This window comes from Phyllostomus discolor, chromosome 2 (genome assembly GCF_004126475.2).
Source record: "Phyllostomus discolor isolate MPI-MPIP mPhyDis1 chromosome 2, mPhyDis1.pri.v3, whole genome shotgun sequence".
NCBI lineage: Eukaryota > Metazoa > Chordata > Mammalia > Chiroptera > Phyllostomidae > Phyllostomus > Phyllostomus discolor.
In genome coordinates this window covers 164,506,540-164,574,983 of record NC_040904.2, presented here as the reverse complement: position 1 = coordinate 164,574,983, position 68,444 = coordinate 164,506,540, and the positions used below count along the sequence as shown (strand labels likewise).

At 52.0% G+C, this 68,444-nt stretch overlaps 4 protein-coding genes across 4 annotated transcripts; 2 read left to right on the top strand and 2 right to left on the bottom strand.

Moving 5' to 3' along the window:
* Window positions 1-5,346: 5,346 nt before the first annotated feature.
* Window positions 5,347-10,601, bottom strand: LOC114513221 (keratin, type II cuticular Hb1). Its single transcript, XM_028532424.1, has 9 exons — window positions 10,233-10,601; window positions 9,099-9,307; window positions 8,254-8,314; window positions 7,385-7,480; window positions 7,007-7,171; window positions 6,624-6,749; window positions 6,148-6,368; window positions 5,862-5,893; window positions 5,347-5,600 (listed from the first exon to the last, which is right to left on the bottom strand). The coding sequence occupies exons 1-9, from the start codon at window positions 10,599-10,601 to the stop codon at window positions 5,347-5,349; spliced, it is 1,533 nt and encodes a 510-aa protein (XP_028388225.1).
* An 8,588-nt stretch (window positions 10,602-19,189) lies between these two features.
* On the top strand, window positions 19,190-63,551 carry LOC114513398 (keratin, type II cuticular Hb6). The gene is made up of 9 exons (XM_036018976.1): window positions 19,190-19,558; window positions 20,357-20,565; window positions 21,350-21,410; window positions 22,184-22,279; window positions 22,493-22,657; window positions 22,916-23,041; window positions 23,297-23,517; window positions 62,634-62,665; window positions 63,378-63,551. Exons 1-9 carry the CDS (start codon window positions 19,190-19,192, stop codon window positions 63,527-63,529), a joined length of 1,431 nt encoding a protein of 476 aa, XP_035874869.1. The 3' UTR covers window positions 63,530-63,551.
* Window positions 30,615-37,584, bottom strand: LOC114513397 (keratin, type II microfibrillar, component 7C). The gene is made up of 9 exons (XM_028532706.2): window positions 37,108-37,584; window positions 35,342-35,550; window positions 34,218-34,278; window positions 33,994-34,089; window positions 33,228-33,392; window positions 32,845-32,970; window positions 32,348-32,568; window positions 31,623-31,654; window positions 30,615-31,118 (listed from the first exon to the last, which is right to left on the bottom strand). The coding sequence occupies exons 1-9, from the start codon at window positions 37,489-37,491 to the stop codon at window positions 30,946-30,948; spliced, it is 1,467 nt and encodes a 488-aa protein (XP_028388507.1). The 5' UTR covers window positions 37,492-37,584; the 3' UTR covers window positions 30,615-30,945.
* LOC114513026 (keratin, type II cuticular Hb5-like) lies at window positions 50,468-61,120 on the top strand. The gene is made up of 7 exons (XM_028532131.2): window positions 50,468-50,935; window positions 53,674-53,882; window positions 56,437-56,497; window positions 57,509-57,604; window positions 58,249-58,413; window positions 58,671-58,796; window positions 60,896-61,120. Exons 1-7 carry the CDS (start codon window positions 50,513-50,515, stop codon window positions 61,118-61,120), a joined length of 1,305 nt encoding a protein of 434 aa, XP_028387932.2. The 5' UTR covers window positions 50,468-50,512.
* Window positions 63,552-68,444: the final 4,893 nt, after the last annotated feature.

Here is a 68,444-nt window from a genome sequence, read left to right as displayed (position 1 = left end):
AAGGTGACCTGAGTATCCAGGAACTTGTTTTCCTGGAGCCAATTTGTTCCCAATATTCAACAGCCCTGTAGACAAAGGCCCCAGCTAATGAGCAACTAACTCATAGAGTCATTCATCCCCAGGATCAGACAGCAGGGGCAAGTTTGTTCAGCCAGAGGAAAAGAGGTCTCAGTGTGAAGTGCCTCCTCAGGTCTGCCCTCCTCCCTAAGACCTGGGGAAGGCAGTGTTTGTGGGAACAAGTAGGGCCTGTCTTTTACCCGTAGGCAGCAGTAGAGACTCAGGGACTGCCAGCTCCATCCAGTTGGGGACACAAGGCTTAGGGGAGGGGGAGGGAATCCACCATGTGGCAAGCATGCTACATTTATTACCTCCTTTAAGCCCACAAAAACTCTGAGAGGAATGCTTCTACCCCCATTTCACAGATGAGGAAACTGAGTCTCAGAGAGGGCAAGAGGATGACTTCAGGGAGGCACAGGTCGAGAGGGATTAAGTGAAGCTTGAACAATATTCTTCAGATAATAGAGCTGTCTTCTCTGTGGTCTCCTTTAAAATGCACCCCACCCGTGGTCTCCCCTTTCAAGATGTTTAGGCCCCAAAAAGTGTAGATCTCTTGCTTTCTTCCTCTTCCAAGAAGTCATCAGTATAGGAGTGAGTTATTTAAATTTACTTAAAAGTCTGTGGGGATCCGAGAGAACCAAGGAGCGTGCAGGATGGCATGATTTCTGCCTTTCTGGAGAGGGCCAGGAGTGTTTTGTCTTAGAGAATGGAGACTGTTATGCCTAGAGGATAAGTACACTTTACCTGTTTCCTCCTCCCTGCAGGCTCGGCCTAAGACTGGGAGCAGGGAGCCTCAGTAAGTAAATAATAGGTATAACTTGGGTTAGGAGGGCCAAATCTTATCCCCCTCCTTGTGTGTATCCTCTTAGGAAGGGAGAAGGGGTCTGCTTCCTCTGCCTCCCTTTGCCAGGGGCTGTTTCTTCTCTTGGGGGTCTTTGTGTTTGCGTGTTGCGGGGAGGGGGTCCCATGGTCTGCCCTTTGTGGGGAGGTTCTGTTGGTTTTGCCTGGTGTGTGGAAGGAAGTTCTGTGGGTTTATCCTGGTGGAGAAGATTGTTTTATCTTGGGTGGGGGGAATCTGTGTCTGACTTCAGGGAGGGACAGATTCTCCGGTTGTTTCTGGGGGGAAAGGGGTCTGTATCTATTCCTTTGGGGATTTTGCATGCCTGTCTCTGAGTGGGGAGGGTCTGTGCATTGCTTCCTGGTGAAGTTGTTTGTCTGTCTTCTGGGGCGGAGGGAGGGAAGGGGGTATCCTCCCCTCCAGCAGCTGCTCTCTGCTCAGCCCAGGGCAGCGATCCCACCGGCCGGCTGCTGCCACCACCAGCGGGGTCTGACACCCTGGACACGAGCGCCCCTGGCGACGGCTGCGCGCTCTGCAGCTCCTCCGGCTGTGTCGGGGATTTCAGCGGCAGAGGCTTCCGTGGATGTTGAACACTTCCTGCCCCGCGCAGGAGTCAAAAATCCCCAGCTTTTGTCCCAACTGAGACTTGGTCTCAGTTGCCCCTCCCATGGATCTGGCCCTCATCTCACCTCTCCCTCCTGCCCTTCACCTTAGAGCATAAAGTCTCTGAATGTTGTTTTGCTCCTCTGAACTACCTCCACCCCTCTTTTCCTGGGACCCCTCTTTCGCAATAAAAATGTTCTGCAGTGGACCGAGCTGCCAGGCTCTTTGCACCTGGATTCCTCGGGCTGTTCCTAGAAGGAAGACAAAACTGGCCAGATTGGGGGTTGGGGGTCCTAGCTCTACTTGGCCGAGGAGCTGAGAACTGCATTCATTCATCCACTCACTCACTCTCCAAACACCGGACGTCCTCTGAAGGTCAGACATGGTGTTTGGTGAGCAAGACAACCTCTAGTCCTGGCTCTCTGGAGATGACTTTCTGGTGGGGAGGCAGGCCACAAACAAGGAAACAGACAGAGAGAGAATGGAGTGGGAGAGGGGCGAGGGCGAGCCTTCGACTGCCCAGGCAGGGGCACCTGAAGGCAGGCCCATGGGAAGATGGCCGTCACAGGGCAGGCTGGGGGGTATGAACACAACTGGGTGGCTCAGGCCTGAGTTCTAGTTTAGCAACCGATCTCATGGTGGGCTGGGAACAACATAGTATGGTGGAGAAAAGCTTGTCTGTGGAATCAGGCCGAGGTTCCAGTTCTGCCTCTGCTCCAGGTCTATGTTGTACTTTATTTTTTTTATACAAGGTAACTGGACTTTAGGGGGCAGAAGCTAGGCCAGTTTGGGGGGTGGGGTGGCCAGTGAAGTTTTGGGTTTCTGAGCTCTTTCCTTGCCACACAGCCTGAGAGATGCCTCTATTCATGACGCTCACATTCTTTTTTTTTTTTTTTTTTTTTTTGCACAAAGGTTACATTATCAATGCATCTGGGGAACAAGGTTTCCTGCTTTCTAAGTCCCTGGGTAAGGCTAAGGTGTGTGATTGGCCAGAGGCTCTGGCTTTACCTTTTAAGGCATACCAGTGCCAAGGTGTCTGCTGTGTTTTCCTGGGTCCCTGCCCAAAAGTGTCTAAATGGCTCCCTTCCTGGTTGAACAGAGCAATCTCATGCTAGAGGAATGGGATGGAAACTTGTCTGGCAGGCTGCCCCCCCCCCCCCCCCCCCCGCTCCCCCTAAGGGTAGGAGACCTGGCCTCACCGGAGGCCGGCATCAGCCCCGTTTGACCCAGACTGACCTACACTAACTATATAAACGTTCTTACCAATGCTCCCTGTGCAAAGCAGCTCCTGAAAGCAGAGCTCGCCCTTCTGCAAGATTTTTTGGTTGGGCTCTGTGTTCCCCACATTTTGCTAGGTAATGACATCATGTGATTTTCAAGGTTAGGTTTTATTCAGCTATGGCTGTGCTGATCATTTGTGGGAAATGCAGAAGGAAAGAGCCCCAAGAGCTGTTGACAGGATTTCTGACGAGCCTTCTGCAGCCCGCATCACAGAGGGCCGGTCGTTGCCTGTGTTTTTCCTTTCTAAATCCCAAGCCTGACATCAGTCCAGGAGATCCCAGGGGCTGCGGGGGCAGGTTTGAGTCTCTTGCTGAGCCAGGGCCACGTGGGCCACCAGCAATGTTTGCAGTTTGGGAACTGATTCTTTGAGCAGGCTCCTTGGCCATGGGCCACATTCCAGCCTGGGGTGGGAGAGAATTACTTGTATATTTATGGAGAGTCATTCACTAGCCCATTTATAAGCTTTATGAGTCGGGGTGACTTCTGAAGGGAGGAGGGTGGTCACCAGTGCAGTCATTGCTTTGGGGACCTCAAGGGGTCAGCCCTCTGTTGGCTCCTGATGTCTGTCTCACACTTAATTGCACTTAAAAATGTCAGATGCAACTTGACGGTGTGAGTGTCTCTTGGAGCCTCAGGTCTGGACTCTTGACAGGGCCTGCTTCTGAGCTGTGTGGCGTCGCAGCACAGAGGGCTGGTTAGGACAACTGCATGCTCTGGAACTCTGCCAGGGCTTTGTCCTGCTCAGAATTCCACCAGGAGAGTGGAGGAGCCACACCAGTGGCCGGGACACCCGGGACTGATATTGTTCCTTGAAAGAGCCTTTTTGTTTTCAAGCAAACAAAATATAATCAGAGACATCGAAATTAAGAACAATCTAACAACAGCCAGCTCACTTCTGGTCTCTCACATGTTTTAGTAATTACTTCTGTTGCCCTGAGGAATGGGGGCTAACATTTCTGCTACAGTTTTCTGGGCCTGGGGCTGAAGCTTTAGAGATTCACCCTGCTGTACAGATAATATGTTGAGGGACTCGCCTTGATCCATAGTGAAGCTAAGGGGCTGACTCCCCGCTCCACCACCACTTATAAGATCCTCATCAGCGTCAGAGTGGGGGCGTGGAGGGGGACATTTCCCTGAGTAAAGGAGCTCGACGACTTTGAAAGACATTGAGATTTCTCTCTGCACTTGCAATCTCTGATCACAGATATAAGTGCCATGAGAGGCTGGCTGTGGCCCCAATTTCTGGAGGGGTGTCTACTTTACCTTCTGCAACAAACAAACAAACAAACAAACAAAAACAACCAAAAACCTAATGATAAACACGCCATGATGATTTTGTGTCAGGCACTGTCTGAGCATCTTACATGTATGAAATTCCATACTCCATCAACCCTGAGGTAGGTGCTCTTTTTGTCATTCTCACTAGAGATGTGGACACTGAGGCGCAGAGAAGGTAAGTAAATTGTCCCAGGTCACTCAGTGAGGAAGGGACAGAGCCCAGTTCGGGACCTAGGCAGTCTGGCCCCAGAGTCTGTGCGCTCACTTCTCTGCCACATCACCTTGTCAGGTGCTATTTTCTGTTTTTGAGGTAATTTATCAGCCATGGCAGGTTGCCAGACCTCAAAGGGACTCCACTAAAAAACAGGTCGCCATATCAAAGGCTTTTTGAAAGTTTAAATCATGTTGATGTTTCACCCCTTAAGGAATTCTAATAAATCACTGAGGCATGAGTCTTCCCCACTACAGCAATGGGGGTTTTCCTTAAGCATTGAGTGATTGGAGAACCTCATTTTCATTATCCATCTGTTCAGAGGGGTGCACAGGGATTGTTTCTGGCGGGGGCAGCTGTGGTTTGGTAAAATGAGCACCAGAGATGCACACAGGTTCAATCCCCAGCTGTGCCACTGAACTTAGCATGGGGCCCAATTACTGAGCGTTTTTGAGTGCTGGTTTCTTCGTCTTCAAGATGTACCATAAAAGGTGTGGATAAAATCAGTAGGGTTGTGTGAATTACATCGTGTGGGGGCCTAGCACAACCCTTGGCTAAATCTGAGACTGCTGTGAGCCCAGGGACAGAGGACTGTACTGGAACCCCGGAGTAGGCCTTTTTCTGCTCCATGTTACTTCTGAGACCTTCCCCAAACCCCTGGCCCTTTATAGGACAACAGAGCTGGAGACCAAGGCCCAGTGTTGGCTACATTGATTTATTGGAAACACAGGTCAAGACAGAGGTGAACAGAAGAGGAAGGGGAGAGGCTGGGGGGCTCTGGTCACTGGCCCCATGGCAGCCCAGGATAGGGTCCTGGTCCTAGTCCTTCCTGCCGTGGAACCTCCTTCCCGTGGGCACTAAGGGGACTTCTTTCTGGGGTAGCCTTTCCCAGCGCAGGGTGGGGTGAGTAGGTGCGAGAGAGGCAGGATTGAGGAAGAGGGGATCACAGATACATATGAGTCTACGAGCAGGACGGACCTTTCAAAGTGCAGAAGTGACCCAATGCTTGCTCTGCCCCAGGGCTGGACCAGGCTATACTGGGCGGGAGAGAAGCAAGGTGGGGCTTGAGTTGGGGCGCCTAACATTTGCGGCAGCTGCTGGCACAGGAGCCCACGCCGTAGGAGCTGATGCCGCAGGAGCCCACGCCGCAGGTGCCCAGGCCACAAGACGTGACGGAATTGCAGGGGCCACAGGGTGCGCAGGGCACGCACATTCCTGTGTTCACCGCCAGGTTCCCACTGCAGGGGGCGCTGCAGGCACTACCTGTCACCGGCCTGGAACCCGACGTGCAGAGGTCACCGCAGACGACTCCACCCCGGGAGCGGCTGACACCTGCCAACACCAAAGCCTGAGTCAAAATTCTGAGGGCGAGTTATCTTATCCCCGGAAAATCACCCTCCCCAAGTATCTCTACTTGACAACTGTAGGTCCCCCAGTGCCACAGCTGTGGTCTCTCTGCGGGCTGACCCAACCGCTCCTGCTGGGATGCCAACCCTTCTTCTCTAGGTAGGTCCCAGTGAAATCCCTCCTTCTAGACTCTGTCATCCCCTACAGGAAGAGTACATCCACCCACTCAGGGCCTAGGTCACTTACAAACATTCACGGCACCAACACCTTCACACAGTCTGAGAAGAAAGAAGAAAAAGGGCACTATTAGCCACTCAGCCAGAGTGGCAAACAAGGCTCCACAAATTTGGGGGGTAGGTCCAGAAGTCAGGAAGGGACAAGCAGAGGTCTCAGGGACGCCCTTCCAAATTGACCCCACCCACAAAGTGATAAAACGCAGGTTTATCCCAGACTCCTGGACCTTGCTCAGCTCTGAGAAAAGATGGTCTTGTTTATGGAGCAAAAATGGCAGGTTAGCCAGGTAGGGGCCCACCTGTGCTCCTCGCCCTCCAGCAGGCGCCTGTAGGTGGCGATCTCGATGTCCAGGCCCAGCTTGGAGTTCATCACCTCCTGGTACTCCTTCAGCAGGCAGGCCATGTCCTGCTTGGCCTTCTGCAGGGCGGCCTCCAGCTCAGCCAGCTTGCAGCGGGCATCGCTGACGGCCGTCTCGCCCTGCTGCTCTGCCTGGGTCACTGCAGTCTCCAGCTTGGTGTTCTGAGGACCCAGAAGAGAACAAGGAGGGTTATGGCCCCCAGGTCTCTCTGTCCATTCCCTGGGTGTGTCCAGTCCCTCTTAGGCAGCTGGGAACACACCAGGAGCAGCCCCATCACCTTTATTATCTGGGTCTACCTAAGTGATCACTCCTAAGTTTTGCAAATGCACTAGGGAACAAATGGAGAAGTACACAGCCTGACAGACCCTGGCTAGGCCCCCAGCCTCTCTGGTGATTTAGGGCACAGAGGACCATACCTGGCACTTGGCGTTCTCCACCTCGGCTGTCAGCCTCTGGATCATGCGGTTCAGCTCGTTGATCTCCTCCTTGGTGCGGCGCAGGGTCTCCCCGTGACGGATCACCGTGGCCTTCATCTCCTCACACTGGGGGGAAGCAGACACTCAGGATGGCGTGTCCCACCCACTCGGGACCCACGCATGACTGTGCGGGTTGTACAGCACTCAGTCTGGGCAGCCTTCCATGGCAGCCCTGCTCTGCCACCTCAGCCTGAGAGCTCTCTGCCCTTCTGTTACCATCCCCAGGGACCAGGATCCCCAGACAAAAGGAGCCTTTCCTAATATTTACCCCGCATCCCTCCTTCTGCTGCCATGACCAGGAGGCAGGGCTCCAGCGCACTCACCTTGCTGCGGTACCAGGACTCGGCCTCAGCCCGGCTGCGGCTGGCGATGTCGTCATACTGAGCCTTGATCTCGGCAATGACACAGTCCATGTTCAGGTCCCTGCTGTTGTCCATCTTGACGACGACCGAGGTGTCTGAGATGTGAGCGTGGAGGACACGGATCTCCTGGGGAGATGAGAGGAGGAAGCATCCTGTTTATGCCTCAGCCTCACACACCCTAGCCTGTCCCCAGCCTTCTCAGCTCTTCCCTGGTCTCCAGCCCCCCCATCCTCGTGGACTGCAGCCCCTTGCCCACATCCCTCTCCTCCTCCTGTCTCAGGCCAAAGCCCTCTCCTCCAGGCCAGCTGCCAGCTTTCTGCCCAGACCACAACCCCTCACCTCCTCATACAGTCGCCGCAGGAAGTCAATCTCCTGGGTCAGGGCCTCTGCATTGGCCTCCAGGTCTGACTTGCGGAGGTAGGCGCAGTCCACGTCCTGGAAAGGTGGGCAGTCTTTGAGCTCAGAAGACCCCTGGTGATCGTCACCCCAAACTCCTCTCTCTTCTCACCCATTCATGGAGGCCGGGTTGGGGGGAAGGGTTCCCAGTGTTCCCATTCCCTTCCCATCTCCATACCCTCTGACCTTCCTGGGATGAGCCTCACAACCTCCTTCCCATCTGAGAACAAACCCCTCTGTGCCTTGCAGATGGGCCACCAGCCTTTCTGCCTCCCAGCTGACACAGCTTACCTCCCATGTCTCCTTTGACTCACCCTGTTCCAGGATGCCTGCCCAGACTCACTCCCCACTCAGCCATCTCCACCCCTCCCTTTTCTCCTGCTCTCCTCCCAGACTCCCCCTGGCCACTGCTGGTTCTGTTCCTTCCTCCCCCACACCCTGGGTCTCTGCCCCTCCTTGTGTTCAGACATCCCACAGCTCTAGACAGGACACTGTCCTTCAGCAGAGACTGAAGATGCCAGGTCTCCATGGGGCCCACAGACCACAACCTCTGAGGCAGGGCAGGACATCCAGAGGTCAGCCCAGCCATCTCCTTGCCCAGCACAGGTGCTAGTGGTGCTATTCCAAGGTTATTGCCCTTTGTCAAAGCTCTGCATGTGTCTCCCATGACCCGATCTCTGGGGGTCTCGCACCTGATCTGGCAAGGTCACTGCATCACACACAGAGCAGTCGAGAGCCCCTGGGTCTTTCCAAGAACAGCCTGTCATTCTGAGACCCCTTGGGCCTCTGCTGCTCCACACCATGTTACTCACCTTCTTCAGAGCCACAAACTCATTCTCGGCTGTTGCTCTCAGAGACACTTCCTCCTCGTACCTGAGGCAGAGGAGGCAGAGAGGGAGGTCAGGGAAGGGCATGTCTCCCACCAAGCCCTGTCACTTCATACCAGTGAGGAGGACAATCACAGCCAGACCCCTGGCAGCCCCGTGGGGTCCTTTTGGTTGGATTTGGGATGTCTCCACTTTGAACTGAGGAGCCATGGGGTCAATCTTCTAGGACCTCATAGCCCCGTGTCCCCAAGCTGCTCTGAAGTGATCTCTTGGGGCAAATAAGGCCTCAGTGTGCAGCCCCATGCTAGGAGTGGACAACACCCACTCTGGGTCTCTGCGGCCCCTGCCTCCCCTCACCTGGGTGTCCATCCTAGCTGAGGTGAGGGGCCTACAAGTCCCAGAGGCCATCAGCACTGAACACCCTAGGCAGTAGGACACCCAGAGCCCCAGGACATGTCAGCCCTGATGACACTGGCACTCAGATCACATCCATGATCCATGGCTATAGGTGGGAGGTGAGGCATGGAAGCCTGGAAGACAGCACAGGCCTCCTCCCCACAGAGCAGAGGCAACAGCTGCTGGGTGGCCAGGCTCCAGGAAGAGAAGGCTGGAGGAGGGGAGAGATCTCCCAGGGGAGTCACAGCCCTACTCTTAGATGGGCCTCTGGACAGCCACTGCTCAGGTGAGAGGATCCGGATCCTGCTGCACATGCCACCCTGGCCTGCAGTGCTGCTCGCCCTACTTGGAGGTTCTTCTCACGTCTAGTCCAATGGGCTCTAAGCTCAGTCATTTCCCGTGCCCTGTGTCCAACCCAGCCACACTCCACTCACTTCTTCTTGTAGCCCTCCATCACCTCCTGCACATGGTTGAGCTCTGAGGCCAGCCTCCCGCTGTCGGCCTCTGCACACTCGGCCTCCCTTCTCAGCGTCTCGACGTAGCCCTCAAACAGCGGCTCCAGGTTGCTCTCACAGCACTTGCGGTTCTGGTAGAACTGCCACTTGGTCTCCAGCAGCTTGTTCTGCTGTTCCAGGAAGCGCACCTGCCATTTGGGTTCGGAAGATGGGTGAGATGTCTCTTGGTGCCCGAGAGCCAATCTGGAGGGTCCATTACCTAAATTTCCAAGACTAGAGCTCAGTAGAGCTTAGACAGGGTTAAGCAGTAAAGACAAGGCAAGTTCTGGATTTCCTGATTATGATCCATATCTGGTTTTCCATTTTAGGCATGGGAATTAGGAGCTTGGAAAGATCAGTTCCTGCTCCAGGTGAACTGAGTTATCTGACCTAATGAGTTCAGGTGGCCTATAGTCAGGTTGTTTTGCTTTTGATTCTCCCCTAAGTGGCTCGCCTGAGTCGTGAGCATGGGTGAGTTTCAGGAATGGTGTGATCAAAGACAGCCCGCAAAAGGATGTCCCTGTGGTCCTGCTCCTATTTCTTATGTGCATTAATTGTGTCTTGTGTGCATATATAGCCTCCTCCCTCTGATTTAGCTCGAAGCCTTGTCCTTGTCCCTCGGTGAGGACTCTGCCTGCGTGAAAAAGGATATATATAAAATATAGGGCTCCTGGCTGGCGTAGCTCAGTGGATTGAGCTCGGGCTGCGAACCAAAGTGCCACAGGTTCGATTCCCAGTCAGGGCACATGCCTGGGTTGCAGGCCACATCCCCCAGCAACCGCACATTGATGTTTCTCTCTCTCTCTCTCTTTCTCCCTCCCTCCCTTCTCTAAAAAGAAATAAATAAAAAATAAAATATAGGATATTTTATATATATATATAATCAAATCAGGCACTCCTTCCTCCTCCATATGCATCTCCTTGTGTCTGTCTGTGTCCCAGATGTGTGTCCTGTGCTCATCAGACTGGGAGCTCACCTGGACTACATCATCTCTCTTGCCTTGCCATGTCTATCCTTTTAGTGCCTTGCAGAGGAAATGAAAGTTCAGGAAAGGGCTGATCAAGAGCACCCACCTTGTCGATGAAGGCAGCAAACCTGCTGTTGAGACACTTGATCTGCTCCTTCTCCTCATGCTTCACGCACTGCGCATTGGGGTCAATCTCCAGGTTGAGGGGCGTGAGGAGACTCTCGTTGACTGACACGGTGGTGATGCAGGGCGGGCTGGGCCCGCACACGCCGCCAGAGCGGTATCCAAAGCTGCGGCCACAGGAGCCAGAGCGGAAGCCCCCGCAGAGGCTCTGGCTGCCAAAGCCCCCGCTGAGGCCGCGGTAGCAGGAGACGCCGCGGTAGGGGGCGGCTGTGATGCAGCAGCGGCCGGGCCGGGGCCCACAGGCAGAGGCGCAGCTGAAGGTCTGGCCACAGAATCCTGATCCGCAGGTCATGATGTTCCTGGAGGTTTGGGTTGCAGAGTAGAGGACGTGAAATCTGGAGTCTTGGTGGAAACTCCAATGTGTTCCTCAAGGTGCCCCAGTCCTATTTATGCTCCAAAGGGAAGGGGCATGGCTATGCAGATGGAGTCGGTGCAATTTGTGCTTTATGGGCTTGGGCGGTTAGTGCAGTCCAACCCCTCTCTAGAATGTGCTTTAGTGGTGGAGTGGCCCGCACCCGCCTCTGTGTAAAGGATGCCAGTCTCTGGCCATAGGGGGACTCAGCACGTTTCATCTTCAAAGTGCCCTGCCAGCAGGGCATGCACTCATCTCAGGGCACTGAGGAGAGAAGGGCAGGGCAGGGGAGGGGAAGGAGGGAAGAATAGGAGAAGAGGAAGAGAAGAGAGCCAGATGTCGGGAGAAGCAAGGAGGAGGGGCCTGCGAGTGTGTTGGGGAGTGAGTGGGGAGGACAGCCAGGAAAGTCTGAGGTCTAAACTCCATTCCAGGAGTGGCCAAAGTGCCACCAAAACACAACTCTGGAGTTTTTCCCTCTCTGGATTGTCCGGCAGGCCACTGGAAACATCTGATTTTTCTTACCGTGGCAGCAGCTACTGCTTTATTAAATATTTGATGTCTATTTCAGCTTTTATTATGAGAGTTTCCAAACATATAGAAAAGTTGAAAGAATAGTATAACAAACATCCTGAGATGTTTCGCCTAGATACCTAGATTTGTAGATGTTAACATTGTGTTATATTTCCTTCCACATTGGTCTAATTATTTGACAGTTACAGGCACCATGGCGTGTCACCCTTGAATATTTTGGCGTGCATTTCTTAACAATAAAGACCGGACCATTCTCACATTCAAGAGAACGAACAATAATTCCAAAGAGTCATTAACTATCCATTCCATTTCAATTTTTCCAACTGTCCCCCAAATTTTTAAAAATAGGTTTAATGTGCTTGAACTTGTGGCCGTAGCCCTTGTATTTTCTATAAACTGGAAGGTTACTCTGGAGCTGGGCTGTTCAGTATGACAGCGGATGGGCTCATGTGGCTAAATTAGTTGACGCTAAATGAATTCAAAATTGAAATTTTCAATTGTACCAGCCACGTGTCACACAGGACTAGTGGCTGCTTTACTTATTGGACAGTGCAGGCATGAGACATTTCCACAATCACACCAGGATCTATCGGATCACACTGATCCTGAGGCTTCACTGGGTTTAACAGAAACATTTTGGGGCAGAACACTTTATAACTGGTGTTATGTGATGTTTACTGTACCACCCACGAAGCACAAAGTGCCCAGTCGTTCTGTTATTGGTGATGCTAAATCAGATCACTTCACTTACATTTTCCCCTTTATAATCAGAAAGTACTCTGTAGGGAAACATTTTGATTAGAGGATATTTTCTTTTTATTAGTCACCTACCATCATTACATGCTATAAATGATCTCTAATTCTCCCAATCATTTGAAGTAGGCACCATTATCCCCATGTTACAGATGAGGAAACTGAGGCTCAGAGAGGCTAAATAACTTGCCCAAAGTCTTCATCTTGTAAGTAGAGGAGCTCAGGAGATATCATGCCTTCTCACCTACAAGCTACGACAACCCTGGTTGCCTAATAGCTGGAAAATCGAGAGGGTAGAGAGAGTTGCTCAGAAGGGGATATCTGTGAGTTTAGGGTTGGGGAGTCAGTCTAAGGAAGATGGGCAGAATCAGCAGGGGTGGAATGGTTAGAACCAGGAGGGGAAATGGGGTGTGAGTGTGACATAAGGGCAATGTGAGGCTGGGGGCCGGGGAGGGGTATGGGTTAGATCCACAGGATCTTATGCCGAAGAATTGAAGGGAGGAGTGGGAAGTGGTACTTTAAAGTTATTTGTGTACTTACGGTGTGTTGGAAGTAACCATAAGTAACCATGATAGAGTGTGCTGTGCTCTGTTTATCCATGAAGCACCCCCACTCTAACAGAGCAGCTCTAGAAAAATTATCTCATAAAGTAAGAGGTTTGCGTAAGTGGAAGGGATGAACAAGGAAGTGAAATGACTTGCTTGGCAGCCCCCTGTAGCTGCTAGGCCTTTGCTAGGGGGCAGAGGTAGGCAGAGCAGCTTGGGGGGAGGGGGAGAAGGGGGAGGGGCTGATGGGAAAAGAGAAGAAAGGAGAAGAGAAGAAAACAGGGTTTGTTGGGAGTCGGGCTTTGGGTGTCTGTGCAAAACCTTCAGGAGTGGGACCTGTGACATTCAGGAGTGGGACCTTGTGATAGGACAGACATGGGGTAACAGACTGTGTCAGCCATTTGGTCATCCCAGAGGAGGGTGTGGCACCTGCTGTCACTTTATGTGTTTGGGGAGCTGGCCAGCACTTCCGAGGCCTTTATAACCTCCACTGCAATCTTGGGCACTGCCTACAATGAGCAGTGGTGCTCTCAGCAAGCCAGCTGGCTGGCTGTCCCGAGAAGCACAGTGAGTCAGGGTGCATTTCACACTTACTTTACCTTTTCCACCTGTATAACTCCTTATAAAAATGACATGCATAAACATGAGCCAATTACTAATGGCTGATCCTTGCTAAGCAATTTTTAAAAAGCAAGAATAAGTTTAAAACCAGATAGAAAAAAATGCAAAAGTGACATCATTTTGTTAAATTCAGACTTTACCAGTTGTTGCTAATTTTTGAAGACCTAAAGGGACATTCAACCTGCATGTTTCCTTTGAGTGAGCAACTTTTTTGGGGGGAGGGGTGGTTTGCAGAGTCATCACTCTATTGTCTTGGCTCTGGCAGTGTGAGCTTTATGAAAGTCAAAATGGCTTTTATTGTGAAATATGTCACACACAGAAAAGACCATATAGGTGGAAGAACGAGAACAGATGTAACTTAGGACCTCCCTGTGAGCCTCGCTGATTGTGTTCCCTTCCTGCCTGGCCCAGGGATGGTTCTTCTCTGGGATTTTGTGTTAAATCATTCCTTTGCTTTCCTTTAGCATTTTAGTACTGAACCATATATTACTTAATTTTCTAGTTTTTAAACATCATATAAATGGGATCATATTGCATGTATTCCTTCATGTCTGTTTTTTTTTTTTTGTTCAGTGCTCTTTCCCGTAGCTGTATGGTATTCCTTTCACTGTGGATTGTGCTCATTTTACTAACCTTTCTACCCTGATGGTCTCATGGTTGTTTCCAGAGCTTGTATTTTGAACAGAGCTGCCATGACCATTCTTTCCTATGTCTTCTAGTATAATTGTGCAAGAATTTTCAGGGGGTATATGGTTATTAAAAACAACTATGTGAGTAGTATATACTTGGTGTAGAAACTATTTTATGAATATTAGTCCAAACCTAAAAGATAATAACATCTCTTGTGCATCTTGCTTCATAGTAGATACTATACTAAGAGCCCAACGTGCATTCATGCATTTAATTTTTACAATGGCCCTCTGAGGCAGGTATTATTCTAGTTTTACGGAGGAGGACACTGAGGCTTAGGGAGGTTAAAAGACTGGCTCAGGTTGTGTGGTTAGTGGCGGAAATGGCACTCAGAACCTGGTGTGTTTGGACCTGACGAAGAGACGAGTTTATCTTGTTGCACTCCCATCTACCCACCACCACCATCTTTAAAAATATCAAACAGTAGATGGTGTTTGCATATACCGCATTAACACATACACACTCACTAATCCCCTCCCTCCAGTGCCCTATTTTGGGACCTTCGGCATGTTCTCAGGGTTTAGGACCAGAGGTGGGAGGGGTGCTCACCTATTTTTGTGGTGAGTTTCCAGTTTTAAGAAAAAAGCTGGATATACACCCAGATCATGAACAAAAATGCAAACCTAGTGACACACCAATGGGTACAAATGTTTGGTTCATGGGTATATTCCAAGGGCTTGGCACATAGTAGGTGCTCAATAAATATTTGTTGAATGAATAAAATGAATACCAGCTGCATATTAAGTGCTGAGTAATGGAGCCATCAAAGCTTGGTGGTTAATTGTGTAAAGCTTTCTGGTAGGATGGGCTGGGGACCAGATGAAGCAGACAAGAGGGAGGTCATTCCCGACATTGAGGGTGGAGTGGGGAGACATTTCTGGCTGGGGCCTGAAGGAGGGATGAAGTGAGTAGATGTGTCTTTAACCAGAGCAAAGTCCTTAACCTGGGTGATGATGGGGGTGATAGGAAAAGCCAGCCAACAAGAGCAAGGATCCTGAAGGTGTTGGGGCAGTGTAGAGACTGGTGATAGGGTTTGGGAAGGAAAGTGTGAGAAGCAGACTTCTAGGAAAAAAGAGGGAGAAGATGCTTGGTCTTAGATTATTATTCTTCAGGGCCGCTTGGACAAAGGACAGACACTGGCTGGGTGGTGGGGAGGATGGCAGAGAGGGGAGATTTGGGTAGAGAGAGAGAAGAGGAGGGAAGTGGAGGAACAATAGGGAAAACCCCAGGGGAAAATGGTGAGGGGACACTTTAGGGTTGGAAGAACATAGGAGGAGGATGTTGAGAGAGAAAGGTGCAGCATCTACCCGAAGAGGTGGGCAACCTTGTCTCCAACTTTATAACATTGAATCTCCACAGGGCAGAGACCTGGGACAGGGGAGTGGCAGGAACTTAGCTTGGTTAATGGGACAGACCTCACCAATGGTAGAACTCCTGAGTTAAGTTTCATTTCCCCCAGGATCCCCACAAGAGCCTTTGGCCCCTTGTCCTCTGACAGATAATTGGCCACTATTCCAGGAGTGTTGGCTGAGGAGGCCAGGCTCTGACTTGGGTCTTTTGTGAACTCACCAACCCAATGGCCCTGCCTAGTGACTGTACCCGTGGTTAATTCTGTCATTAACAGCTCAGTTGCTGTGTAAACATCCATTCCCTCACTCCTCAGTTTCTCTCCCTGGAACCTGGCCTGCACCTTCTTTCTGTGAACAGAAAGCATGAGCTACAAGGTTAGAAAAGGCATGGGCTCTTTGATCCCTACAGGCCTAGTGTGCAGAGGCTTTGGTGTCCTCCAAATGCAGAGCACACAGGCTGCCTCCCAGCCCTCAGCCATGGAGCAGAATCTGAGATGACACAGGCCCCACTTCTTGGGTCTATCTCAATGGGCTCTTTACCATCACAGCACCTCATGATTCATCCTTCTCCTGAGAGGGCCCTCAGGTTCCTTTACTGCTTACCCACTCTCAGAAATACCTCCACACAAACCTTTGCACCCGTACTGTCCTGCCTGCCTGTTTGCCGAAGCCTGTCCTCAGTCTTTCCAAGGAGACTTTCTTGCCTTTCCCATCAGAGTAGCTGCACTCCACATTGCCTGAGAATGGGCACTGTCAGTAGGCATTGCATTCCTGAGCATCTGATGATGCATCTCAAAAGCCACCCTCTTCAGACTTCTGACCTTTCTCATAAATGTGGGTCGGTCTTCCTTGTCAGTTGGGGAGCTCCAGAATTCATGTCTCCTTCTTTCCCTTAGTGCCTTCTTCCCTCCCTCCAAAAATTGAGACAGGGTTCAGGATATGGCAGGGACATATTAATCACAGAACCCTTGAATCCCTCAACAAGACATTATTTTGTCTAACTCCTCATCCATCTTGAGAAATCTGCTTCCCCCACAGGAACAGAATGAACTGACAAAAAGCTTCCTAATGTTAAATCCACCTGATTTACCCTTTCTTTTCAGGCGTCCCTTGGAAAAAAATCTACTTGGGCTAAAAAAGGAGGTTCTGATCTCCAGATCTGAAGGTCTTTGGGTTCACCTGCTCTCCTCCAGAACAATGAGTCTTCCTCTTTTACATAAAGCTTCCCTAAATGGCAGATATAACACAAGCTCCTTTAGGAAACCATGACTACTTACACTCCTGGGAAGTTCTTTCTCAACTCCAACTTCCATCTGTCTAGCTGCAGTGAAAGCCTGACTTCTCTTGCTCTCTTTGGACTTACATTATACTTGCATGGATCATCAACAGCATGTCCCTCACCCTCAGGCCCATGGTATCCCTAAGCCACTGACCATTCAGCAGGTTTCAGGATTAAGCAAAAAGCAAGATGAGTGAGTATGTCATTGATTTATAACTTACATTATAATATTATCAGAAATCATGAGAATGTCTGATGATCTGTTAGGAAATACAAATTCATGAATTATTCACACACAAAAACAGACTTTTTGGATTGTCCAAAATTCTCTTTTTGTCCAGTTGTGTGATTGCCCAAGGATTGGTGACATATCCCTTTTGCTTAAGAAGAAAGATTCTGCCCTGTGGCATCTGGGATACAATGGGGACTGAAGGAGGGACATTTGATTTGGGGTTCTTTTTTGGGATAAAGGAAGTAGCCATGGCCAAAGGTCTCAGGTCCTCCCTGCCCCTTGGGCTGATCGCCATGGTAGAACAACAGTAGATAACATTTATTGGGCACTTGCTGTGTGCCAGGTGCTGTGTTAAGCATTGTTCATGCATTATTTCACTTAATCCTTCTATTAATCCTTTAAGGAAGCCAACATTTGTGAGAATTTTACATATATGGTTTAGGAATGTGAGTGGATATATTCCATCAAACATGCCGATATATCCACACCAGCAGCAGCAACAAGAACAAAAAGAACAACAACAATAACATCAATGACATATACCTCTACTTCCCCATCACACCTGTCACTATAACTACTGCAGCAGTAGCAACAACTACTACCCACGTGTATGAATACGTTCTTAGAGGCTCTATTCTAAGTGCTTTACATGGATTAATTCTTTTAATCCTTACAGCAACTTTATCATGTGGGTACTATTATCCCTGTTTTATAAATCATACAGTGAGATACAGAGAGGTTAAGTAATTGCCTAAGGTTATGCAGCTAGAGAGTGGCAGAGCTGGACTTTGAAAGTAGGCATTTTGGAATCTGTGTTCTTCACTGATATGCCAGGTATTTAAACTTTTTAGTTTCAGTCATATTAAGAAATGATTTTGCATAGTGGCAAAGTACACACATATTTGCATGCCATATACACTTAGAACAAGAAAGATCATGAAATATTATTCTTACTACATATGATGCACTATGATATTTTCTATTTTATTCTAATCTATTAAATGGATTGAATTAAAATTCTAGTTGCTTCCATGAGTGGGTCCCAGTGTGAATCTGAAAAAATGCTGCCCCAGAGCCTCCTGCTTCTTAATGATTACAATAAAGCACACAGGCTGTTGTGCTCTGGAGTTTACTGAGCAAGAGCCAACCCCTGTAATTCCTCAAAGTAATGCTGGGAAGGAAAGGCTTACTCTGTTTCTCAAAGGAGGGCATTCCTTGCCCCATTCACACAGCAATCATCACAGCACAGTCTTGGTTCCTACCCAGCCCTTCTGGGTTGAAGGCCCACACTATCCACACCGGATGGATAGCACACACCAATGTGGATCTGTTGTGGCATCTTCCAAGGTTGCTGACAAACTGCCGTGAGGGGAATAGGGTGGCAGTGTTGGTATAGCATGGACAGCAGCACAGAATCAAGGGGGTAATGGCAGAGGGCTGGACGCTCTCTTCATATGGATCGTCTAGATTGGTTTTATTATATTCTGAGCCAAATGCCATGCAGACTCATAACTGTGGTGTCCATCCTAGGCCTTCTGGGCCCTGGAGGAAACACAGAGGGTTGAGTTGAAATCCAGACATACTATCCTTGCCTGGGAGCTTTTTGGAAATGGTTGGGCATTCCTGAGTCCAGTGAGCCAGTGTGTACCCCCTTAGCATTATGAAGAACTCTGAGGGAGGGGATGTCTCCACTCAGCATAGGCTGGCGAAGGTCTAATAAGTTGGCTTAGGATCTAGTTGGTGTGTAAGGGGGGGGTGGGGGGTGGGTGAGAGTGCACATGAGCACATGAGTGCCTGTGTGAGACTGTGGGAGGGAAGGCCAGCATGTAAGTGCACAGCTTGTGTGTGTGTGTGTGTGTGTGTGTGTGTAGGGAGTGGGATATGGTGATAGATGTGAGGGATTTGGGAACAGTGTGGGAGTGTTGGATACATGTGGAGGTAATTAAGAGATGATTTAAGCGTGTGGCTTTGGCGGTGAGGAAAGAGGCCGTCAGTGTGAGGGAAATCACCAAGCGCACTCCAAGTTTCACATCATTTGTTTGTCTCACATTCCCCCCAGTGTTTGGAAGGGGCGGGGGAGGGACGGTCCTATCAGCACCACGGACAGCGGCGTTGACTTCATCAAGTGGGCGGTCCAGGAAGAGCCGCAGCCCCGCCTTTCCATTCCAACCTGAGTCACTGCTCCCCATCCTCCAGTTCCTGAGTTTCCCCAGCTGTGTATAGGGAGGTTGGGGTGGGTGTGGGGGAAGTGAGCTGGCTCTTTGAAGATAAAAATTGTGCAGTTTAAGGTAAAAGGCCATAAACATTGGCCGCATCTGGCACCCAATTAAGAACATTAAGGGAGGAGCGACAGCAGCTAAACAACCCAAGCCCATAAAAGACATCTAATTGCTCCCAACCTATGGACGCACCAGGCTCCCCACATATATAAAAGGTCCAAAGATGTCCGAGGCGTGAACACCTCGTCCACTATACCCTCCATTCTGATCTTTCCCTCCTCAGAGCCTCCCTTGTACCAAAGAAACACCATGACCTGTGGATCTTACTGTGCTGGCGGCACCTTCAGCTGTGCCTCTGCCTGCGGGCCCCGGCCCGGCCGCTGCTGCATCACAGCCGCCCCCTACCGCGGCGTCTCCTGCTACCGCGGCCTCAGCGGGGGCTTTGGCAGCCAGAGCCTCTGCGGGGGCTTCCGCTCTGGCTCCTGTGGCCGCAGCTTCGGATACCGCTCTGGCGGCGTGTGCGGGCCCAGCCCGCCCTGCATCACCACCGTGTCAGTCAACGAGAGTCTCCTCACGCCCCTCAACCTGGAGATTGACCCCAACGCGCAGTGCGTGAAGCATGAGGAGAAGGAGCAGATCAAGTGTCTCAACAGCAGGTTTGCTGCCTTCATCGACAAGGTGGGTGTCCTTAAACACACCCTTCCTGAACCCCACCCATGCTTAGGACTCAGGCAGGTCCCTGAGTGGGGGAGTCGGAGGCAGAAAGAGCCTTGCCTGTGTGAGCTCCTGTTCTGATGAGAGAGGCTGACACACAGTCAGAAACCAGCACTCACAGGAGACCCAGAAGACTCAGCTGGGAGTTCAGATAGGCAGAGCTGATGGGAGAGAAGTGTGACGGGGTTGTTCTGAGGTGCAACTGGAGTTGAGGAAATCGAGGAGGAAAACGACTGCTGCTTCTGAAATTGCAGAGGTTTCTAGGCCCAGGCCGAAGCCTCTGTTCCCTCTGAGGACGTAGAGTGGATTGGCTCTCCAGCGAAGTGCGGCAGGGGCCAGGGCAGCAGCGCACCCCTTTGGATAGATGGCTTGTGACATCATCTCCCTGTAACGTGTCACCAGAAACCCCATGCTGTAATCTGAATCTGGGAATTCTGTCTAAGAAGGCACTTCTAGCTTCAGGGTGAGGGAGTGAGCTTTCCACCCGGAGCCTGACTACACGCCTCCGGGACTCATCAGGGTGGGATACCTCAGTAGCCTGAGAGAAGGGATTGACCTTTCCCAGGCCCTGGCTCCCATCCCTAAAATGGAAAATCCAGATATAGATTAAAATCAGGAAATCCAGAAGCTGATTTGTCTGCTGCAATCCACTTCTAATTTCTGCTGAGCTGTAGGTTTGGGAGTTTACCTTACAGCAACTCTCCAAATTGGTTATGGGGCACCAAGAGCCATCTGACCCTTCTTCTCCACCCGTAATGTCAGGTGCGCTTCCTGGAGCAGCAAAACAAGGTTCTGGAGACCAAGTGGCAGTTCTACCAGAACCGCAAGTGCTGTGAGAGCAACCTGGAGCCGCTGTTTGAGGGCTACGTCGAGACGCTGAGAAGGGAAGCCGAGTGTGCAGAGGCCGACAGCGGGAGGCTGGCCTCAGAGCTCAACCACGTGCAGGAGGTGATGGAGGGCTACAAGAAGAAGTGAGTGGAGTGTGGCTGGGTTGGATGCTGGGCACGGGAAATGACTGAGCTTAGAGCCCATTGGACTAGACGTGAGAAGAACCTCCAAGTAGGGTGAGCAGCACTGCAGGCCAGGGCGGCATGTGCAGCAGGATCTGGATCCTCTCACCTGAGCAGTGGCTGTCCAGAGGCCCGTCTAAGAGTAGGGCTGTGACTCCCCTGGGAGATCTCTCCCCTCCTCCGGCCTTCTCTTCCTGGAGCCTGGCCACCCAGCAGCTGTTGCCTCTGCTCTGTGGGGAGGAGGCCTATGCTGTCTTCCAGGCTTCCATGCCTCACCTCCCGCCTATAGCCATGTATTGTGGGTGTGATCTGAGTGCCAGTGTCATCAGGGCTGACATGTCCTGGGGCTCTAGGTGTCCTACTGCCTAGGGTGTTCAGTGCTGATGGCCTCTGGGACTTGTAGGCCCCTCACCTCAGCTAGGATGGACACCCAGGTGAGGGGAGGCAGGGGCCACAGAGACCCAGAGTGGGTGTTGTCCACTCCTAGCATGGGGCTGCACACTGAGGCCTTATTTGCCCCCAGAGATCACTTCAGAGCAGCTTGGGGACACGGGGCTATGAGGTCCTAGAAGACTGACCCCATGGCTCCTCAGTTCAAAGGGGAGACATCCCAAATCCAACCAAAAGGACCCCACGGGGCTGCCAGGGGTCTGCCTGTGATTGTCCTCCTCACTGGTATGAAGTGACAGGGCTTGGTGGGAGATCTGCCCTTCCCTGACCTCCCTCTCTGCCTCCTCTGCCTCAGGTACGAGGAGGAAGTGTCTCTGAGAGCAACAGCCGAGAATGAGTTTGTGGCTCTGAAAAAGGTGAGTAACATGGTGTGGAGCAGCAGAGGCCCAAGGGGTCTCAGAATGACAGGCTGTTCTTGGAAAGACCCAGGGGCTCTTGACTGCTCTGTGTGTGATGCAGTGACCTTGCCAGATCAGGTGCGGGACCCCCAGAGATCAGGTCATGGAAGGCACATCCAGAGCTTTGACAAAGGGCTATAACCTTGGAATAGCACCACTAGCACCTGTGCTGGGCAGGGCGATAGCTGGGCTGACCTCTGGATGTCCTGCCCTGCCTCAGAGGTTGTGGTCTGTGGGCCCCATGGAGGCCTGGCATCTTCAGTCTCTGCTGAAGGACAGTGTCCTGTCTAAAGCTGTGGGATGTCTGAACACAAGGAGGGGCAGAGACCCAGGGTATGGGGGAGGAAGAAACAGAACCAGTAGTGGCCAGGGGGAGTCTGGGAGGAGAGCAGGAGAAAAGGGAGGGGTGGAGATGGCTGAGTGGGGAGTGAGTCTGGGCAGGCATCCTGGAACAGGGTGAGTCAAAGGAGACATGGGAGGTAAGCTGTGACAGCTGGGAGGCAGAAAGGCTGGTGGCCCATCTGCAAGGCACAGAGGGGTTTGTTCTCAGATGGGGAGGAGGTTGTGAGGCCCATCCCAGGAAGGTCAGAGGGTATGGAGATGGGAAGGGAATGGGAACACTGGGAACCCTTCCCCCCAACCCGGCCTCCATGAATGGGTGAGAAGAGAGAGGAGTTTGGGGTGATGATCACCAGGGGTCTTCTGAGCTCAAAGACTGCCCACCTTTCCAGGACGTGGACTGCGCCTACCTCCGCAAGTCAGACCTGGAGGCCAATGCAGAGGCCCTGACCCAGGAGATTGACTTCCTGCGGCGACTGTATGAGGAGGTGAGGGGTTGTGGTCTGGGCAGAAAGCTGGCAGCTGGCCTGGAGGAGAGGGCTTTGGCCTGAGACAGGAGGAGGAGAGGGGCGTGGACAAGGGGCTGCAGTCCACGAGGATGAGGGGGCTGGAGACCAGGGAAGAGCTGAGAAGGCTGGGGACAGGCTAGGGTGTGTGAGGCTGAGGCATAAACAGGATGCTTCCTCCTCTCATCTCCCCAGGAGATCCGTGTCCTCCATGCTCACATCTCAGACACCTCGGTCGTCGTCAAGATGGACAACAGCAGGGACCTGAACATGGACTGTGTCATTGCCGAGATCAAGGCTCAGTATGACGACATCGCCAGCCGCAGCCGGGCTGAGGCCGAGTCCTGGTACCGCAGCAAGGTGAGTGCGCTGGAGCCCTGCCTCCTGGTCATGGCAGCAGAGGGAGGGATGTGGGGTAAATATTAGGAAAGGCTCCTTTTGTCTGGGGATCCTGGTCCCTGGGGATGGTAACAGAAGGGCAGAGAGCTCTCAGGCTGAGGTGACAGAGCAGGGCTGCCATGGAAGGCTGCCCAGACTGAGTGCTGTACAACCCGCACAGTCATGCGTGGTGTCCCGAGTGGGTGGGACACGCCATCCTGAGTGTCTGCTTCCCCCCAGTGTGAGGAGATGAAGGCCACGGTGATCCGTCACGGGGAGACCCTGCGCCGCACCAAGGAGGAGATCAACGAGCTGAACCGCATGATCCAGAGGCTGACAGCCGAGGTGGAGAACGCCAAGTGCCAGGTATGGTCCTCTGTGCCCTAGATCACCAGAGAGGCTGGGGGCCTAGCCAGGGTCTGTCAGGCTGTGTACTTCTCCATTTGTTCCCTAGTGCATTTGCAAAACTTAGGAGTGGTCACTCAGGTAGACCCAGATAATAAAGGTGATGGGCCTGCTCCTGGCATGTTCCCAGCTGGCTGAGAGGGACTGGACACACCCAGGGAATGGACAGAGAGACCTGGGGGCCATAACCCTCCTTGTTCTCTTCTGGGTCCTCAGAACACCAAGCTGGAGACTGCAGTGACCCAGGCAGAGCAGCAGGGCGAGACGGCCGTCAGCGATGCCCGCTGCAAGCTGGCTGAGCTGGAGGCCGCCCTGCAGAAGGCCAAGCAGGACATGGCCTGCCTGCTGAAGGAGTACCAGGAGGTGATGAACTCCAAGCTGGGCCTGGACATCGAGATCGCCACCTACAGGCGCCTGCTGGAGGGCGAGGAGCACAGGTGGGTATCATGACCAGTCTTCTCTCCCAGCCTTTCCTGGGTTCTCAGCGTGCCCTGCCTGTCCCTCACAGTCGTGGCATCTCTCCTCTCTTGTTTGCACACATCCTGGTCATGCAACTGGACAGGTAATTTGCATAAGTTCTTTGGGTACGTTTCTAGCCCCATTTCTGTCTCTCAGCCCATCTGGTGCTAACCTGGAATTAGTTCCTTTTACAAATCTGCTTCTCAGGTCAGGTCAGACAGTAGTAATTGCTGCCCCTGAGAAGCCCAGCCTATGCTTCTGGTCTCCTTCCCTCCATAGTGCTTCTGCCCCCCTGTGCACTTGTTACACATGCCATTCTGGAATCCAGCTCTCTTTTTAAGCCTGGCTCTGGCCTCAGCCCAGGGAATTCAGATTTATCCCATAGGACAGCCTCAGTGGGGGATTTTATTAACTCAAACTTAGATATTCTAACAATAGTGAGTATCCTTAAGTAGTCTTCCATCGCAGCAGGTGGGACTTGGCAGCAGGGGTCTGTCCTTTGGGGCAGCTGTATCTTACACTGTGCATTTTTGTGTGTGGCTTGCTGTGGGGGCTGGGGCAGGGGCAGACTCATTAATCATTCAGCCTTCTAATGGCTGGAGGGCAGCTGAGCAGCTCCTATGGGGGGCACATTCCCAGAATGTCATCCTTGGGGTCTCGCCCCCGGTGGTCAGGTGCTCACAACCTGAGCTTTCTTCTTGCGTACAGTCAGGCCCTGGCCCTGGTCAGAAGAGCGTGGAGGGTGAGGATTCTGAGGGAGTATCCAGGGGCATCCTGGGAATTGGGGCAATGGAAACCCAGGTTTGGTGGCTGGAATCGAAGCAGTCACATGGAGAGACTCACAATGTCCTCTCTGGAGAGCTCGGAGGCATAAGAGCTTGTTGAGGCTGGAGAGTTTCATTAGTGAAGAATTCTGGGAGGAGGAGTTTTTCAAGACTGAGTTTGGAAGTTGGAGACACATGTGTAAAAGGCTCTGGGAACTGAGTGGCTCACCTCTCTGACACACAGGGCTCTTGGAGTGAACTCAGAAGCTTTGGTGTGGGTTTCCTTGGAACCTTGGGTATAGATGATTAGATGCTGGATTAGCTGTGGATTCTCCTCGCATCTGAAGCTAATTTGACAACCCTTTGCCACTGTGCTCGCACAGGGACTCCCGTGTGTTCCCCTGAAGGGCACAGCAGGCTAGGAGGAGTTACAAGGCCCAAGTTATAGCTCTGCCTTAATCCTGTCTTTTCCCTCCCTCTGGGCCTCAGTTTCTCCATATGTCAAATTAGGAAGTTGGCGAAGGTGGTCGCTGAGCCTGTTCTCAGTGGGTTCTAAAATCGTATCTATTCACGCAATGCAACAGTTCCTCATGGAGCCAGGCACTGCTTTAGGCATTGCTGATTCTGCAGTGTGGACAAGAGACAAAAACTGCTGCCCTCCTGAAACCCACACTCTAGTGACACCAACCAGAGCAGATTCAGGCAGGTACACCTGCTGCTCTGCATTTACAAGTCAATGAGAACCAGCATAAATTGTAGCAGCTAACATTTCTGAAGTGCTCTGTGTGGTAGGCATGAAGCACTTGCATGTATCATTTGATTTCATCCTCACTACAGATCGTCTCCGTGAGGAGGTTAGGGTTATGGAGTGTAAATCTGGGGGTGCTCAGCTAACAGTGAGTGGAAAGCCAGGCACCCCAGCCATTGTCTCCAGAAGACACACTTTGATGAAGGCTCTCCTGGCTTCTTGGATTAGCCCGTTTATTACCCAGAAGGAGGACCATGGGGGTTTCACCTTTCACAGTTGGCTGCATCCACCAGGCGGCTTTCCTGCGGCATTGACCTCTTTCTTTTCTTTTCCCAACAGGTTGTGTGAGGGCGTTGGTTCAGTGAATGTCTGTAAGTAGCTCAGGCCCTTACCCTTCTCCCACTGGGGTCGTCCCAGCGCCTTTGGGGAGGGGGCATTTTGGCTTGCCCCAAAGCTGCCTGGATGTGGCAGTGCCTGATGCACGGCTGGGCCTGTTCTCCCCTCTTTCAGGCGTCAGCAGCTCCCGCGGTGGCGTCGTCTGTGGCAATCTCTGCGCCAGCGGTACTGCCCCTGCTGTCACCACCGGCGTGTGCAGCGCCCCCTGCTGCGGTAATGTGGTGGTGGGCACCGCCAACGCCTGCGGCCCCTGCTCTGGCCTCAGCTCCTGCGGCGGGGTCTGTAAGAGGTGCTAGGGGCCTTTAGCCTCTGCCAGAGCGTCTCCCAGGCCCCCTGGGCCCAACCAGAACCTCGCGAAACCGGAACGCCCCTCCCGCTGCTGCCCCACGCATCGCCGGCCGCAGACCTCCCAAGAAGCGGTCCCAGATGTGTACCCTGCACGTCTTCTCTACCTGATGCCTCTGAGTGCCACCTCCCAGGCACCCCAAGCCCCAGGGAGGCTAGGGCAGCACCTTGGTCTCTTTCTGTAATCTTTCCCAGTAGTCGATTTGTTTTCCTGAGCATTCGTCCTTTCTTCCACCTTCTGTTTTTTGCTGGATTCATTGGTCCCACTTGACCCCTTCACCCAAGCTTTGGGGAACAGGGCAGGCCCCAGAATCTCCATGTCTGCCCTTCCCAGGAACCTGCCAGTGTGCTTGGACCTGCGGAACGGAGATGGGGAATGCTGGTGGTGGTTCTCCTGTAACTTTGTGAGGGCTGCCTGCAGGAGCTTCTGAAAAGCCAATGAGTCAACTGCCAGCAAGTTGGTTCGCCTTTGTTTCACTCTGTGTTTCCAATAAACTGATTGTAGCTAATCAAACCTGGTTCCTTCAGAGTCTCGAAAATGCCAGGCCCCCTCTGTGAGAGGTGCTTTCTGCGGGAGATTTTCTCAGGACCGCTCCATCCACTCAGTTATTTTTCAGCAGGAGAAAATGACTGCAGTGCATGCTGCCCATCCGGCTTGGGCAACTCAAGCCTTGGGAAAGCAGGAGAAGGCCGAGGGAAGCAGGGCATCTTGTGTGGTCATGGCTCCTCTAGACCAGTTTTCTCGCCTTCAACCCTGTTGATACCTTGGGCTGGAGGATTCTTTGTGGTGGGACTGTCCTGTGCACCACGGGAGGTTCAGCTGTGTCCCTGGTCTAGATACCAATAGCCCTCCCTCCACCCCAACTGCGACAACTGAAGATGTCTCTAGACACTGTCACATGTGCCCTAGGGGTTGTCAACCATGGAGATTTTTGCCACACAGGGGCATTTCTGGAGGGGGAAGCGCATGAGAAAACATGTGGAGGTAAGAATGGAAGGAAGGCATGTGAGACTAGCAGGTATGGGAGAGTCAGGAGACCTGGGCTTCTAACTCACAGTCCTGACTCTGCCATTTCCCAAATGCGTGGCTCTGGGCAGATGGCTTCCACCTTCCGAGCCTCAGTTTCCTTGGCCGTAGAATGAGGGAGGCTGGGCCGTATTCCTAAGGTCCCTTCCAGCTCCCTAAGTAAGATTATGTATTTAAGAGGGTTTTGTTAATTAAAAAAAAAACAACTATATTTGAAAGCTGGTTCAGCCATTCCCCTGTTCTATATTTGTGGGAGTAAATTCTGTAAATCTGAGAGGAAATTCTGTGAAGACAGGGCAGGGCCCCAGATATAAGGAGCAGCCCTTGCCCTTGAGGCTGAGAGAGTACACCCAAGGAAGAGCCCCAAAATGTCACCTGCACCACATTCTCTTGGTCAAAGCTGTCCCAGGGCCAGTCCCAATTCCAAGGGAGGGAAAGTAGGCTCCCTCTTTGAGATGAGGAGTGCCATACACACAGAGAGGGGAGACGTGGAGCCCATTTCTGAAGAGGGTTATCACAGGAGGGTTAAATGAGACAATGCAAATAAAAATTTAGAGTATAGTGTGCACACAGTTGCTACTCAAAGCTTGCATTTATTATTGCTGTTGTTTTTGTTACTGTAATATAACAGCACAGACTTCCTAGGCTCTGATTAGTGGGGCCAGAATGAGATGGTGGAGAAACACAAAAGCCTGGAAGTCTGGGATCTGAGACTCTGGTCCTGGTTGGGTCACCAGGAGTGTGTGGCCAGACCTCTTCAGGTTTCAGAACCTCAGTTAGTTTGCCCTCATTTTGGAGTGACAACTGGCCTACTAGAGGAGCAAGCATTTCAGCTGCTGTGCAGGGCAGATGCCAAAGGCTGTCACTCTGGTACTGTCACTACCATGGCTGGCCATATCTTAGCTGTCAGTGCAGAGGGATCATATTCCTCAGCAGTCAGCAGGAACATTTCAGATAGGAGGCAGTTGGCTCTCTGTGAAGCATGGCGGGCCTCATTAATTGGCCCATACCACTCACCTCTTCAAGATGGTGGAAAAGTGCCCAGAAGGAAGTAGGAATGAGAAATGACCTTGGATGTAGAAAGCCTTTATGGGGTGGAGTTGGGGCTGGGGCAGGAGGGAGCAGAGGAGCAGAGTGTAGGAATGAAGGGCCCATTTTAAGCTTCTAGAGAGCACTGGCGAGTCCCTATCCTCTTGCACCAGCCTTAGGAGCTTAGTAGAGTTCCTGGGAGTTTCCACACTCCTTCACCAACCCCGCCTCTTCATTTGCATTCCCCACATCTAGGACACATCTCTTCTTCCTGGTTAACACCTACTTATGTTTACTTTTTTTTTTTTTTTGCTGTAAAATATGAGCTTCATGGAGGACAGGTGTCTATTTTTTTCACTTATATGAGCCCAAGTTTGTATAACAGTATTGGTATATGTTAAGCACTAAATATCATTTGTTGATTGAATAAATGAACTCCTAGTCTTCCTTTAGGTCTCAGCTTCAATATTCTTTCCTTCAGGAGGTAACCAGCTTTACCTGGTTAATAATCCTCCAACTGTGCTTCTTATTTCTCCCTAGTACCAAGGCCCAGGCCTCTTTGCAACCCACCTCTCCTTGATGAAGGTGGCAGTGGTGGCAGAGGAGGTGGGGCTCAGGGACTCAGGACAGGAGGCTCTAACAGATGGGGAGTCTGCAACATCAGTCTTGCCTGGTCCCTTGAGCTGGTGGGTTGGAAGGAAGGCACATCACCCCAGAGGCAAGGAGCATCCCTGGGCTCCCCAGGTGGCATTTGAATGAGCTCCCAAGGCTGACAGTCTTTACAGTATCCTCCTGCAGGCTCTGGGAAGGGAGTATTACAATTCCAGAGTGGAACTCAGAGTTATTGCCTAAGAAAGTCGGAACAGAAAAGGCCCTTTCAAAGGCTGTGGTCCAGTCCTAATGTGACAGATATTCAGGGCACCCTGTGCCAGAGCAGAGGAGGAAGGTGGGGGAGCAATGGGGCGTGGCGAGAGGCCCTGAGACATTAGTCAGAGCCAGGTATGTAGGGCTGGTGTGCTATGTCAAGAGCCTAGACTTCATCCTGAGGGCAATGGAGGACCCCTGGAAGGTTAGTCTTGGGTTTAACAAGGATCTCTGGTTGCTGGGTAGTGTGGATTAGGAGGGGAGAAGAGCAGGACTCCAGCCAAAATGGTGGTGGCTGGACCATGGGTGGTAGCAGCAGGGAGAAAGGAAAGAGATGGATTACAGGGATACTTAAAAGTTAGAAAAGAAAGCACCTGGGGTTTAATTAGATTTGAGGTGAAGGGTGCAGGCACAGATCATAGGTTCAGATTTGGGCAGCTGTGTTGATGATCTTGACAGGGGAGATAGGAGGAGACTTGGATAGAGAAGGTGGGAAATAGTGAGTTCAGCTTGGAGGGGTCTCTAGTACTGTTGGAAGGGTCTCTAGGACTGCCAAATGGAGATGTCCTATAGGACCTGGTTGGGGCAAGGGGGTGTGAGGCTGAGGAGCGAGGTCAGGGCAGCAGGAAAGTCATCAGGCCTCTGAAGCACAGTTGGGTGATTTTAACCAGGGAGGATGCTATGGTGGTAACTGAAGGCAAGAGACTGATTGCTCAGGCAGCATGTGCAGAGAGGCAAGAGAAGGGCCACGAGACACTTTAGTGTTTGAGGGAAAGGTTTCCTGGGTGAGGGATGTGAGCCAGGTAGCGGAACGGCTTGGGAGGAGCCTGGCCTGTTGAACAAGGAAGTGAAAGACCTGAGTCTCTGGCTCAGGAAATGGGAGGGAGAGAGGGTGACAGGTGAGAAGCCAAGAGGGCCCTAGAGATTCCAGGAGGGAGTGTGGGAAGGTGGTGGGTCCTTCAGGACAGCATGGTGGCGTGGCTAGAAAGGTCAGGGCCTGGAGGAGGGTTGGTCAGCACTGGCGCTGAGGCTGGGTAAAGGGAGAAAAGAAGGAAAAGGACTGCACAGGATGGGCTGGGGCTGTGGAGGGCTAGTCCATGCCTGGTTCTTCCACAGTGGGGCTAGGGGCTTCTCAATGTCTGCCTCCTGGGAGCTCCCGGCCTCTTTCTGAGCAGAGGACAGGAGAGGTCAGGCCATACAGGGGAAGAGGAGCTGTCTTAGCCTTGGGATCGAAGCTCTGAGGAATCTAGGGATGAGGGCAGTAAGTGGGGCAGTTGAGAAAGCAAGTAGATGGTGGGGGAAGTAGCTTCTCTTACCAGTTAAGAACATTTGAGGAGGATTTCCTGGGTGCTGAAGAGGTGCGTGTATGGGTGGGTGGGGGGAGGATGGGCAAGGAGTGGGTAATAAGAGTCTCATCTCCCTTGTGTGATGGGCAGTAATGGGCATGGATGGTATGAGGTCCAGACTGATACAGGGTGGTCATCTGAGGTGGCTGTTGGCACTTCTGGAGGTTGCTGTGCTGCATGTGTGGTGGTGTTGGTGAAGCTGTGTGTGTGGGAACAGGGTTAAAACCAAACTCTCTCTCTCTCTCTCTCTCTCTCTCTCTCTCTCTCATACACACACACACACACACACTCTGTCTTTCAGAAGATCAGAAGATCCCATGGCTTCCTCTGGTTTCCTTCAGAACCAGTCAGAGGGACAAGACTCAAACTCCCAGATGGGCAGGTGCCTCAGCTTTGCCTGGCCAGGGGAGGATGGCACTTGTTGGGGAGCGGTTGTTCTCTTGGGCATCCAGGTTGGGACCAGGATGAGCCCAGTCCTCAGGTCACCTTGCTGAGCCGGGGTGTTCACCAATTGGGGGGCATGGGCTTACTCTCAGAGAGCAAGACATCATAGCATAGAAGGCAGGTCCCCCACTTTATTGGGAAAATGGAGGACAAGGGGCCAGAGAGGCAAGAGAGGCATTCCAGCAGTGGTCCTTCCAGGAAAGGAGAGCCCTCCTTCCCGGGAGGTGCCAGAGAAGACGGTGGAAGAGAAGGGTTCATTCCAAGCAGCAGCTCCTTCTGGTAGGACAAGGTGAGCAGGGGAGTGGCTGGTGCGAACAAGCTGCGTGGTGTATTCTCAGGGCACGGGGAAAAGCTACCCAGGGACCGATGTTCTCAGCTGGGGGCATGAGCAGTGGCATGTCTGGCAGGCAGAAGAGGCCTCTCCGGCTCGCTCATGGGGCAGCCTAACACCTCCCAGGGCCGCAGGTGGTGTTGAGCTGGCAGCAGGGCGCACACAATCCAGTGCTCACTGCCAGGTTCCCGCTGCAGGGGGCGCTGCAGGCGCTGCCAGTCACAGGCCGGGAGCCTGACACACAGAGGTCCCCGCAAACGACCCCGCCCCTGGAGCTGCTGACACCTGTGGGAACAAAGGCTGGATCAGGAGGCCTGGCTGGTGGCCACTTCCTCCAATCACCTTTCTTTGGCTTCTGTGATCTGACCAGCCCTCAAGAAAAGGACTCAAAGGGCCTTCAATTCTAGTTCTGAAGGTGTGGAAGGAACCTTAGCCTTGGAGCCGGGATCCAGAGACCCTGGGTTTTCTTGCCCTGGTTCTGCTTTGGGACCTTGGGCAAGCTCTTTCCTCTCTCTGGGCTTCCTCACCTATACAAGGTGGGGGTCATACTGAGTGACATCTAAGGTCCCTTCCTGCAGTGGCATAGTGTTATTCTTTCCCTCTCCAACCCCATTCAGGCTGTGAGGTCCTTACTGCAAGTCTACCTCAGTCTCTCTTGCTGCATGACCAACATACCCCTATTTACTGGGAGAATTGTTAGGAACATTTTCCTCAGTGTCTCTGTATACTCATACCCAGGAACTTCTTGTCCAACCCACAGTTTTCCTTTTTAGGGCTCAAGGTACTTACAGACATTCACAGCTCCAACGCCTTCACATAGCCTGAGTGGGGAAAAGGTGAGAAAGGGGAAGAGAAGAGATCAGAATGAGACCCTCCAGTTTTCCCCAGGGGTGGTGCTGGGTCCTCTCAGAGCCATCTCTGGTTTATATTTAAGCCTTTCTAGAACTTTAAAAAGTGTCTTTCTAGCAGTTGCAGCAATGCCAGGGCACACACTCTTTGGCAAGCAGTGTACAGGCTGGATTTCAACTTTCACCTACCCTCAGCTGGCTGCCTTTGCACAGGACACAACCTGAACAACCACACCTGGCATATGTGTATAGGTTTGGTTTTAGGAAGGCAAAGATTCTCTCGGGCAGTGACGTGAGGCCAGGATCAAGTTTGGCTGGCAGCCCTACCTTAGGACAAGGTGACCTTCTAGAAACAAGGGAGGGAGTAGATGTTGGAAGACTTGAGGATAAAATGACTCAAGGATGTTCTGAACTGAGAGGCGGGGTGTCTCGTTCTGAGCCCAGCAAGGCCTGTACTGTTTGGAACTCGAAATTTCACAGTGGCACGGGCTTTTGTTTTCCCTCCATATACTAGATCCGAGTTCCAGTCCTCTGAAACTTAGTATCCAAACATCCCAGAACCTTGGGGCCAGTTCTTCAGACTGATACTGAGATGTGGAGGAAGCAAAGGTGGGTGGGTCTATGCATGTGGGATTCTGGGGCAACTGGGCTGCAGAGGGGTCCCACCTCTGCTCCTCGCCCTCCAGCAGGCGCCTGTAGGTGGCGATCTCGATGTCCAGGCCCAGCTTGGAGTTCATCACCTCCTGGTACTCCTTCAGCAGGCAGGCCATGTCCTGCTTGGCCTTCTGCAGGGCGGCCTCCAGCTCAGCCAGCTTGCAGCGGGCATCGCTGATGGCCGTCTCGCCCTGCTGCTCTGCCTGGGTCACTGCAGTCTCCAGCTTGGTGTTCTGGGACCCAGAAGAGAACAAGGAGGGTTATGGTCTCTGAGTCTCTCTGTCCATTCCCTGGATGTGTCCAGTCTCTCTCAGCCAGCTGGGAACACCCCAGGAATAGGCCTCTTGCCTTCATTACCTGGGTTCCCCTGAGTGACCACAACCTGTGACTGTAGCCATGTAAATGGGATGGAGAACAAATGGTGAGATCCAGATGGAGCACACATGGCCTGTGGGACCCTGGCTAGGCCCCCAGCCTCTCTGGTGATCTAGGGCACAGAGGACCCGTACCTGGCACTTGGCGTTCTCCACCTCAGCTGTCAGCCTCTGGATCATGCGGTTCAGCTCGTTGATCTCCTCCTTGGTGCGGCGCAGGGTCTCCCCGTGACGGATCACTGTGGCCTTCATCTCCTCACACTGGGGGGAAGCAGACACTCAGGATGGCGTGTCCCACCCACTCGGGACTCACGCATGACTGTGCGGGTTGTACAGCACTCAGTCTGGGCAGCCTTCCATGGCAGCCCTGCTCTGCCACCTCAGCCTGAGAGCTCTCTGCCCTCCTGTTACCATCCCCAGGGACCAGGATCCCCAGACAAAAGGAGCCTTTCCTAATATTTACCCCGCATCTCTCCCTCTGCTGCCATGACCAGGAGGCAGGGGTCCCATGCACTCACCTTGCTGCGGTACCAGGACTCGGCCTCAGCCCGGCTGCGGCTGGCGATGTCGTCATACTGAGCCTTGATCTCGGCAATGACACAGTCCATGTTCAGGTCCCTGCTGTTGTCCATCTTGACGACGACCGAGGTGTCTGAGATGTGAGCGTGGAGGACACGGATCTCCTGTGGGCCAGAAGTGGGGGAGAGAACAACCAATTTGCCTGAGCTTTTCCTCACACTTTGAGGCTGATGTCTATCATCTCTTTGGCCCATTTGGAACCAAAGTCTCTTGTTTGGGGAGAAAAAAAATCTTGATGAAATTGAATAGTTTTTTGTCTAGATAAAAAAAAACTCCATTAGAAGAAAATGCAACTACTTCTCAAATGCTTGCTTCTGGGATTGTTCAGACCCAGTTGAGTGTAGGCAGCTTCCTCCAGTCAGCAGGCTGGACCTGTGTAGGGGGCCACGTCACATGCTCCTGGAGTGACCATGGAGAGGAAGGCTGCGGCTGCCAGAGAAATCTGGGCTGGAGACCATGGGGCTGAGGGTAGGTGATGCTTCACGTGGCCTCTGCTTTGGGTTCCCAAGACACAGCTGTCTGCTTGGAGACCACACTTTCTTACCTCTTACTACTCTGTCTCTTTTGTTCCCATCCCTCTGTCTCCTTTCTTGTCTCTTTCTGCTCCTGTCCAACCCTCCAGCCTCAAGCATGGGTTCCCTTGTCAGCCGTCCTGTTGGGTCTAGACAGGGGTCGTGGGGCCTGTCGTGGCTGAGAGCCCCTCACCTCCTCATACAGTCGCCGCAGGAAGTCGATCTCCTGGGTCAGAGCCTCCGCGTTGGCCTCCAGGTCCGACTTGCGGAGGTAGGCGCAGTCCACGTCCTGTGTGGGATTCAAGGAGCCATGAGGTCAGCTCTCTGCACAACATTCTGTGGGCCTGGCTGCCATGTGGCAGGGTGGAGCATGGGGTGGCTAGGGACTCAGGGTGGGGCTTGGCTTCAGGCACTCACCTTCTTTAGAGCCACGAACTCATTCTCTGCTGTGGCCCGAAGGGCAACTTCTTCTTCATACCTGAGGTGGGCAGGGAGAACAGGACCCCACCTGAGTAGCTCTAAACTAGGCTATGAAGCAAGCAGGCAAACATGCCTGATTCCTAGACCTCCCTGGCTTATTCCCCTGCCTCCACAAGACATGGGGCAGCACAAGGGAGAAATCAGGCTGCTGGTCCAGGCCTCCCTGGGTACATCGGAGGACTGAAGCACCTCTGAGCTGTTCAGTGGGGTGGGAGGGTGGGATCTGGAAGCTGTGTGTGTGTGTGTGTGTGTGTGTGTGTGTGTGTGTGGTAGGGGTTAGGGCATGGGGGGTGGCTATTTTCTCACCAGGTCTCCACTTACTTTTCCCTTGACCCTTCCTTTTGCCCCTGGCTTTGGGGTCCCCTCTCTGTCATTCTCCTCCTGGGCTCAGCCAAGAAGAGTCAAGCCCATCACTTCCTCTTGCTCTATGGGTGGGCCAGCTCAGAGCCAGAGGCAGGGGTGTGGTGGACTGGGACACTCATGGCTGAGAGCCTTACTGAAGGAAACCAGTGCCCCTCAAAACCAGACTCCTTCAGAGTACATGGCTTGCACCCTTCATATCATGCATCACACACAGTAACCGAAGGCCTGTCTATGACTATGCCACGCCCGCCTCTCAGAAGACTGTAAGCACCACAAGGACAGGGACAGTGTCCCCTGTGTGTCCCTGAATCTCCAGAACCCAGTCCAGTGTCTGGGTGGCACTTGGAAGGTGCTCAGAAAGTGTTGGTTGAGTAAAGGGGTAAACATAAGAATGTCCATGGCTTTGAGGGCTATGCTTAAAGGGACCAGGAATATTAATTTTTCTGGGGTCTTAAGAGAAGAGTCTAGATGGTGGATGGAGGAAGGGAGAGAACATCATTTCCTTGAGCTGCTAGTAGGAAGCCAAGGACAGCTCCACCCGTAGGGGGCCAGGACCCACCCAAGGGACCATGTGCCTTGAGGAAAGAATGCTGGTTCTCTCCCCATCCTCAGCAGAGGCCCAGGCACAGACCCGGACACTCCCCTGTGCTGGGAGCTTCCTTCAAGCCCTTTCCTGAGCCAAGCCTTCCTGTACTTACTTCTTCTTGTAGCCCTCCATCACCTCCTGCACATGGTTGAGCTCTGAGGCCAGCCTCCCGCTGTCAGCCTCCACGCACTCGGCCTCCCGCCTCAGCGTCTCGACGTAGCCCTCAAACAGTGGCTCCAGGTTGCTCTCGCAGCACTTGCGGTTCTGGTAGAACTGCCATTTGGTCTCCAGCAGCTTGTTCTGCTGCTCCAGAAAGCGCACCTGCCGCCCAGAGGCAGAGCCTGAGAATCTCTTTTTGCAGGATCAGGGCAAGAGGAGGTCCCAGCACCAGGCCCTGCAGTCCCCCAACTCTCTGACCCAGTGTCCTCCCTGGTGGGCATGATGCCATCTCTCAAAGTCACACCAGGGTTTAATCAGTTCACCACCTGCAAGTCCATCTTGAGAGCTAGCTTTAGTTTCTTCAAGGCAATTTACCCGGTGTCCTGAAAAGCACTAAACTGTGCTGAGTCCATACTCTGCTGCCACTTGTTAATAATGTATCCTTGGCCATAGCACTAACCCTCTGCTGAGTGATCACCTCACCATGAGGGTTCAATGAGCCCAGATACCGAAAGGCACCTGCATGCTGAACAGCTACTACACCAAGTCAGGTGTAGTTGTCAGTGTGCAAATGAACAGTTTGACCCTTCTAGAAAGGTAGACTATAGAAGTTGAAAAATAAAGTACATGCCAATCATTGAACACCTACAACAACAATGCAATTAGAATAATAGTCACCTGGGATATTGGTGCAAACATGTTCTGTGCTGCAACCCCCTCATTTTACAGGTGAGGATTTGAAGGGATCTCCTGCCCGGGCTCTCGCAATAGTGGAGGAAGAGCTCAAACTCTGCCCTGCTGCCCTGTGAGGGCAGGGGGTGCTTCTCTCACTGTAGCAATTATTGACTATTGGGCCCAAGGAAAATTTCTCTTCCACTTCCCTGCCGGGAGGTCCGCCCACTACCTGATGCTGATCCCTTTGTCTAGCAACTGCCACACCCTTGGTAAATCCTTTTCTACATTATTCTTGATCTCTCTTGCAGTTAGGAGTTTCAGGGTGTTTTTTTGCTGTTGTTGTTTGTTTTTTCCTGATGAAGGTTTCTCTCCAGGTTGGCTCTGGAGTGCTCTGCTTGGCCCCAGAACTGCTTCCTCACTGGAGCTTTCTCTCCCTGGCGCCTTGCACCACCAAACTGCACACTGACATCCACAGGTGGTTTCAGCTGCGCCCAGACCTCATACTGCTGGCCTCCTGTAGGGCCCAGAAGAGCAGGAACTGCATCTGTAGCTCACTCCTGGATCCTGGGCCCGGGCACAGTGGCTTGGACAAACCATTCTGGCCCCTGTTAAGCAACTAAGTAACCACAGGTATGAAACAGCTCTGTGTGATCCACGAGACTCCCTCCAGGCCGTCTTCCAGTACTGCACTCACTAGCCCTGCCCTGGACATAGTGAGCACCTCACCTCCTTGCCACGTAAGCAGTTATTTGCTTCAAATACATTGGACTCTCACATGGTGGCCCTTTGCTCACAAGATGTTCTCTCTCTACCCTACAGGTTCTCTGCCTGGTTCTGCTTGTGTCCTCAGTTTGTCCCAAGCATCAGACTGGCACCTCTTGATCCTATTCTTGTCTTTCTGTCTGTGTCCTAGAGGTATAATTGCCTCTCCCTTAGGACCAGGGGCTTTTCTGGGTAAGTTCCTGCCTCCAACTATCCCCTCAATGCCCAGCCTGAGCCCTGAGCTATGCGGGGTTCAGGAAGGGTGTGATCAAAGACACCCACCTTGTCGATGAAGGCAGCGAACCTGCTGTTGAGACACTTGATCTGCTCCTTCTCCTCATGCTTCACGCACTGCGCGTTGGGGTCAATCTCCAGGTTGAGGGGCGTGAGGAGACTCTCGTTGACTGACACGGTGGTGATGCAGGGCGGGCTGGGCCCGCACACGCCGCCAGAGCGGTATCCAAAGCTGCGGCCGCAGGAGCCAGAGCGGAAGCCCCCGCAGAGGCTCTGGCTGCCAAAGCCCCCGCTGAGGCCGCGGTAGCAGGAGACGCCGCGGTAGGGGGCGGCTGTGATGCAGCAGCGGCCGGGCCGGGGCCCACAGGCCGACGCGCAGCTGAAGGTCCTGGGGCCAAATCCACAGCCCACGGAGCTGAAGCCACAGGTCATGCTGGAGACAGAGAGATGTCTGAAGAATGGAGAAGCTGGCAGAGGATGGAGCCAAATGCCTGTGCTCTCTGGGCTGTGGCAGGCCTTTTATGCACTGGGGCAGTTGGCATTAAAAGGGACAGCAAAGAGACAATAGCTGCATTTTATTGGCTTGGCATCACCCTGGGCTCTTAAGAGCCAACCCTGCTTGCTTCTTCAGTGTCGTTGTGTCAACAATCCCCAGCCATGGGCCTGTTTCATCTTCAAAGCCCTTTATAAGCTTCCTGTGGCCTCTCCCTGACCACAAGGACGTGGAGAAGTGGAAAAGAGAGAAGGGCTCCTGCAAGCATCATTTGGATTCCATGCTCTGATGTAGGGAATGGGTGCAGTGAGCTGGGGTGGAGCTTGCTCCCAAACCCTTTTCTGCAAGGGGCACAGCTGGGCTAGGGGCCCTGGCCCTCTGACCTGGCCTCGGGTAGAATGACTGGCCTGTCCCAGGAAGAAAGAATATCCCTTTCTTCACTGTCAATATGAGCCTCTCCTAATTTGTTCTCACCTAGAGACCAGCCAGAGATGGGGGTGGGGGTATCAATTTGGGAGGGAGCATGGTCCCTGCACTTTGGGTATCTCTAGGAAGACAGCAGTTATAGGACACCAGACAGGAGATGCTGAGTCAGAGTTCAGAAGAAAAGCAGGGCCATTCTTCAGAGTTCTGGGCGCCATTGCTGCTGGGATAGGGTTAGGAGTGGGAGTGTGGAGTACCCCAGAGCTACAGAGCTTAACAGGGAGGGCTTCTTGGAAGTGGGTTTAAGGAGGACTGGGGTGAGGTGGGGATAGGGTTGGGAGGAGACAAGAAAGGAGTCCAACTCTGATTTGGAGACTAGACTGTGTAATCAGTCATCCTGTCATTCATTCAGTAAATTCTGCTTGAGTTCCAACTGTTCAGAGACACTTGCTGGGTTCTGGGAATCCAGCAGAGACCTGTGTGCTTGGAGGTAGGAGAGGGTGGCATGCACATGGGGTACCAACATTCAGCCAATGGGGAAGGGGAGCAAGTGACAGGTGGAGGTAACACTGTGATACCCAGGCTGTGTTGGAGTCTGATGTGGGGGTGTGGGAGCCCTTTGGGCTCCCAGAGGGGAAGTTGAGCAATGAATACTGGTGTGTACACACTCACCAGGAAGGGTAAAAGGTGCTGGAGATGGGGTGGGGGAGGTCACCAGGGTCCTAAAGTGGCATCACTTCCTTCTTTCACAGGGCCCAGAGGGTGAGAGAAGGTGGGAGGTGATAGGGCTATCCCTCAGCCTAACTCCCTTAATTTGCCTTTTCATTCATTTGGCTTAGGACAGTGATGGCTTTGTTGGGTGGACAGTGAGGCCAAGCCAGGAGGTTCCTCTACCCAAGGATCTGAGTCCATAAACCCTTCCAAGCACGTGGCTCTGGACCGTCTTTGAACCCAAGGATGACTCTCCTGATGGGCCTGTTTTCTGACTGGCCATGACGAAATGCTGACCCAGCCTGGGCTAAAAATAGCCCTTCACGAATCCTTCCAGGGCCTCAGCAGGGCCTCCCTGCTTCCTCTCAGGGTGAGTGACCAGTTATGTCCTGGAGTGAGGGAGGACGCCTCTCTTCTGGGAGGCGGGTGGTGGTGCTATGGAGATCTGCCAGGGAGCAAGGCAACCTCTGTGTGGATTCTAAAAAAATGGGCGCTTCCAGCCACGCTTTTGGACCCTGTAGATAGATTTGCACAGACTCTGGTTTCTGGGGTGGGAGCTCTGTGGGCGTGGCCATGGGCTGGGGGCTTCTGGTGTTAGAGACACACAAGGCAGCAAGTCTGGGGGCTGGGGTGTGACTGATTCTGGCTGAATAGCTGGAGGAGTTTTTGGAGCACTTCTGTGGGAGCTGTGGCTGGTGGGTACCTTCGTGCTGAGCCTTTGCTGGGTCAGACATTTGCCAGACATTCCAGAAAGAACCAAATCTTTCTTCTTGTCTCAGTCTACTTTGGAACTGGTGAGCACCAGAAGGGTTCTCGATCCATGCCCAATGATATATTTCTTGGTAAAGTGCTGAGGGATGAGGCAAGGCGGTGAATTCTTCATAAAACATTTCTCTGTCACTGTGCTGGTCACTGTGCCCCTGTCTCCTGACTCCACTCACGTCTCAGCCCAGTGAGCTGGATTATTGAGTTGTACCCTTCATTAAGGGTCTCTGTGTAGACACACCCATCTCTTTGGTTCAGGGAGACCATGAGTGTGCCCAAGCCCTTGTCCTGGTTGGAGATGATGGCAGGTTTGAACCCCAGCTCTGCCACTTAGTAGCTGTGGGACCTGGGACAACTTATGTCTCTCTAGTTTCATAACCTGCGAAATATGAATGGCAGCCTGTGCCTTGCTGGGCTGTTGGGAGGGGTAATGGAGCACCTGGTGGTGGGAGGTGCCCCCTCTACCCTCTCCCCTACTAACAAGGTCACTGACGTTGTTACACACAGGCAGCAGGGCCTTGTGAAGGGACAGTGCACGGGCTGTGGGATGCCATCATGCACGAGCACAAAGCAGCCCAGCAGCTTTTACAAGGTAATCATCAGCACCTCCAAAAGCTTTAATTAAAGCACCTATTTGTAAATGGCCCAGAACAAAGAGAATTACAGACTGGGTGAACCCCTTGAAAACAGATTTAGACAGGAAGCTGACAAAGGGATAGCAGCAGCCCAGCTGGCCAGGCTGCTTCCTTCTACCTGAGCCACTGGCTGTGATGGGTTCCTGTCCTTCCCAAGGGCTTGTAGGGCTCTGGCCAAGCCCCAGGCTTATTCAGTTGCCAAGGCCTGTGCCTTGTGCCTGCCCTTCACCCAGCCCGCCTGAGTTGGCCTTTGGGGCTGACTTGTCCCTGCTGCCAGGGATGACTGCTAGCCGTGTCGTTCTGGTCCTCTGAGCCCTGCCTACATCCCCGGAATCTCGACCCCCCACCTGGCCTTACTCATAGCTGCATGTTCTTCTGATGGCTTTCTGCCTATTTGCCCGCCTGGCTTCTGACCTGCGGATGCTCTGAGTTGTGGCATTTCTTCTTGTCTTACTATCCACGGGCCTTTTAATTTCTTGTCCCTTCGTGATGGATCTATGGTAAAGAACTCTGTGATGAACTTCCGTCAATATATTTTCATGTACAACCCCACTAATTTCTTTAAAATCAGTTCCTGGAGGCAGAACTGCTAGGTCCGAGGGGACAGTCGTGGCCCGTGATGTGCCCGTCTGCCACCTCACTGGTTCTAGGAGGGGCGTTTCTGTGGGGAGGCCATGCAGTGAGGTAGATGGATTCGGGAGTCAGGGAGTGTGTGTGCGAGTCCACTTCTGCCTCCTGCTGGCTGGTGACAAGTTAGTTGTCTCTGCGGGCCTCGTTTCCTCTCCTGGGAGAGCAGGCTTGGAGTGCTGGCCCAGGGGCCTCTGCGAGATGACACGAGGAGGTGGTGCACGTGCAAACCCACGGAAGGCTGAGAAGGCCCCCACCTCCTTCCTGGGACAGGCACCTCTTGGACCTTTCCTGCCACGGTTCTCCAACTTCCATCTTCAGTGCTGCCTTCCGGCCTTGAACTCACAACACACTGAGGTCTATGTGCCGGAGCTAATAAAATGTGGCCCCTTCACCTATTCCCCACCTGTTCATTCAGCAGAAGGAGGAGTTTAACACATCCCTGTCCTCAAAGAGCCGACTGCTTAATTGGGTAGATTTGAAAATAAGCACAAATGAAATGACAGATCAGTATTTTTTTCAAGGCCTTTCACAACCGATTGTCCATTGACTGAGAGAGTGTGTCTCGTTTCAGGGGCTCCAGCCGGAGCTCACTGTGAGTTGGTACAGTCCAGGGGGGCTTGGTGGGAAAAGTCAGAGTTGAGCTAGGCTTTGAAGGATGGAAAAGGTTTGGCACAGCCTGAAGGGTGGAGGCAATGCCAGGTGGAGAAGAGCAGAAAAGCACAGGGATGTTTAAAGGGCGGTGGATGAGATCGTGGAGGGTGCTGGGCCTGAAGGGTGGGCTTTGGGAGCAGTGCAGTGAAGATGGGGAGCAGGAGCAAAGTGAGGGTGCCTGCTCTCAGTGCACGCTCGCTGTGCTGCAGCTCCTGGAACCACGTGTGAATGTTGGAAGAGATAGAACTGGTGTTATCTGCAGACAGTGGCATCAGCTACATAGAAAATTCAACAAAACAAACCAATAAACAATAAAAGCAATGGGAGGAGCTGAGCAGTGCTGCTAGTTATAAGGTCGGCTTTCTACATTAGCGACAACCACTTTGAAAATAAGTAGAAAAATAATGATACCATTCTTGAGATTGATAAAGTATCTACAATGGAACAACAACGTATTCACAAGATCTTTATTGGGCAGCAATGGAAGACTCTTATAAAAAACATACAAGAAAAAGTGATTAAGTGGAATTATATTCAGTAGTAATTTGACCTAATATTCTAAAGATATAAATTCCCACTAAATGAATTTATAAGGACAATGGAAACCCAGTAAAAATTCTGCTGGATTCCTGTTTTATTGTAAGATCTTTTATTAACTTTATTATTTTTAGTCAGTAAAAGGATTTGGGGTTAACCTGGTTTTAAAGAGCTCTAAATCAAAAAGACTTTTTCATGCCTGTAGGCAGGTCACAACTGCCAGTTTGCCAAGCCATTTGTAAAAAATGTCTGTTTCTACTCTGCTGTATTTCTTTTGAGGAACCTGATAAGATCAACCTAAAATTTATATGAATGAATAACATCTATTTGGAGGAAAGCTGTTTGTGAACAAGGAAAGCAAAGAGAACGCCTGAGGGTCAGAGAGCCATAGTGAGAGAGAATGCGGTGCTTGTGCAGGAATGGGCAAATGGCCCGTTGGAACAGAACAGAGAACTCAAAACAGGCCGTCTAATACAAGATACATTTGGTACCTGATAAAGGTGGCAACAGGGAAGGGCCATTTTTTCGGCTGGTGAGATCAGCAGAGAGAGTCACCGTGTGGGAAGTCAGGCCGGACTCCAGTTTGTGCCTGTACCACAAGAGGCCTCAGACGGGGGAGAGGCCTGGACGGGGAAAATTACACTGTAAAGCAGACAGAGGATATGTAAGAGAACATCCTTGTAACTTACGGGTGGGGAGAGATTTCTTAAGTAAGCCTTTTTAAAAAAAGATTTTATTTATTTATTTTTAGAGAGAGGGGGAGGGAGGGAGAAAGAGAGGGAGAGAAATATCAGTATATGGTTGCCTCTACACACCCCCAGTGGGGGCCTGGCCCCCCACCCAGGCCTGTGCTTTGACAGGGAATTGAACCAGCGACCCTTTGGTTTGCAGGCCAGCACTCAATCTAGTGAGCCACACCAGCCAGGGCTTACGTAAGTCTTAAAAATCAAAATGACAAGGTAAAACATTGATTGATATGACCATCTTGAAATTAAGATTTGTAGTTCATTGAAAGACTATAGAGAAAAAATCAAAAGAGTTGATACATCTACCATATGTACATGACTCCTACAGAACAGCAAGTCCAAGACAGGAAACCCAGTGGAAAGCTGGCCAGAGCCTGCACAGTTCCCAAAAGAGAAAGACTAAATGGCTAACACATGTGTGGAAAGAGAATGACTCTCGCCATCCTGGATGCAGCCTGGAACCATGAGGTATCTTTTTACCATCAGAATGAGGGACAGTTGGGAGGATGGGAACCCTCATGCATGGGGGGTGGGGTGGGAATGTGAGCTGGTGCAGGTGTTCTGGATAGCATGTTTTGGGTTTAAAAGTGTCAAAACCATACCATTGATCTAAGTAAAACATACGTACTCCCAAAGTACTACTACTTACCACACAGTAATGAGCACACATTTGGGATGGTGTCATGTGTTACAGTGGGTGTCTGTGGTGAGGAGGATGAGAGGAGGGAGGGAAATGAGGGGAACAGATGAATGAAGCAGAGAAGGGCTTCTGTGGGCTGATGAGGTTACTGTACAAAGTACTGGAGACTGATAGGCACAGCTTTCTGCTTAGGAGGCCCCACAGAAAAACTGCACATAAAATAAAGAGAGTGGGAAGGACTCGGAGATGAGCGAGAGGACTGGCTGCAGAGCCTTCAGACATCTGTGGAGCCTTTGATGCCTGGGCAGCTGTCTTGGAAGCAGATTTTTAGGGAGCTGAAACTGTCAAGTCATAGGGTAGAGCAGAAGAGGAAGCCCGGTATACAGATCTGTCAGGAGGTTATCACGTTGGGGTGGTGGCTGCGGGCCCCCCAGGGAGGATATACCATGGGGTGCTGAGCACTTGGAGGGAAGCTGCTGGGAGAGTGAAAAATCCAGACTGGGAAGAGCCAAGGAAGCCACACTGTATGCCAATCAACCTGAGAAGGCTTCCTGGAGGAAGAGGGCTTCCCCTCCTCCAGGGGGTGCTTTCTGCAGCCAGCCTAGGGTGCTCCCTAGTGGGAGCAGTGTGGCATTCCAGGAGAGCCTTTTCTGAGGCACCTGTGCAGCAGAGCAGTGACTCACACAGTCCTGCACGCTTCTCTGAGCCACAGAGCTTAGGGCTTTGGTCTGTGAAACGGGCTGCCTGTCATGTGGGTGTGATGCAGCTGGGGTCAGGCAGGAAAGGGGTAATTAGAAGTGTTTCGGGGCCAAGTTCTCTTCCTGTTTGCGTCCTGAAATTCCTCCTTCTCTGGAGAGCCTTCTGAGTAGTTGGAGGTGGGGAACTCTGGAGGGCACCATGTCCCACAGTACCCTGCGGGCAGCTGGCTGCCTCCCTGTCTCACGGACCAGGTTGACAGTCCTGGAAGAGCTCTTTGTGTTGAGGCCCAAAGCTGAGTCTCCTGTAACTTCAGCCCATTGGCTGAAGGTCCTCCACCTCTTGGGGCCCCCCACAGCCTCAAGCCTGTTTCCCAGCAGTCTCACTTAGCACCCGGGGCCACAGCTGCCTTACGTGTTCCCTCCACTGTTCTCCCCTCCACCCCCACGACAGACACCAAGCCCCCTCGTCTTCAGGACTCCCTACAGAGCTGAGCCTTGGGGCCCTGGGCACACCCGATGCCATCTGGGTGCTGTCTTGGCCAGCAGTGTCCCTCCAGAAGCAGTGAGGAGGCTTAGAGTGGTCAGTCTTCCCTGCGTGGTGTGAGCAGCAGAAGGCTGAGGGGGCCACTGCTCTGGATGCCGTGCACCACTGGGTGCTGCCCGAGGGAGCAGGAGCTCCTTCAGATGGAAGCATGAGCTGTCCCTGCTGAGCATGGCCCAGACTGCAGATTCATGAGTGAAACAAACACTGGTTTTTAAAGCTGCTTAGTTTCGGGGTGGATTACTACACAGCCAAGTTACCTCTCGTCTGGGTTCTATAATTTGCAACCACTCTTGATTATCAGAATCACCTCACTCCAGAATTTAAGGAGTTCTAACCTCCTTAAATGATAAAATTTCAGTTTTAAGCTCTTCTCAAACCTCTTCTCTCTCCACCCTTAAGCCACCTCCCCATGGCTGGCTAGCCTGTTTCTGATTCTAATGGTTCAGCTCACTGGGGCGGGGTCTTCCATCGTACACTTTCTCCTCCTTCTTTTTTTGAGGTTTTTCAACCCAAGTTGCATCAGGGAGGCACTGCCAAACAGGCCTCTGCCAGAGTGGCAGCTGGTGGGAGCAGCAGGCTCCATGGCTGCCTCTAGCATTGGGTAGTGGACCCACGAGCCCTGGGTTTGAAGGTTGATTCCCATGAAGTCGCCCAACACTGGCACTGCCTTGCAACGTTTGGCTGTATCTTGCCCTCCATGCTGCTGAGCACTAGCCAGACCTCGACCCTTCCAGCTCAGCTTTCCTCCCAGACCATCTATGGGGCCTGTGACGATGAGGGCTGGTGGCCAGGTCCAATGTGTAGTTCTCTTAGAACTTGGGGGGACTAGCCACCAACCGAGAATCATCATCTTGATTCCTTTCCTCTCTCCCCACATTCACTAAATGGACAAGTCCTTCTAATACTATGTGGTTCTTTCCATGTCTTCTCTACTTCTCCAACACTGTCTTAGCTCAGGCCCATGCTATTTCGAATTTCATTTCATGGAATAGCTTGCTAACTGGATTTTCTTATGTTTCCACAATCTACTCTTCATCCTACTACTTAGTTGATCTGACTACACAACCAGTCACTTTCCTCCCACTCATCTACCCATACATTTGTCATTGTCTATCCCAACCCACCCATCTCTGTATGTCCCTACCAGAGGAAAATTCTCCACTGCGGATGGGACAAAGTCTACACTCTTAAAAGGCACACCCACATGTCCTCATGTCTTGGCCTTGTTATGTTTCCAATCTTGCTCCTTGTCACCTTCCAGAGAACGCCCTGTGCTCCAGCCACGCTCAAGTAGCTGCTCCGACCCCGAATGGGTCGTTCTTGCTCATGCCTCCAAACCTTTACACACGCTATCCCCTGCATTTGGGAACTCAGGACTGGGCTCGGGTATCTCTGCATATGTTGGTTATCTCACTGTAGGTGGTTGATTTTTTCCATTGGGGCCAGCAAGCTGTGAGCCACTTGAGGACAAGACTGGGTTTTGCCCATCTTGATGTCTCTAGAATCTAGTGTGATGCATGACACCCAGACACTTGGTAACTGTTGATTGAATGGATGATTGGATGAGGCCAGGCCAAGGACTCATGGATGACAGGGGAGAACAGGTGGTCAGTGGCCACCATGCTGCCCTAAGCCACAGAGCTTCAGCTTGTGTGGACATAACACCCTTGCCAGACACATCCAGGTGCTCGGGAAAGGCTGGCTGCCAAACGGGAACGCTGGGCAGGGCCGCCTCGGCAGGGGGATGGTTAGGGTTCCCTGGCAGCTGTGTCCCCAGCTGACAGGGCCTCCCACGCTCCAGCCCTGGTGGTGTTCCCGCTGAGGAATCTGGCCAGGCACTGGCAGCATTCCTTCAGAATGTGAGTGCAGCAGAACACTCAAACTGGGATCCTCCCTTCTAGCTTTTTATTTTGGGGAGACACCCTCATTAATGTTGGTGACGTCAGTAAGAAATCCAAGAATTTCCTTGGAAAGCAGGACAGTCACAAGGTGAGAGAAGAGGTCAGAGTCATGATAGTGAGGCCGCACCTCCTCAGTGCTCTGAAGGCCTTGGGCTCAGATAACAGCTCACTCCGGCGGGACTGAAAGACGGTAGAAATGATGGGCATGATTGTCGGAAATGTGGGTCCTTGGGGAGCAAAAGCAGGCCCTGAGGTTGGGGAGGTGGTGATCTCCTGATGTCACGCTGGGGAAGAGAGCACTCTTGGAAACAATAAAACAGACATGTGACGTATGGAGGACAAGTCTGGAGCAGGCTGTTTCAGGGTGGTCAATGCACGTGAGGGGAAGTGCAGCCAGAGCCTGGCAGCGCTGCCTCAGACTGAGTCTGCGTAGGCAGAAACATGCAGTGTAGGAGCTAACGAAGCAGATTTCACAATACCGGCAAGAAACTGACAACCCAATAATTTACCTGCACATCAAAGTTGACCCTAATGTTTCTCATCACTCCCCAGCTCTCCCTATGGCCCTTCCAGACCCCACCCACACCCAATTAACTGACTTTCAGCAGAGAGCCTTCCAAGAATGATGCCAACTCTGTAGGGTGTTCTTCCTCATCGAGGTTTGTACACTGGGGCGGCACCGAAACAAAACAAGACTTTTCTTACACAGTACACCTCCCTGCCTGAGTTGGCAGAATGGATGCACTAAGACTTCCACAAAAAGAGATTAAAAGAGGTTTTATAGACTCATGTGTGGTGCTGGGAATTGATTAAGTGATACATGTGTATCTATCTATCTATCTATCATCCATCCATCCATCCAGTGTATTTAGCATGAGCCCAGTGGAATAATCGACTCTAAAGGATTTCCAACAAAAAATAGACTCATGGTTTCCCTAAGCAATGTTGCAGGTCTTCTGGTTAGCCCCTTGAGTGTACCATTGTGAACAGCGGGGAGGCACCTTGCTCCAGGTTGCAGAGTCAGCAGAGCCAGGACAAGCATTTGAGCACCCACCTTGGCATTTTCCTCACTGCACCACTGTTTTACTCTACTGTGGAGACAAATTTAACCCACAAGAAAGTATGGAGGCGTTCTGGGCTCCTCCCCTTCTCTCACATCTCAAATTCAATCTGTCACAAAATCTGTTTTCAAACTTTTCTTCGAATTTCATCCAAAGCCATTCTCTTCTCACACTGCCCAGGGCTTCTGTTGTGGCACAAGCCTCTGTTATCTCCCCGGGGATCCCTTCTCTTCCCTTTCACCGTTGCCTCTCTTACACTCTGTTTTTGGGCAGCCATCACATCACTGTGATGATCATTTAGCATGTCTGATCATGTCTGTCTTCTGCACAGAGCCCCCCAAAACTCCCCATACACTCAGTGGGAGCCAAAGTCCTCGCACGGCCTGCTGGCCCTCCTTGGTCGGAGTGGAGTGCCTCCCTCCCTGCATCTCCCGGACTCCCTGCACATGGGACTCTCTTGCTCCTGCTCTGCAAACCACAGGGGCTTCCTTGCTCCTGGTGGGAACACACTAGGCCTGTTCCCACCTTGGGCCTTTGCACTGGCTCTTTCCTCTGCCCACAGGGCTCATCCCCTTACTTCCTCTAAGATCTGTGCCACCTTCTCAGTGTAGCCCACTCGGACCACCTGTTCCAGTTGGACCCTGCCTTTATTCTAGCTTTCCTGAGTTCCCTTATCCTGTTCTATTACTTCTTTCAGTAACACTTATCACCATCTAACATATAGTGCATTCATTTAAGCTTATTGTTGATACCTCCCACAAAAATATACATCTTTTTTTTAAAAGATTTTATTTATTTATTTTTAGAGAGGGAAGGGAGGGAGATGCAGGGAGGGAGGCACTCCACTCTGAGAGAGAAACATCAATGTGCAGTTGCTGGGGGTCATGGCCTGCAACCCAGGCATGTACCCTGACTGGGAATCGAACCTGCAACACTTTGGTTTGCAGCCTGAGCTCAATCCACTGAGCTATGCCAGCCAGGGCAAAATATACATCTTTAATTTACTCATTGATGCATCCCAAGCTCCTAGAATGATGCCCAGTGCATAGTGGGTACTCAAACACTTGTTGCATGAAAGAAAGAAACAAATAGAGACCAATGTGAGGCAGGTCCCTTCTAGAGCATCAGTTTTGAATTCAGTTTCTGTTTTGCTGGCCTTGCTCAGTGTATTTACCATGGAGGAGCTCTCTCACCTTCTGGCACACTCGACTCCTCCCTATCAGTGAGGCTAGTGTGGGAGTTGTGCTTCTGTGGCCTGCCAGCCCTGAGGCAGCTGTGTGGCCATAAGAACAAAGGACTGGAGTAAGCTGTTTCCTCGGGAATTCAGTTCACAGGATGTCTCCCCAGGCCACCCTCCTGACTTGGCTCACCCTTGGAGCTCTTCCTCAGATGCCGAAACAAGGCCCTCATCTGAGACCTGTGCTCCTGGGGCAGCACCTGCTTTCTCTGGATCCATCCTTACATTCCCCACAAGAAGTGTGTTTGGGGTGTGTGTGTGTGTGTGTGTGTGTGTGTGATAGAAAGAGGGAGAGGGGGAGAGAGACATACACACACACACAGAGACAGAGAGAGGGAGAGAAAGAGAAAGATCAGAAAGACTCCCCATTCCCTCTTGTTTCATTTGCCCCTTGCAGAGGGGGCATTCTGGGAAATTTTCCTGTTCTTGTCTTGGTGCTCAGAGATCCTCTGCAATGAGAGCTTTACTCAAGGGCCTGGGGGGCTGGGGGCATTGGCATGGTTATAGTTGGGGCTGCCAGTGTGCTCTTTCAAGGAGGCAGGTGCTCTCCACATTGGGTTGCATTTCCATCCTGCTCTTCCTGGGTGTGACAAGGAAGCATCCTGTAGGATGAAGGTGGGAGGGCCTTGGCTTTGCAAGGGATCTTGAGAATTGGGTAACTGACCCTCTGAAGACAAGAGGGTCAGGCTGGCATCCTTGCCTTGCTTCTCTCTATCAAATCTCACCAACCTCTAGGACCTGCCTTAGGTCTCCCCTCTTTGTGACCCTCCCCTGCCGTGAGTGGGTGGCTCCTCAGAAACCAAGATCACTCCCTCTGCCTGATCAGTCATCTTTTTCCTCTCTTGCCATGGGTCTTTCCTGCCCCTGTCTGCTCTCCCCACAAGATGCAGCTTCCTTAAGGGCAAACCCTGTGCATCCAGCTTGATTTCCCTCAGCATCTAAATTAATGCCTTGTTCTGGTGGGACCTCAGCACTTGCTTGTGAATAAAGGCACCTCCTCCAAACTAGCTCCTATGCTGGGCACATGGTGGAGGGCCAGCTAATATTTGTAGGCTAGATGAAGAAACTCTCCGCGTAGTGTCTGCTCCCTCCTGGGTGTAGTCTATTCCATTCAGGCAATACTTCCTGAGGACTTAAGATCTGCTGGTTGCCATGAGGGATATAAAAGTAGAGAAGACACAATTTCTGAATCCCGGGGGCAGTACCAACTGCAATGACTCTACTATAAGGTGGAGTGTAGTTCAGAGCAATAACAGGGAAGGCTTGAAGAGGCTCACTCCATGTGCGCTTGCCCTGGGAGGATGAGCCAGGCAACCATGAAACCTTAGATGGGAAGCATGCGATTTGCCTGGAAATATGGCTGGGGACCTTGGTATGACATGGGACCCCTCCAGTCTCAGGAATGTGCTGGCCCAGGCCTCTGCTTGCCTATGTGGGATAGTGACCTGAGGTCTGCTCATAGAGCTGGAGAAGAATTAGGGCTGGATAGTTATGTCTAGGCTTGTAGGGTTGAACATGCAGGGGACAGGTTTATTGGAATTCAGGATCTCCTTGATATACCATTAAAGGTGGCAAGTTTCAGCTTTCCTTCTCAATTTTCCCCTGGGGGTGATTCTCACACTCATAAACGGCATTAATAACTTTCTCCTGCCTTTCATGTTGTAGGGAGGCCTGTCGTCGTCTGCCCTATAAAAGGCAGGAGCACTCACAGGTCTCTGGCATGAGACCTGGTGTCCTTCAGTCCCCTCCACTTTCCCTGGCATTGCCTGCAGAGCAGAGCCATGGCGAGCCGTTCCTACCGTATCAGCTCTGGCTACGGGGGCAGGAATTTTAGCTCCCGCTCTGCTGTCATGCCCAAGCCTGGGGCTCACAGCTGTGCCAGTGCCATGGCCTACCGAGGGGGCAGTCCTGGGGGGCCGGGCTACAGGCGTCTTGGGGGCTTTGGCAGTCGGAGCCTGTGTGTCGTGGGGTCCCCACGGATAGCAGTGAGTTGTGTGCGCCCCCTCCGCAGTGGGGGAAGCTTTGGCTACAGAGCAGGTGGCCTTTGTGGGGCCAGCCCGCCCTGCATCACCACTGTAACAGTCAACGAGAGCTTGCTCACACCCCTCAACCTGGAGATTGACCCCAACGCGCAGTGCGTGAAGCATGAGGAGAAGGAGCAGATCAAGTGTCTCAACAACAAGTTTGCTGCCTTCATTGACAAGGTGGGTTTGTGGGTTGTCCCCTGGGGCTTGTGGCTTAAGAAGCAACAAGGGACTTGGAACCCAATGACTGTCTGGGCTCGAATTCTAGGGGTCCCAGCCCTGCTGTGGATGAGCATGTGGCCTCAGGAATGTGGCTGAATCAGGGTCTTGGTTGTCAAATGCTGCCATGAAAGTCAAAATTGCAACAATGGATGTGAAACCACGTGCCAGAGCAGATGGTTTACTGCTGCTTCTGACTTTGCCCAGCAAGATCTGAATGTGCATCTGGGGCCCCACCCTCTGGGTCTCAGCCATCACACAGTAAGGGGGTGGGCGGGGTGGGCATCTCTGCTAAGGCTGGTGTCTGACCCTGCTCCTGAAGGAGATGCTGCCATCCCCAGCATGCGGAGGGGAGCCAGGACTAAGAAGGGCCGGAAGCTCCTTTCCTGCTCATTCCTGGCGGGGACATCGTAGGAAGGCTGTGAATTCCCAGGACTTCTGCCCCAGGTTCCCCTCCCGCAAACACTAACACAGATGAAAGATAATGAGTTGAGAAACTTAAGGGAGGTCCCTGGAGGGGTTGTGGAATCGCACTTTTCCAATGTTGCGGTTTCAGAGCCCTCCTGTTGCTGGATATACAGCTCTGGTTTCCTTTGATTCAGTGATACCCCCGAGAGCCTGTAATCTGAAGTTTGGGGGAGGATAGCCTCTGGAGTCCAAGTGAAGAAAGGCTCATCTTTCAGTACTCCATGGTGTGCACAGCTACACTCAGAAGGTGCACACTGGGCAACGTGGGTAGGAGCTTTGCTCCAGATAGAGGCCACCACCAGAAATAAGTAGATCTGCAAGCGAAGGTGCTGTGCATCAGTTCTTAGCATGCTGCTGGCTGTCCAAACCTCTCTTCCTTTCCATTGGTACACAGAAGCTGACCCTAGGATCATAAGGGCTACTCATTGCATGAAGAGTCTCACCAAGACAGATGAGGGGAAGGTTGAAATCCAGCGCTTGCTCTGCTCACCAGGCTGTGTGCCCTGGCAGAGGGCTACATCTCCTGGGAGGGAGTACCTTTTCCTAATTTGCTCAAAAACATGGTGAGGACCCTGAGCATGCAGGCTTGAAAGGAATCTTTGCATGTGGCCTTTTGGGCATCACCCAGGTATACTGCTCTCTCTGTTGGGAAGAGTCAATCCCTCCCCAGGATTGCTGCCAGCCACTCACCTCTTCCCAACATTCTTCCTTTAGGATGAGCACCAGACACGAAAGGTGCATCGATATGGTGGGTTTAAGCCTGCAGAGCAGGCAGGCCAGAGAGCCGCCCTCACCACCACCTGGTGACCCCCAGGCAGATGCCTTTTGGGTAATCAGGGTTTTGGTTGCTTTTTCCACAAGCATAGGCCATTCATTGAGTTGCTTTCTTTATACTAGGCTTGTGCTCCTAGAAGTTTAGGGCTTGAAAGGAGATCATAGTTTAGGACCAGCACCTGCATGGTGCCTGGTGGGTGAAGCCAAGCTGAGAGGCGTGCCCGCCGACAGGGGCGGCTGCTGCCACTCACCTCCAGCCACGGGCCCAGCATTGCCTGAACGTCCGGTTTGTCAAGGTCGGGGAACTCTAGAGTCTTGCCTGAAGTCACTGAATTATTAAATGTTGGTAATTAATCAGATTTTTATAAAACAGTGCAGCCAAATAAAACATGCCTGTGGGCCAGATGGGGCCTGGGAGCTGCCCGTGTAAATGGACCATGTGTTCCTGCTGCCCCGGTTGCAGTGAGGCTCAGAGAGAATGAGGCACAGTGGCTCGGTTGGGGGCGAGTTAGGTGGTGGGGGACCTCCTAACTGCTGGTCCCAGAGTCTCCCTTGGGGGCCCCCAGAGGCAGAATGAAGGAAGGTCATGGTGGCTGCATTTTTAAATCACTGACGTAAAAACTCCCACAAACTTAGCAGCTTAAAACAACATACATTTATCTCATGAGGCTGAAACCGAGCTGCCAGCAGGGCTACAGTTCTTTCTGGAGACCCTGGGGAGGCCTGTCTCCAGGGACGTTCAGGTTCTTGGCAGAACTGAGTTTCGTGTGATCACAGGGTTGAGGTCCCTGTTCCCTGAGGTCCCTGGCTGGTTAATGGGGTGGGGGGTGTCCTCAGTTCCAGAGGCTGCCTGCCTGCCTGCCATCACTGATTCACGGCCCCCTCTTCGTCTTCAGAGCTGGTGATAGTGATCGAGAGTTTCTGGCTTCTCGTGTTCAAAACCTCTCCTCTGCTTCCTTCTTCTGGACATCTCTCTCGTTCTTCTACCTTCCTCTTCCGTGTTGAAAGGTGACCACTGTAGGGCCCACCAGGGTAATTCAGGATGATCTCCTGATTTTCAGGTGCATAACCTTAATTCCATCCGTAAGGTCCCTCTCTTCTGTACTGCCACATAGGTTCCAGGGATTAGGACGTGGCCATCTTTGAGGGCTGTTTTTGACTTACTACATGCAGTCTGCGGTATTTTTTCAGGATCAGATGTTATTTCATTCTGTGCAGAATAAACAAATCACACGTGAATTGGGTGCTGTTTCTGGGAGATGGGGATGGGATGAGGGGAAGTTACTTGAGGAACAATTGTGAGCTGTACTTTCAGACTTTGTAGATGATTGGTCTTTGGGGGAGGCCACAAGCTGCTGCAAGCCAGGGTCCACCCCCAAGGGCAGAGAGAGCTCTGTGGGGGCCAGGCTCCTCCCCTGACTCCCCACTGAGTTTCCTTCCCTGTCCCTGGGCGGCAGGTGCGCTTCCTGGAGCAGCAGAACAAGCTGCTGGAGACCAAGTGGCAGTTCTACCAGAATCGCAAGTGCTGCGAGAGCAACCTGGGGCCTCTGTTCAGCGGCTACATTGAGACACTGAGGCAGGAGGCTGAGTGCGTGGAGGCTGACAGCGGGAGGCTGGCCTCAGAGCTCAACCACGTGCAGGAGGTGCTGGAGGGCTACAAGAAGAGGTAAGCATGACAGAGCCAGGGTGGTTATAGAAGTGGGGTAGATCTTGTCTGGGTCCATACAACTTTCCTGGAGGCAGACATGTTTGAATGTCAGGGTCATTACAGGCAACCAGTCAGATGGTTCTCTTCATCAGTCTGCTCCATCTCGTCCGGGCTCCAAGCTCTTGCAACTAGCTCATCCTCGGGACTCGGCAACACAGTCAGGAGAGAAGGGGTCTTGTTACAGGGTGCAGCCAAGAGGGGGGACCCCAAATAGGCATTTGAAATGGGGTCCAGAACTTAAGGTGTCCAGGAGATTTTGGGATGTCTCCATCCTCCCGCCCCCCCAACCCAGGGTGTGGGTTGGGGGAAGGGACAAATGGAGCAGGGCCATTGAGGGCTGTTTTGCATAGCAACAGCCTTGCAGCTAACCTCTGGGTTGGCCATTTAACATATCTATAGCCTTTGGCTGGTTGCATAGATAGGTTAAGTAGCAGTGATCAGCTCTAAGCCAGGGGAATGGAAGTAACTTCCCCACGCAGAAGTAACTTCCCCACCTAGATGTAACTGGGGGGGGGGGGGGCGGGTCCCCTGAGTTACAGCGCCTGCGTGGGAGCTCAGAGAGGATTGGCTCCAGAACTTGGGGCCACACCTGCCCAGACTCATGATGGCAGCCCAGTATAGCTGGAAGGATACGAGTTCCGGCATGTGAAGCCGAGTGTGGGAGGAGTCGGAAATGGGGCTGCAGAGGAAGATTGCCACGGGGATTTAAAACCCAAATTTGGCAGCCATTAAGGAAGAGAACCATGCTGCTTTAGAGAAGAGAACCATGCTGCCTTAGGAAGGAGAACCCAGCGCAGCCCTGAGGGGAGAACCACGCGGCAGCCCTGAGGACAGAACCACGCGTCCTGGCAGAGTGGGGACCCCCACAGCTTTAGAAGGGGGAACCACCACCTGGTTTTAGCAGAGATCCCGGCGACTCAGCCGAGGGTGCCGGGAACCCAGGGAGGTCTCCCAGTCGAGAGGGAGTACTAACTGGGAAGAACCAGAGGACTGCCTAAGCCATGGACTTCTATTTCCTTTCTTGAGATACGGTACTCTGGACTGGGCAAAGGGGGAAGGAAGGAAGGACTGTGTCTGTTTGTGGGTGTTTTAAGGGACTTTGGGATTTTGGTGAAGACAATAGGTCACTACTTTAAGTTTGTATAGCATTAAATAAACATTTCCTTTCCTTTTCACAAATCTCTGGCATTGAGAGATGTCTTTCCTAGGGCGGCGGACATAACGGACCCGGGGCCTTCTTTCAATAATAGTATATCGTCCCAGGCCCCCTTTGTTGTGTTCTGTAACAGTCCTAGCCTGGGAGGGGTGGGACGTGCATCCGGGGTGCAGACTGACGCAGAGATAGAGAGAGAACAAATGAAACAGGAGGACTGAGATCAGCGGGGCAGGAAAGCTGGATGTGAGAGGCAGTCAGCGCCAGGATGGGTGGAAGGGAAAGATCCCGGAAGAGAAATCCAGAAACAATCAGGCTGATGCCATTCAAGATATCTGATAAAGTTGGATACTTCTTTTGTTTACACTGTGCATAAATCATCAGGCTTTGTTCTGCAAGGCTCTGTAACTCAAAAGTCCATGTAAATCTTTTATTTTAACCTGCCTTGTTTAGTTTAGCCATTATCTAGTGTTACCCACAGGATCACTTAACTTGTCCCACTCTATCTGGTAGATGCAGACAGAGAGATTTTGACATAATCACTTCTGGTAATTCTAACTGGAAGTAATTGGATTCCTGGCCTTGGAAGGTCAGGTTTTACCATCCAGATAGACGCAACAATGGGTCTTCACTTCCCCTGGGGGTGGGGAATGCAAATACAGACACAATTCTGTTTGCAGGTGTCAAAGGCCGTCTCCCACTCTGGGGGTGGGAGGGCGGCTAATCACAGAGCTCAGAGTTTATAGCAGCCCCCAATTATCTTGTAATTACAAAGTTGTGTAAACTGTGCTCTGGGAACTTTGGTCTCCCTTGTAAACAGGGGTGAGATTGGTGGGAATAAGGCCTCATGGACAAGAGCAAAAGAATACCCAGGCTGGTGGAGGAGGTCGGTGGAAGTGTCCCCCAGCAGCCTGGGCAGAGGGGGTGGCTTCCAGCGTTTCAAGTCCTCGGATATTGGTGGGGGTGGGGGGTGGGGAAGAACGTCATGGACTTCATGGGCTTTATGTCGTGCACAATTTTAGGGATGCGGGTCTCCTTAGAGCACCTGTCTCATTCATCCCACAGACTTACTGAGCGCCTTACTGCATACCAGACAATTTAACCCAAGATGCAGAGAGAGTAAATGACTTGCCTGAGCTTTTGCAGGGACTTCACTTCCAAATTTGGACCAGAAACCAGGGACTTGGACACCATGTTCAGAGTCCTTTGGTGGGTTCTTTGTGGCTGGGAAATAGAAGTCAAGAGAGGCTAAGCCTCTTCTCCCAAGGCACACAGAGTCAAAAGCAGAACCAGGGAGTCTTGAAAACCTAGGTTCACTAGCCAGTGCACAGCCCTCAGCCCTGTACTCTCTCTCCTCAGGTATGAAGAGGAGGTGGTCCTAAGGGCCACGGCTGAGAATGAGTTTGTGGTGCTGAAGAAGGTGAGTGACTCTTCCTGTGTGTCCAGCAGCTATTGCTTGAATGGTGGATGCTCGAGACATGATCGAGGTCATGTTAGTCCAGTTGGGGTGGCAGGGCACTCACGTTCCCTGGCAAATGGAGGTTGGTCCGGCTTCGGAAGCCATCGTGGCCCCTGTGAGAGGACCGAGGCCGTGTTGATGAGGCTCCTTAGAAAGGAAACCTCATCATACTGCTGCCTGACTTTTCATAAACTCTCTGACTCACTGAAATGGCCACTTCAAATCCATTTCACTCTCCTGTCGACGTCACCTCCCAGCTGGTTCCCAGCTTCCCAGTGATTTTGTGAGCTGAGCAGTGGCAGTTGCAGATGATGAAAAAACCAAAAGAAAAAAACTGCTAATAATTTATCTTTTGTTTCAAATTGTTGAGTTGATGTGTATACTTGTGTAGTTTGACAAATAATGTGCTTACCAGCTGTCTTATTTGTGAGTAATCACAGAAAGGAGAGAGGACCGGTAAGAAAAACAACACAACATCTGCCCGTAGAGGTGTGACCTTGGTCTTGGGCAGCAGAGTCAGCTACTTGGGTGGTGGGTGTTGCCTGGCCTGGGTGCCAAGGACGACCTACTGGGGAGGTGCACTGGGGTTCTGTGGCCACCACAGGGTCGTGTTCTGTGGGCCAGTTCGGCTTAGTGGCAGCAGCCTGAAGTTTCGGGTTTTGATCTTAGGCTAGCAGCTTCCTCAAAATCCCCATATCTGGAGGAACTGTGAAAAGTCTGTAGGGGCCAGACTTCTCTTCACTTTCTATCCGACATGGTCTCACTGATGTTTGCGATGGAAGGTAATGGCAGTGGCAGATATCAAAGGCCTTGTCCCTACTGGCGGGGCCCTGAAGATGGCTTATAATTATAGGTTGGATAGGCAGGGGCACGAGGCCGGGCCAGGAGGTGGCGTCAGAGTGCCACTGGAGAGTGCAGTGTCCAGGGACACCGAGTGACCCACACCCCACGCTCTCCTGTCTCCTCCACCAGGACATAGACAGTGCCTATCTGCGCAAGGCTGACCTGGAGGCCAACGTGGAGGTGCTGAGGGTGGAGATGCACTTCCTGCGGGCCCTCTATGAGGAGGTGAGTCTCCCTGCCTCTGGAAGAGCCATGGAGAGCGGAGGCAGAGGAGGGTTTTCCTTGGTTCTAGGGAAAGTGGCTCATTCCCTACTCGTCTAGGATCTCAACACCCTTTCCTTTTGTGACTGAAGGAGATTCTTCTCTTGTTTAGGCCTCCTTTCAGAATGACAGTGGATGCTGTCTTTCCTTTAATGACTTCAAAGGCTGTAATTCACTGCCTGTCTACACAGCACAACATGAAGTAGAGATTTGATAATAGAGGCATATAGATATGATAATAGTTATAGTATGAAAACCCAGGGCTCCAAATCTGGCCACTGCCTGGTTGGCTGCACTAATACAGACGCTATAGCTGATCTGGAGAGTTTAGGCTTCAGGCACAGGAGTCCAGGTTGTTCGTGACCATGGAAACCTGCCTCTGTGTATCCCAGCATTAATGGAATTCCGTCTTACTCGTTGCCTGGAGGCACGGCCCACATTCCAGCCTTTTCCTCTTAAAGCTACACTTAAAATTTCCTTAACAGGCCAGTAGTTTTCTAATTTAATTCCTAAAGTTTCAGAGTTGGGACCGTGCTTTTGAAGGACCCGGAGAGACAGGAATCAGAAGGGAATTTGGAGCTAAGGGCCCTGGCTGTTGTCTCCTGCAGGAAATCCAGGTCCTTCAGTCACAGATCTCTGACACCTCGGTGGTGGTCAAGATGGACAACAGTCGAGAGCTCAACATGGACTCGGTTGTGGCTGAGATCAAGGCTCAGTATGATGACGTGGCCAGCCGCAGCCGGGCTGAGGCCGAGTCCTGGTACCAAACCAAGGTAAACTGGAGGACTGGGCTGCCCTGCTGGGCAGGGAAGACAGCCAAGAACCCAGCCTTCCCTGAGAAAGGCACCCAGGCACCCTGAGGGGCTGCCGCTGAGGTCCAGGTTCAGAGCAGGGGAAGGAGGTGGGGCTGTCTCAGAGCAGCAGGCTGGTTAATCTGGGCTGGGGAGCAACGGTCAATGGTCTCCCGAGACACCCTCCATTCACGTGGCGATCATTGGTAGTTTCCTCATGTTTGCCTCCCAACCCTCAGTGCGAGGAGATGAAGGCCACAGTGACCCAGCAGGGTGAGAACCTCCAGAGGACCAAGGATGAGCTCAACGACCTGAACCGCGTGATCCAGAGGCTGACAGCAGAGGTGGAGAATGCCAAGCAGCAGGTAGGGGGACACGGAGAGGCACTCGGCACACCTGTTGCTTCCCATCTGCTTTCTGCTCTTCTCCTACCTTGAAGGGCCCTGCTGCCCTTGGAGAGGCTGGTATTTTAACCACCTGCACCTAAAGGACCAACAGTCCACAGGACATTCTGGGCAGAAGATTGGCCCGTCAACTTAACACATGTCCTCACGGTTCCTCTCCCACACATATATTCACATGTAAACACTGTATACTTAAACATTTTAGCATTTTAACTTCACATGATGATATTATACCATAAACCTTATTTTGATTCTTCCCTTTGCCAGTTGACATTATGTCTTTGAAATCCATGCATGCTGCTATAAATAATCTGTTTTGTTATTTCTCCTTTGTAGAATTCTGTAATACTCATAAACCATAGTTTCTTCTCCATTCCCCTGTTGATGACATTTAGTTTTCCTCCAAGTTTTTGCTACTTCAACCAGTTGTATCACGAACACTTTTGTTCACATCCCCATTTACACCTACATGAGAGATGTTTGAAAGGGCAAAGCAAGAAGGGGAATTGTTGGGGTGTAAGACATTCACTTATTTACTTCCCATAAGTACTCGTGGGGTGCCAGGCCAGTGCGTGCTCCCACCGTCACTCATGGGCCCCAGTTTCAGCACGCGCTGCCATCAGACTTTCAAATGCTTGTGCATCTGAGAGGCGTGAACCAGAATCTAACTGGTATTTAAGTTTTCACTTCTCTGGTTAACTGGTGATATCGAATGTCTCCTCACACACTTACTACTCATTTGCACTTCTTCTAAGAATTGCCTGTTCATGTCATCTGCTCGCTTTCCTGTTGTGATTCCTGTCTTCTTCTCACTGCTTTGCATTATTCTTCTGTCTGTCCTATCTAGATCGTAATCCTTAGTCAGTTGCACGTGCTACAATTCTCTCAACCTGTCACGTGTCTGTCTGCTTCACTCTGGTGTCTTTTATTGAACAGAAACCTTTCACCTGGACACAACCACATGCATCACTTCTTACTGTGAATGTGTTATACTTACGAAGGTTTGCAGTCATAGATGTGTCCTCTTACATTTCCTCCTGTACTAGTTGTATAGTTCTAACTGTCATGTCTAGGTCTTTAACCCACCTGAAATTTATTTTTTGTATGTACAAGACGTAGAGTTTTCATTAAAATTTTCTGCATATACTGTAACGAGAACATGTATCATGGAGCGTATTCTCTATGCACGAGCTTGTGACTCCACCTCTGCCACAGGCTGTGCTCCTGCACGCCCCAGCTCCTTCCCGTCCCCCCCTCCGCTCGCTGTTCTCGGCCACTGTGCGGGGTGTGTCACGGGTAACTCATTGCTGTTAACAGCTGAGGTAATGAAATACGAGAATGGTTTAGTTTCCAGAAGTGAAATTAGAGTAGATTAGGAGTCATCTTTACCTGCATGCTGGTGTGCTCTTAAAAAATGTTAATTTTATTGTTGTAAGAACAGGACATGAGATCCTGACAGGTGTGAGGTGATCCTCATTGTAGTTTTGATTTGCATTTCTATGATGACCAGTGACATTGTGTGTGTTTTCATACACCTGATGAACATTGCTGTCTTCTTTGGAGAAATGTCTATTCAAGTCCTTAACCCATTTTAAAAACTGAACTACTAGTTTGCTGACCTCAAAGAATGAGACCCCCTACAGTGGCCTCTGAAAACCTGAGGCTGACAATAATTAATTAGGTAGCTTAGGGGAAGTCACAACCTCTCAGAGTCTCAGTCTCTTCATCTGCATAATGGGAATAATAGGGCCTGTTCTGAAAGTGCCCTGTAGACTAATGACAGCAAACAAATATAAGATAATATCACTAATTATTGTCAGGCCTATTCCAGTGCTAACATTTCCTCCCTCTAATGGCTTCCCACGGACTTGAATTTTACAACAAAGCGGCATAAAAATAAAGGAAGAAAGCTCCAAATGGCCATTATTTCCTTGCTTAGTTAGTTTAAAAGTTGACCTTTTTGAATGGAGGCGAAATAGGATGCCCGAGGTGTGGGAGACCCACCAGGGCTCCCACAGCCTGCACCCTCTCAAACTCCTTCCCTCACCTCCTTTCCCCAGCGCTGCAAGCTGGAGGTCGCTGTGGTCCAGGCAGAGCAGCAGGGTGAGACGGCCGTCAGTGATGCCCGCTGCAAGCTGGCTGAGCTGGAGGCCGCCCTGCAGAAAGCCAAGCAGGACATGGCCTGCCTGCTCAAGGAGTACCAGGAGGTGATGAACTCCAAGCTGGGCCTGGATATGGAGATCGCCACCTACCGAAAGCTGCTGGAGGGCGAGGAGAGCCGGTGAGGATGGGACTCAAGGTCACTTCCCAGCCCCACCCAGACGGATGGCGTTCAAACTGGGAAATACTCTAGAGATCATGGGGTCCAGCCATTTCCCCATTTTTCAGATATAGAAACTGAGGCCTAGAGAGGGGAAGGGCCTGGTCCAAGACCACAGCTAGTTAGAGGCCGAGCTGAAATGATACCATTCTCCTGGTTAGCACCCCAGTGATCTTTTCCCTCCTACACTGCCCTCCCCTCAGCTGTACCTGTACTGAAAGCCCACTCCAAGGCAACGACTCTACCCTGCTGCCCGAAAGGACGTTTCTGCAGTCACATCTCAGTAGGTTGTAAAGGCTGCAAGCATTCAGAAGACTCGTTAAAGGCCATTTGATTTGGGAGGTGCAGACATGAATCCTATAAACCTAGATACTCTGGTGCTCAGGACCAGTGAACGGAAATGAGCAGCACAGGGGACGACAGAGGCGGGCACAGGTCCAGCCTCCAGGTGTGGGGGTGGGGGGTGAGTGGTGGATAGTGTCCCAGGGAGGCTGTCGGAGGCACCTCAGAAGACGAGATAGAAAACGGACAGGACACTTCAGGCTGTGCTGACAGTTCCAGCCATGAACTGGAGGCAGGTGAAGTCTGCCTGGGAGGCAACAATGTGGCTTTACACCTGGGACGGTGCCTGCGCTCCTAGCCTTGAGGTCACCACGTCATCCTTGCCTCCTGGCTGGGCCCCATCAGTGGGCAGCAAGCTACCCTGGGGAGTAGAGTGTACAAGGTTCAGGTCACAAACTGTGAGCCAGGTCTGGGTTCAAAGCCCGGCGCTATCTGTGAACCCCCCTGCCTCAGTGTCCTCATCTATAAAACAGGTAATCATAAGACCCACCACTTAAGGCTCTTACAAGGGTTAAATAAATCAATGGAACATAGTAAGCAAAAGTAACAGCTGGTTATTATCAGAATAAGAATATATCTATCCAGGGTAGCCAGGCAGGACTGCACCCATGCTCCCCATGAACATGGTTAGTGTCCGAAATCTGACGTGAGGGGCACCCAAGGCAGCTGGCCATGTTGCTGGACTTGCACCATGCCTGACCGAGGCAGGCAAACTTTTACACTCATTTCCTCAGGACTCTGGGTGAAGCCAGCAGACCCATCCCCTCCTTTGTGGCCTTAACCCAACCCATCCACCAGCATTCTGTGAAGCACTCGGCCTTTGCATAGTGAAACTTTCATTGCGATAATAATCACTAGTGTATTGATAACTCAGTCATATAATGAATAATGTACTGTCTCCAACACATTTTGAAAAGCTTAGTGGATTCTGCTTTGCATACTGTGGCCGTTGACCTTTCAATATGCCTGTCCTTTGGGGATCCCAGGGAGCAGAGCCAACCCTGATGCTGTCTGCAGAGAGTGTACAGCCTGACCCTAGCCCCTCACCCCCTCTCCCCTGCTTCAGGAAGGAGAATAGGCCTATTGCAAGGGCAGGAGAGCTCAGTTCTAATGCTCACTCTCTCCTCTCCCTGCAGGCTGTGTGAAGGCGTGGGCTCAGTCAACATCTGTAAGTTGGGGGTGTGTGTGGACATGGTTCTTTTGGGCGTTGATAGTCTTAATACTAGGTTGCATCTAAATAGCAACTGAACCTCTGTCTGTGGGGCTCGGGGGAGGGTGGTGGTAGCTGAGGCCTCTGGGATCTGGACAAACTGTTGGTCCAAAATGTTTGACCCCACATGGATCCATCTGGAACATCCACGGAGTCTAGGCTGATGAATGAGGCAAATTCTGCCCGTCCCCCCACAACTGGTTCTGCAAAAACAGCCTAAGTCTTTCAATTTCACACAGAATACTCCTTAAGTGGTGCAATGTTTTCATAAGAAGAGACACAATGTGTCTATTCTAATCATTTGGGGCCTCTGCAGGCAACTCTCAGATCTTTATGTCTAATGGTCCCATGTGCACACAGAGCCTAGGCTGGGCGTCTGTCTGTTGCCCTCATCTTCCCAGCAACCGTATTTCTAGATAATTCCTCTGCTGTGATCATCGGTGCTTGCTCAAAGATTGAATAAACACATCTCAACATTAGTCTGGTTCAAGCAGAGTCAGGTGCCCATTCTCTGACCACGCTCCTTCGAGAAGCAAATGGCAGTGGGTGTAAAAGGTTCATGTTGTCAGTCCCTTGGAGTGTGAAGAGAGCTAATTACCGGTTCCCCAAAATTCTGGGTCACACCATGTCTGGGATGGAGAGAATTCTGACCCGGTGTCCCCACTTACAGGTGTGAGCCATTCCCAGGGCGGTGTGGTCTGCAGGGACCTCAGTTCCATGGTCCCTCGTGGCCTGGGCGGCGTGGCCATCGGCAGCAGCACCTTGTGCGCCCCCTCGGCAGCTGGGCCCTGCTCCAGCGCAAGATCTGTGCGGTTTGCATAGCAGGGGTGGGGTGGGGGCTGGGGGTCGGGCGTGGGTGTGGGGTGCTGGGACTCTGGGTGGATGAGGTCTGATGGGGCAAGGGTGGGGGACATCAGGGCGAAGTCTTTTCTCTCTCAGGCCCAAATGTCAGTTTCGTCATTTCCTCTTACTGGGAACCCACACTGACGCTCAGTTTCCTTCTTGTTGGAGTTTCCTCTGAGTGCAAACCCTGGGTTTGGCATTATTGCCACTTCCATTGATTCCCTCCTCCTCATGGTCTGGGAAAGGGACGTAAAGGCTTTTTGATACAAACAGCATAGTCACTTTTCCTCCCAACTAACTGCAGGTTAGCAGACATTTCCCGGGGAACTGACCAAGTGCCAGGCCCTCTGGGACGGGAGCCAGGGCGGGGATGGCAGTGTGTGGGCAGCCTCCAGGCTGTCTGCCCTCAATGAGGTTGTGTGTGTCCTCACCTCAGTGCGGAGGGGCCGTGGGGGACTGCAGCTGAGGGAGACCCTCACTTGATCTGAGAGACTGTTTGTCCCTAGAGTGTCCCCAACCACTCATACATCAGGATGGGGAGACTGACGGAGGCTCCTCTGCTGAGAGTTTTGTTTTCGGTGCTTTGGAATTTTACTGTATTTGGGCGATTCCTGTTATGGCTCCTTTTGTCTTTTGGTGTGTCTGTAATTAAAAGGCTAATGGCTTTCTCCCAGTTAACCAAGTTAATGTCTGCCTTTCTCTTCCTCCTTCCCTACTGCCTACCACATTCCCGATTGTTTTAGTGCTTCTGTAAGTGTGGTCCCCAAACCACAACTTATATCAGCATCTGGTGGGGGGGGGGGTGGAGATGAGCCCAGAAACCTGAATTTAACAAGTTCCCAGGTGACTCCTCTAAGAACCAAAGCTGAGAACTGCTGGTTGCTGTGGGCCGGGGGAACAGGAGCGTTGGGTAACTCTGACTGTGGAGCAGGCTTTCCCTCAGACTCTCACAGGGTCAGGTTCGTCTCTCCGCAGAAGGTCAGAGCCAGTTTAGCACGCCCAGGCTGGGTGCGGTGGAGACAAAGGTAGGAAAGGGGAGACAAGGGAGCCTGTGCACAAGCAGCTGCTAAATACATCACGTATGTATTTCATTCATCGTCCCAGCAACAGTCTTATTATCTTCGTTTTGCAGGTAAGGAAGTTGAAGCCCAAAGAAGTTAAGCAGCTTTACTGAGGTCACACAGCTAGTCCAGGATCCAAACAGAGTGTAGAGAATGCCAAAGCTCATACACTTTCCACTGTCTCACCCCAATTTTCCCTTCAGGCCAAACACCCTGGCTCAGTAGAATGCCTCCGGATAAGGGGTTCTAACCGGTCCCACCTCACTAGTCTGACCCCACGGAGAAGAGAGATGGAAGGTGACATAGAGGAGCCTCCCGAAGTGTCTGTAGAAACACCTCCCATAGCCTCTGCTCTCCAGGGATCCTGAACAGACCTCGTTATGGGGTGGTTAAGTCAGGTGTCCTACGTGGGAACCCAGAACAAAAACTCAGACCCCTGTTGGAGGGCGTCTTCCCCGATGGCCTGCACAGGGGCCATTGACTGGGGGGCTCTGTGTCTGACCTGTTCTTGAGCTGACGGTCCGAGAAGTGCCCCCTGGGGCAGTCTGTTTAGTGTCCCTGCCGATGCAAATGCATCCCCCAGGTGTGATGAGGTGGGGAGAGGGCTTTCTATGGGCAACTTTCTTTCACTTGTTTTATAGGAAGAACTCCACTTCTCCCATCTTTTTTAAATTTGGCATTAAAAAAGATTTTTAAAAAGCCCTGAATGGGTAGAGGATATTTTGCCACGAGAATATATATTTGATCTCTAGACATAGAAAAGCCTTTCAGCTGTTTCCTCCCTGGCAACACCGTCCTTCTGATGCCTCCAGCACGTGTGCCCAGGGAGCACATCGACCCTCTGGGACCTTGGGAGGACCAAGGCTTCTCTCAGTGCAGTGTCCCCTAGTCTCCGCTTCCTGGACTCAGAGGGTCAGCATTCTGGGCATGTCATGGCCTGGATCCCACCAAGGGGTGCAGTCAGGCCCGGCGACTACCAGGTCTTCTGTGAGGAGCGACAGGAGTCTCACCAGGCGCCTGCTGCGGTGGGAGGGTTGTGGGGGGCGTCTAGGGGAGCGTCTGCTGTTTCTTTCTGTTGGTGGCCGTGGAGGATATGTATGTAGACACATATGTGTGCCTCTTGGGTTTTCTCCATTACTTCAGGCCCAGCCTCACCCTTCGAGTGCTGCCCCCACCACACTCTGTTCCCTGGCGGCTGGCCCCTCATGCCACTGCCCCAAGAGCACCAAGGGAAGAAGAGCGGGCATGTTGGGGGGGCACCTGGCTTTTGAACAAAGTAGAAGTGGGCAGGGACTTCTGGGGGCACAGAGGGGTGTGGTGGGGGGGCCAGAAGGTGGTGTGAGGTGGTTGTGCACTAAGCCTTTCCCACTGCAAGTCTCCCCTCCCAAAGAGAGCAGAACTTAGGGCAGGTGTCCCTGTTGCTCCAGTTTGCAGCTAACAAAGCACTCCATTCTGTCTCCTTTAATGTCCACATTCCTGAGAGCGGCAGGGCTGTGAGTAGGCACACAGGGGGAATTCCCAGGTGGTCATTTCCTATGTCCCCGTGCATTGCAAAGAGGACTACGTGGTGTGATTTCCTTGATCTTGTGGTTAATTCATGTTTCTCACTATGTTTGGCTCAGGTGAATAATGACACCAATCTATGTTTCCCGAGGTCCCAGAGGCTGAAGCAAGGGACAGTTGGAGACACTGGGGCTGGAGCCAGTCTGGGAGTGGGTGTTGGTGACAAAGGTACAAAGTGGAGGGGACTGGAGACAGTGAGGAGTGCTTGTGACCTCAGAGAGAAAAGAAGATGCCGAGGCCCAAGCTTCCCTGAGTTTTTGAAAGGACTGTAATGCATACTTTCTCTTCCTTTGGAGACCCTGTGCACTTTGGGGGTACACTGAGTATTTGGATAAGAGTAGAAGATAGACAGAAGGTCTGATTTTCTCTGACAGGGTTTTAGCTTGGTCTGGAGTTTCCAAGGAGAAAGGAGCTGGGGAAAGAGCGCTGGAATCACCCACACGGGCCAACTTTGTCATCTGGGCTGCCTGCTCTTCTGACTTTTCCCTGAACTCTTCATTCTAGACAGCACTCAACTTCTCCTTTAAATTTGTTTTTTCCTAATACAACTTCAGTTCTTAGTTATCCTTGTATCACACCCTTTCATTTCCATGGGAATAGCTCTTCTATCAGCAGAGGGGTGTGGGGGCCCTGGAATCCTTTGAACCACAAGAGTTTGCTCTGCATTTTGCTGTTGGCTGCAAGGAGGGCCGGGGGGAGAAGTGTCATCCTCCAACCAATGGCACCTCTCTCTGGTTGAGTCAGTTGGCTAGTCTCTGCACACAAAGCATGGAAACTTATTAAAAAGCTCATTAATATCTCTAAGCTCCTGGCTGTTTGACTTTTCATTGCGTGGTGTCATATTTGGGGGTGGGTATCAGATTTGGCATTTTTGTTATGCTTGCTCAGACCCATGGTAACATCAGGGTGTTTTCCCCAAGCACAGACTCACTCCAACAACCCAGAACCAGAGGAGGTGGCCGGGCTGGACAGGGCTCATCTCACAGGTCCCCAGGCTGATTGCTGGAGCACAGAGGTCACTTCTTGCTCAAGGTGTCCCTGAGACATGGCAGAGTTGATGCTCATACTCTGATCTCCTGACTTCTCAGCCCGCAAGATTTACCCTTCCTGGGGCTGAATGAGGTACCCTAAATCGAGTGTTAGCCTGTTGTGACTGTGACCATGTCTTTTAGGCCCAGCCCTGTGGGAGGAGGGAGCAGAGCAGGCAAGGAACTTGGAGGAAGCCAGCTTGGTGTCAGCTGGCAAACTTCAAATAGCAGCAGCCTAAGCACTCAGAAGGGGCTGCTGCCTCCAGTGGAGCTGCAACCCTTTGGGCTTGAAGTGAGATTCATCAGAATGTGCAAGGTCTTAACTTATTCTCCCAGGGAAAGGCTGGGGGGATGGGGCAGCAGAGGGGGCTGGCAGGTGGACATCTGTGTGAAATAGTGGCAGCTAATTTGTGAATAATGACAGCCAATCTTGGACTCACCTCCAATGGATGAATGGAGGTGAGTCCCAGAGGGCTGATTCTACAACTCCTGCTCTACCAGCTGCTTGAGTTTACCCAGCCATCCCAGACCTGACATACCCTGGACCCCCATCCTGGGGCTTAGTTGGGGGCCAGAGCCAGGAAGAGACACTTCCTGCTCTTAAGGAACCTCCAGCTTGATTCAGGCTCCAGATACACCCAAGGACACCCCTGGCTCCAAGCCACAAGGACAGAACCAGAGATCCTCAGAGTTCCAGACACTGTGGTGCAGGGGGAGGAGAATGTGGGTGGGTGGGTGGGTGGGTGAGGAGGGGAGGCAGAAGAGTACAGAGAGCACTGAGCAAAGGCAAGTGGGAGGAGGGGTGTGGGGTGGCCTATGTGTCCATGGGGATGGTCCCTGGTGGCTTCAGAGGGTAGACTTGTCTCCATTAGGTGGCGCCCTCATCTGGGAATACCAGCACTGGATGAAGGGGTGTGCAGGGTTGAGGAGCATGTGGAAGGAGAAGAGATGGAGGGAGCCTGTGTTTGGCATGAGGAGCACACACACAGACTGGGAACTGGTTTGAACCAGTTGGGAGGGGTCGAGAGAGATGACTTTGGGATGGGATTCTGGCTGCTGAGGGTATGTGGGTCTGGTCAAGGAGAAAGAGGTCATGGGGAAAGCTGGAGCTGTGGTCCAGGCCTGAGGGGATTGAGAAGTACGGAACTGGAATCAGGCTATGGAAGTGGATAGGAAGCGGCAGAGTCACTGGGGAATTGGGGAAACACCACATGGGTTGGGGAAAAGACTGGCCAGCTGGAG

What these genes read in the sequence shown, in the direction of transcription:
- LOC114513026 (XM_028532131.2), top strand. Translation starts at nt 50,513, where the DNA reads ATGGCGAGCCGTTCCTACCGTATCAGCTCTGGCTACGGGGGCAGGAAT. An exon ending in CTGGAGGGCTACAAGAAGAG is followed by an intron (nt 53,883 to 56,436) that starts GTAAGCATGACA and finishes CTCTCTCCTCAG; the next exon opens with GTATGAAGAGGAGGTGGTCC. An exon ending in AGTTTGTGGTGCTGAAGAAG is followed by an intron (nt 56,498 to 57,508) that starts GTGAGTGACTCT and finishes CTCCTCCACCAG; the next exon opens with GACATAGACAGTGCCTATCT.
- LOC114513221 (XM_028532424.1), bottom strand. Translation starts at nt 10,601, where the DNA reads ATGACCTGCGGATCAGGATTCTGTGGCCAGACCTTCAGCTGCGCCTCT. An exon ending in TTGCTGCCTTCATCGACAAG is followed by an intron (nt 9,308 to 10,232) that starts GTGGGTGCTCTT and finishes CCCAAATGGCAG; the next exon opens with GTGCGCTTCCTGGAACAGCA. An exon ending in CTGGAGGGCGAGGAGCACAG is followed by an intron (nt 5,894 to 6,147) that starts GTGGGCCCCTAC and finishes CTTTCTTCTCAG; the next exon opens with ACTGTGTGAAGGTGTTGGTG.
- LOC114513398 (XM_036018976.1), top strand. Translation starts at nt 19,190, where the DNA reads ATGACCTGTGGATCTTACTGTGCTGGCGGCACCTTCAGCTGTGCCTCT. An exon ending in AGTCCTGGTACCGCAGCAAG is followed by an intron (nt 22,658 to 22,915) that starts GTGAGTGCGCTG and finishes GCTTCCCCCCAG; the next exon opens with TGTGAGGAGATGAAGGCCAC. An exon ending in CGTGGGCTCAGTCAACATCT is followed by an intron (nt 62,666 to 63,377) that starts GTAAGTTGGGGG and finishes CCCCACTTACAG; the next exon opens with GTGTGAGCCATTCCCAGGGC.
- LOC114513397 (XM_028532706.2), bottom strand. Translation starts at nt 37,491, where the DNA reads ATGACCTGTGGCTTCAGCTCCGTGGGCTGTGGATTTGGCCCCAGGACC. An exon ending in TCGCTGCCTTCATCGACAAG is followed by an intron (nt 35,551 to 37,107) that starts GTGGGTGTCTTT and finishes TCTGGGCGGCAG; the next exon opens with GTGCGCTTTCTGGAGCAGCA. An exon ending in AGTTCGTGGCTCTAAAGAAG is followed by an intron (nt 34,090 to 34,217) that starts GTGAGTGCCTGA and finishes AATCCCACACAG; the next exon opens with GACGTGGACTGCGCCTACCT.